The 72,089-nt window shown below is 33.1% G+C and overlaps 3 protein-coding genes across 9 annotated transcripts; 1 reads left to right on the top strand and 2 right to left on the bottom strand.

Moving 5' to 3' along the window:
- Positions 1 to 25,205: 25,205 nt before the first annotated feature.
- LOC132635581 (premnaspirodiene oxygenase-like) lies at positions 25,206 to 27,175 on the top strand. Its single transcript, XM_060352026.1, has 2 exons — positions 25,206 to 26,226; positions 26,417 to 27,175. Exons 1-2 carry the CDS (start codon positions 25,330 to 25,332, stop codon positions 27,032 to 27,034), a joined length of 1,515 nt encoding a protein of 504 aa, XP_060208009.1. The 5' UTR covers positions 25,206 to 25,329; the 3' UTR covers positions 27,035 to 27,175.
- A 409-nt stretch (positions 27,176 to 27,584) lies between these two features.
- LOC132635580 (cryptochrome DASH, chloroplastic/mitochondrial) lies at positions 27,585 to 33,078 on the bottom strand. Its single transcript, XM_060352025.1, has 13 exons — positions 32,578 to 33,078; positions 30,763 to 30,902; positions 30,453 to 30,677; positions 30,224 to 30,349; positions 30,059 to 30,133; positions 29,723 to 29,839; positions 29,581 to 29,627; positions 29,301 to 29,377; positions 29,038 to 29,113; positions 28,771 to 28,840; positions 28,484 to 28,607; positions 28,335 to 28,384; positions 27,585 to 28,151 (listed from the first exon to the last, which is right to left on the bottom strand). Exons 1-13 carry the CDS (start codon positions 32,981 to 32,983, stop codon positions 27,921 to 27,923), a joined length of 1,764 nt encoding a protein of 587 aa, XP_060208008.1. The 5' UTR covers positions 32,984 to 33,078; the 3' UTR covers positions 27,585 to 27,920.
- Positions 33,079 to 37,108: 4,030 nt separating this feature from the next.
- Positions 37,109 to 54,284, bottom strand: LOC132635578 (uncharacterized). Of its 7 annotated transcripts, none has more exons than XM_060352023.1 (19): positions 54,266 to 54,284; positions 50,789 to 50,912; positions 50,409 to 50,636; positions 48,709 to 48,795; positions 48,359 to 48,448; positions 48,144 to 48,270; positions 47,953 to 48,053; positions 45,359 to 45,527; positions 44,997 to 45,118; positions 43,650 to 43,778; positions 43,477 to 43,575; positions 43,326 to 43,383; positions 43,166 to 43,241; positions 42,957 to 43,086; positions 41,854 to 42,011; positions 40,610 to 40,682; positions 40,134 to 40,328; positions 39,777 to 39,870; positions 37,109 to 38,086 (listed from the first exon to the last, which is right to left on the bottom strand). In XM_060352023.1, exons 2-19 carry the CDS (start codon positions 50,861 to 50,863, stop codon positions 37,233 to 37,235), a joined length of 2,865 nt encoding a protein of 954 aa, XP_060208006.1. In that variant the 5' UTR covers positions 50,864 to 50,912; positions 54,266 to 54,284; the 3' UTR covers positions 37,109 to 37,232. The 7 variants fall into 7 exon arrangements, with proteins under 7 accessions (XP_060208006.1, XP_060208002.1, XP_060208005.1 ...); XM_060352019.1 differs by having other exon boundaries at positions 50,789 to 50,927; positions 54,157 to 54,266; XM_060352022.1 differs by lacking the exon at positions 54,266 to 54,284 and adding an exon at positions 54,157 to 54,264.
- Between the last annotated feature and the right edge of the window lie 17,805 nt (positions 54,285 to 72,089).

Below are 72,089 nucleotides of genomic sequence, written 5' to 3'. Positions count from 1 at the left end.
ATTGGAACATTATTGACTTAATGAGATACTTTGGAAATTACATGAATATTGTTTAATTTTTTAATATGGGGTGCACTTTTTTTTAACATTATTAATTTGCACTATCTTTTTAACATTAGTTGTTGTTTAATATATATGGGGCTCACAATTTTTTTTTATTAAATTGGAACGGATATATATATATATATATATATATATGAATTATGGGGCCTATAATTTTTTTAAAAAACTTTATTATATTAGTGTTTGCTACGAATACGCACGTGGCAATGAATCCATCATTATTGACTTAATGAGATACTTTGGAAATTACATGAATATTGTTTGATTTTTTAATATGGGGTGCACTTTTTTTTTTTAACATTATTAATTTGCACTATTTTTTTAATATTAGTTGTTGTTTAATATATATGGGGCCCACAATATTTTTTTATTAAATTGGAATGGATATATATATATATATATATATATATATATATATATATATATATATTATAATTATGGGGCCCATATTTTTTTTTAATATTAGTTGTTTATATTAGAATTATGGGGCCATAATTTGTTTTTAATTAAATTGGAACGGACGATGATGATTAAATTGGAACTGACGACGATCCTGTTTTGCTACTGTATAGAAACTCGCGTTTCTATATAGTAGTAATATATATATATTAGAATTATGGGGCCCATAATTTTTTAAAAAAACTTTATTATATTAGTGTTTGCTACGAATACGCACGTGTCAATGAATCCATCATTATTGACTTAATGAGATACTTTGGAAATTAAATGAATATTGTTTGATTTTTTAATATGGGGTGCACTTTTTTTTTTTTTTAACATTATTAATTTGAACTATTTTTTTAATATTAGTTGTTGTTTAATATATATGGGGCCCACAATTTTTTTTATTAAATTGGAATGGATATATATATATATATATATATTAGAATTATGAGGCCCATAATTTTTTTTTTAAAATATTAGTTGTTGTTTATATTAGAATTATGGGGATATAGAGTAGAACAGATAAACCAAAGAAAATCAGACGATTTTGATAAAATATTAGAAGACATGCAAAATAGTGATGACGAACTAGAAATAGACTCTATAATAAGTCAAAAAGAATTAATGGAATCTAGTGCATCTAGTTTTAGTCCATTTCAAAGAACAACAGGAGAACAATATACTATAGATACTAGCACAGGAAATGTACCTAGAAGAAGAGTTTTTAGAACAGCAGGAGAACCTTTAGACAATGTCAAACCATCAGGAAAAAGAATGCCTATAGAAGAACCCATTATTCTTCAAGAAGGAGGTAATAAAGGTAAAATATTAAATATAGCATCACATGACCCGCAAAGATGGAATTCAGTGATAGATCTTTGGAAATGAATAGTAGTAGCAAACTATATAAAACATATAGTGAAACAGACGTGGAAACAATGTATAAATATTTAGAAACATTTTTAGGAGAATCAGCCAAAGCTTTATGGGAAGCTTATAAAGAAAATTTTCCAATGGAATTTCAATACCTAGTATCCATGGGAGCAAATCCATATAATTTTACTAATAAAATACATACTTTGATTACAGGGGAGGATCCAAATAGTGGATTATTAGTACTACAAACAAATGCAGTAATAAAATTAGAACAACTAAGCATAAGTAGTTGGTTTCATATTAAGAAATTTTTAAACGATTATTTTTACTACTGTACTATTAGTAGAAATGCATTTGATCAAGAATTAGGTAAAAAGTTATTTAATAAACTACCAGGAGCCTTAGGAAGAGAAATAGAAGATAGATGGAATAAGAGAGACGGAGTAATGCAGAATCCTAATTTAACGTGGTCCATAGGACATAGAATACAACATATAATGGATATACTACAAGAAAAATGTACTCATATACAAATACAAAAACAGTTAAAAGAAAATGAAATGAACTTTTGTAAAAGCGTAGTTTACACGACACAAAGTTATGATAAAGACAATTATAAAAAGAAAAAGCATAAAAAATACCGAACGCAATATAATAGAAATTATCCTCAATATAATAGAAAGAAATATTATCTTAGAAAATCAGCAGCTAGAAAACCTTATTTAGACAGAAATAGGCACGTAAGAAAATATCGAACAGAAAGAAATTATAGAAATAAATTAGAATGCTTCACTTGTGGAAGTGTAGAACACTTAGCAAATACATGTCCAAAAAGAATAAATAATAAGACAAGAAATTCCCAGCTAATTGAAGATTTTCAAGAAACATTAATAAATGTAGACGAATATATGTCAGATACAGAAAGCATATATTCTATAGTAAGTGTAGACACTGAAGAAAAAATCAAAACAGACTCATTAGACTCAGAAGCAGACGAATTAATTAATGAAATAGGATTAGAAAATCTAGACTTAGAAGCAATGGATAATTTAGCAAATACAGCCGAAGACTGTAACCATGAGTTTGAACGAAATAAAGGATTGGATAGTAATGCATGTTTCTTTTGTAAATGGTATCCTAGTAGAGACAAAAGAGCTAAATGTAAAAATTGTTACATAGAAGGAGGTATAATGTGTATAGAAAAAAAATTTAAAACAAAAATAAATAAAGAGACAACTCATAAGAAAATTGAAGACCCTACTATTAGTCTAAGAATAATAACATTAGAAACAAGAATAAATGAATTAGAAACTAGATTATGTAACCTAGAAAGAGGAAAACAAAAAGAAGTAGTACTAGGAGAAGGTAAGATAAAATTACAACCTCATATAGCCAAAAAAGCTTTAGAAATGCCAGATAAGTTAGACAATGTTAAAGAATTACAAATTTTTTTAGGAATAGTCAATTATGTTAGAAATTTAATAAAAGATCTAGGAAAAATAGCAGGACCATTATGTTCAAAGACTGGATCAAATGGTCAAAATCACTTTAATACTGAAGACATTAAATTAGTACAAAAAATAAAATAAAAAATAAAAAACATTCCTGATTTAAATATGCCTCTAGAAACAGACTATTTAATTATAGAAACAGAGGGTAGTTTTGAAGGATGGGGAGCAGTACTAAAAGCAAAACCTAGTAAATATAGTAATAAAAATGAAGAAAAGATATGTGCTTATCAAAGTGGTAAGTATAAACAAAAAAGAAATATGAGTAGTATAGATGCAGAAATTTTAGCCGTAATATATGGATTAAATAGTTTCAGACTATATATTCTAAATAAACCAGAAATACTGGTTAGAACAGACTGTGAAGCTATAGTTAAATTCTACCAAAAGATAAATGATAAAAATAGCAGTAGAAGGCGATGGCTAAATTTTTTAGATACCATTTCAATTTATAATTTAAAATTTGAACATATAAAAGGAAAAGATAATAATTTAGCAGATCAATTAAGTAGATTAAATATTACTGCTAACTAAATTTTTTATTTGAACAGCATGAGACCTTCCAGTTCTCAGACAGCAGACAAGGGGAAAGGCATAGCCTCAACCCAAGACACAAACAGACAGACAGTATTAGGTAACCTTCATTTTAGACCTACATCTTTATTAGAAAGAAATATTATGGAAGAAAGAATACAATTCGGAGCCAATAATTTAGTAGCCTACCAGCCATCAAATTGGACTTTTAAAGTATTACCAGAATATGTAATAGACAAACAACAAAGATGCTTAGTGGATAATTTATGGATTTCGCATAATAGAAAAGCCCCTAAACATTTTGTAGCCACTATAAATGCACTTTGTCAGTATTTTACAGACCGAAATTTAGACAAAAAATTTAAATTTTATGTTGTAATTCACGGTAAAACTAATGGTATTTTTCAAAGTTGGATAGAAGTTTTAGATTCTATAAAAGACATGAGAAAACCTCTTTTTAAAGGATTTAATAATTTTACTGAAGCATTAGACTATGGTAGGGGAGCATTGGGTCCAAACTACTATATTTCTCCAGCCCTTAGACAAAATCCAGACAAAATCCCTCAGTACAACGTCCAAAAAGACACAGACAAAATAATCTTTTGTGACCATTGTTCTACCATGACTGATGTAGTCAAAAGATTAAACCAGCAGAAAGAGACATTGGTTCAAGAAAAAATGCAACTCTTGGATCAGGTGAAGACATTAGAACAAAGACTACAAGCAGTAAAGTTTGAATTGATGCAGTCTTAGAGTTCTGCATCTCAGAAAAAAATGGATGAGACGGGTGTGCATTCCCCAATGAATGTAATTAGACCCACTGTATCGGGTATGGATACAGCTAGTCCGATTCAAACGGTAGCCGGTAAAGACTTATCAAATCCTTTGATGGCTGTCACTTTGCCAAAAAGTGAAGATGAGGGATGTTCATCTCTACAAACCAGACGGAGACTACCAAAGACATTTACGCAAGGAGCGACTTCTACAAAGAAAAACACACTTGCAAAAAAGAAGAAAAATGAAAAAATAGAAAATATAGTAAAAGAGACACTAGAAAATTCTTTCCAGACAAAAGAACAAGATAAATATATAGTCAAAGATCCTAGTCCGGAATTATCTCCAAGACAAGGGATGTCACCAGTCCACAATTCAGATTTTGAAGGAGATGATATTAATTCTCAAGACAGTGCATTTCAAGACTCGCAAGATCCAAATGATGTAGACTCAGGCATGAGCTTTGATTCAATTGCTTTACACACTTTAGACACTTAAATCAGTTAAAGGAAGACATAATAAAGCCTAAGTGAAATACTACGCAAAGACATTAGCTAGAAAGAAGACAAAATCAAAAGGTGAAGTAGAGAAAAAGTCATGACTTGAAGTAGAGAAAAAGTCATAAAAGGTAGATGACTTGGTTCAGAGAAAGATGAAGAAAGAAAGACAAAAGCCTTGAAAAAAGGCATCATTTCTCATAAACGTAAAAATAATTGAAGACAAAAGCATTGACATTTGAAAATGACATCTTTCAGAAAGATAAATATGAGACAATCATATTACAAAGTAGAAGACTTTGGTGAATAATATCAGAAAAAGGATAGATTTTGGAGAAAACTGAAAGGGACATTTCAGAAAAAGGAGACCAGACTTTATTAAAGTAGCTTTAATAAAGTAGTAATTTTATCTAGAAATGGGACAGCTCAGCAAACAGACAAAATTATAAAGTATCTTTTGAAAAGTTTCACGTGACGATGGGGCCCAAAAGAGTACCCGGCTGAACTCAAAAGATTCTTCACAAATTTGAAGTCCGCATTTGAAGTTCGCCAGACTCCTATAAATAGCAGTGTTTGCAGAGAAGCTGAGAATCAATCAAGAGACAATCAATCAAGAAACAATTCATCAACGAGAAAAGTTCCTAACATTTCTCTCTCAAAGCCAACCACTCCATATTCCTCTTTCCTTTCAACAAATGCCCCAACTCCTTTTCCCAATAAAAACCTTTGTAATATAACTTCCCTGTAAAATAGTTTTAAGCTTTCCAGTAATTTTCTTTTAGTGTGAAGTAGTTTTTCGGATTCCCCGAAAGGGAAACCTCTCTCCATCTTCAGTCATGTAAGTTTTATCTATGTTTTCTGTACTAATCTCCCTACTATGTAAATTATTTTATGTTCAACTAAAATATTATGTTGATAATGCTTCAATAATTATTTACTTGTTGTTATGAATCTATTACTCTTAGTATATGGTTATTCTCTTAATTTCTTAATGAACTCGATGGATTAACCTGTAAATTCCTAGGTGTTTGAAAGACCGTTTTAATGTCCAAATGATAAAGGACGATGTTGGCTATGGTAACCGGGGTGTGGTTAAAGAAGACGGATATTAAGAATCAAAGATTAAGAGAAAGAGATGAACAGTGTAATAAAGATTCATAACTAAACAGATTTATTAAAAAAAAAAACGAAAATTATAAAAATTTGGAGAATAGGCAGAAAATAAGAAATACACCTACATGATAAGAAGATTCAAGGAGTGAGGGAGTACCGAGTAGGATTGTTTAACATATAGGTAAAGTAAAAAATCACATAATATTGCTATCTTTCTTTCTATCAAAATAATATATCTATTGAAACTTATATATCTATTGGCAAAACTTATATATCTATTGAAACAAAATATAACCCCCTATCACCCTTTTTGGTATCAGAGCTTAATAGACTGATTAATAATATGAAGGTTACCTAAACCGTAATAATAGACTTTTACAAAGTCAGATTAACGAAGAAACAATCTCTGCTATAACTTGGGAATTACACGATATAAGAGAAGATATAGAAAGACTTACAACTAGTATAGAACATCAGAAACAAGTTTGTAAAATAAAAATCCCGTTAGGATAATAAATAAAGCTAGAGAAATAGATATCTTAAAAAATCTAGAATACTTAGAGTTAAAAATATACCCAGAAAAGAAGTATATAGCATTAACAGACCATAGTATTATAAAGTGTAACTTTAGTAACGGAGATCATATATTACATAGTGAAGACAAACAGTTAAATACATTAGTAGATTTAGTCATAAATTTCAGTGAAAAAGGACAAGAAAATAATAAAGATATCACTAGAATATTAGAAGTAGTAGCTACATCTCAGACTAAGCAAAAGAAAACCTTTGAAAAATTAGAACAAAACCTAGACTACTTAAAAACACAAGAATTAGAATTAGAAAAGAAAGTTCAGACTCTAGTTAATAAATTTAATCTATAAAAACTACCTACAAAAACGGAAATAGAAAAGTTAGTTAAAGTTATTATAGAAAACCAAAAGAAATAGAACTAAAAACAACCCACATAGTCTCTAAAACAACGCAACAAGTAGAAGTTTTAACTAGTGACATTAGAGAATTAAAAAAGACAGTAGCAGAACTAAAAGAAATCACTCTTTCATGAGTAGACCAACATTAGCTCAAGAAGAAGCCTCGAAATTAATAGAAAAATCTATACCTTTACCAGCAGACTATAAAGATTATATACCTAATGCTAAATCGGACCAAATAATAATACAACAGAATACTACTATAATTTCATTAATATTAGAAATAATAAAGAAAATAGAAAAAATAGTACCAAGGTTAGAATTATTAGACGAACGCATTTCGTGGTTGACTGAACAACAAAAAGAAAAAAATAAAGAGACGTTTAAAGATAAAGAAGTTGAAGAATTAATAGACCAATTAAAAAAGGTAGAAATAACACCTCAAAAAGAAAAAATTAAAGTACTTAGAAAACCACAAAAATGGACCTTCTTTCAACTGGACCAAGAAACGAAGGAGGATCAGAAAGGCAAGAAAGACAAAGAGTAAATTTTTCAGATAATAGAATAGGTAATAATTTCTTATCAAGAATTTTAAATAGAAGAACCCCAGAAGAAAATAATCAACAGTTAAGTGAGGTAATAGACGTAGATAGAGATATACAAATTTTCCAACATAATCAATTGAAACTGTTAAATCCAAAAACTCTATATAATATAGGACAGTTTTCAAGCACAGCCCAATTGTATAGACATTATAGAGAAGAACAAATATCAGCCATAGGAACTAAAATTACTACCATAAATTTAATAGACCCAATAGCCGTAAGGCAAATAAAAAATACTGGAAGAAGTTTAATGCATATGGGATTAATAGTAGTAGAATTAAAAGGACTAACTAGAAAGAACTTAGGAACCAAAGTTTTAATAGCAATTTATGACGATAGATGGTCAGACATGAAAAAATTAATAATAGGACTAACGGAAGTAGACATGACAAATAATAGAGGAATCTTTTATATTAGCCCAGATTTTATAATGAATTTAGCAGAATTTGGAAAGCACATAAAAATAGAAATACAGACCAAGGGATATGAAGAGATGTGTGACGGTAATAATTTATTAATATGCATAGGATTTCTAGGAAAAATGACTAATAATAGTAATACAAAATTTAAAATTAAGGTAGAAGATGTAGTAGAAATAATGGGAAATAGAGGAATAAGACTGATAAAGCCTATAAAAATAAACCCTGAAGAATATGCAGGGATGGAATGGAACCTAGAAGATTTTAATAGAAAAAAGATTTTACAGCCAGAATCTCACCTAATGTACACTAATTCTAAGGGAGAGACATCTGTACGTTTTACTAATTATAATTATATGCCACAAAAAGACATAGAAGAAGAAAGTAGTTTAGACGAAAATGAAATTACAGACACAACTTTTATGAATATAGAATTAATACAAGACGAGTTTGCGGGTAGACGAAGCTATAGAAAAAGCAAAAAGACTTCAAAAAGAAAACAAAAATATGCTTTTTCTTTTTATAATTGTCTTTATCATAACTTTGTGTCGTGTAAACTACGCTTTTACAAAAGTTCATTTCATTTTCTTTTAACTGTTTTTGTATTTGTATATGAGTACATTTTTCTTGTAGTATATCCATTATATGTTGTATTCTATGTCCTATGGACCACGTTAAATTATGATTCTGCATTACTCCGTCTCTCTTATTCCATCTATCTTCTGTTTTTCTATAGCTTCGTCTACCGCAAACTCGTCTTGTATTAATTCTATATTCATAAAAGTTGTGTCTGTAATTTCATTTTCGTCTAAAGTACTTTCTTCTTCTATGTCTTTTTGTGGCATATAATTATAATTAGTAAAACGTACAGATGTCTCTCCCTTAGAATTAGTGTACATTAGGTGAGATTCTGGCTGTAAAATCTTTTTTCTATTAAAATCTTCTAGGTTCCATTCCATCCCTGCATATTCTTCAGGGTTTATTTTTATAGGCTTTATCAGTCTTATTCCTCTATTTCCCATTATTTTTACTACATCTTCTACCTTAATTTTAAATTTTGTATTACTATTATTAGTCATATTTCCTAGAAATCCTATGCATATTAATAAATTATTACCGTCACACATCTCTTCATATCCCATGTTTGTATTCCTATTTTTATGTGCTTTCCAAATTCTGCTAAATTCATTATAAAATCTGGGCTAATATAAAATATTTCTCCATTATTTGTCATGTCTACTTCCGTTAGTCCTATTATTGATTTTTTCATGTCTGACCATCTATCGTCATAAATTACTATTAAAACTTTTGTTCTTAAATTCTTTCTAGTTAATCCTTTTAATCCTACTACTATTAATCCCATATGCATTAAACTTCTTCCAGTATTTTTTATTTGTCTTACGGCTACTGGGTCTATTAAATTTATGGTAGTAATTTTAGTTCCTATGGCTGATATTTGTTCTTCTCTATAATGTCTATACAATTGTGCTGTGCTTGAAAACTGTCCTATATTATATAGAGTTTTTGGATTTAACAGTTTCAATTGATTATGTTGGAAAATTTGTATATCTCTATCTACGTCTATTACCTCACTTAACTGTTGATTATTTTCTTCTGGGTTCTTCTATTTAAAATTCTTGATAAGAAATTATTACCTATTCTATTATCTGAAAAATTTACTCTTTGTCTTTCTTGCCTTTCTGATCTTCCTTCGTTTCTTGGTCTAGTTGAAAGAAGGTCCATTTTTGTGGTTTTCTAAGTACTTTAACTTTTTCTTTTTGAGGTGTTATTTCTACCTTTTTTAATTGGTCTATTAATTCTTCAACTTCTTTATCTTTAAACGTCTCTTTATTTTTTTCTTTTTGTTGTTCAGTCAACCACGAAATGCGTTCGTCTAATAATTCTAACCTTGGTACTATTTTTTCTATTTTCTTTATTATTTCTAATATTAATGAAATTATAGTAGTATTCTGTTGTATTATTATTTGGTTCGATTTAGCGTTAGGTATATAATCTTTATAGTCTGCTGGTAAAGGTATAGATTTTTCTATTAATTTCTAGGCTACTTCTTGAGCTAATGTTGGTCTACTCGTGAAAGAGTGATTTCTTTTAGTTCTGCTACTGTCTTTTTTAATTCTCTAATGTCACTAGTTAAAACTTCTACTTGTTGCGTTATTTTAGAGACTATGTGGGTTATTTTTAGTTCTATTTCTTTTGGTTTTTCTATAATAGCTTTAACTAACTTTTCTATTTTTTTTTTTTGTAGGTAATTTTTCTAGATTAAATTTCTTAACTAGAGTCTGAACTTTCTTTTCTAATTCTAATTCTTGTGTTTTTAAGTAGTCTAGGTTTTGTTCTAATTTTTCAAAGGTTTTCTTTTGCTTAGTCTGAGATGTAGCTACTACTTCTAATATTCTAGTGATATCTTTATTATTTTCTTGTCCTTTTTCACTGAAATTTATGACTAAATCTACTAATGTATTTAACTGTTTGTCTTCACTATGTAATATATGATCTCCGTTACTAAAGTTACACTTTATAATACTATGGTCTGTTAATGCTCTATACTTCTTTTCTGGGTATATTTTTAAGTCTAAGTATTCTAGATTTTTTAAGATATCTATTTCTCTTGCTTTATTTATTATCCTAATGGGATTTTTATTTTACAAACTTGTTTCTGATGTTCTATACTAGTTGTAAGTCTTTCTATATCTTCTCTTATACCGTGTAATTCCTAAGTTATAGCAGAGATTGTTTCTTCGTTAATCTGACTTTGTAAAAGTCTATTTTGTATTAGTGATGATAATGTTTCTGAATTTATTATTTCTAAATATGTACTTAGGGCTTTTTCTACTTGTTATTATTCTCGTCTTTTCTTTATATCTCTATATAAATACCAATGATTAATTTGTATTTGTCTGACAAAGGGTAGTGTTCTCATACAATCAATACGGTCTAAATCGCTTTTGATTTTTTAAAGTCTTTCTAGATTTTATATATCATAGTAATTTATATTCTAATCCTGATATTATATCTATTAACTCTTGTAGTCTTAACTGGTTTTCTTTTGTACTGCTTAATTTACAAAGGTTTTTATTGGGAAAAGGAGTTGGGACATTTGTTGAAAGGGAAGAGGAATATGGAGTGGTTGGCTTTGAGAGAGAAATGTTAGGAACTTTTCTCGTTGATGAATTGTTTCTTGATTGATTGTCTCTTGATTGATTCTCAGCTTCTCTGCAAACACTGCTATTTATAGGAGTCTGGCGGACTTCAAATGCGGACTTCAAATTTGTGAAGAATCTTTTGAGTTCAGCCGGGTACTCTTTGGGCCCCATCGTCACGTGAAACTTTTTCAAAAGATACTTTATAATTTTGTCCGTTTGCTGAGCTGTCCCATTTCTAGATAAAACTACTACTTTATTAAAGCTACTTTAATAAAGTCTGGTCTCCTTTTTCTGAAATGTCCTTTTCAGTTCTATCCTTTTTCCAAAGTCTTCTACTTTGTAATATGATTGTCTCATCTTTATCTTTCTGAAAGATGTCATTTTCAAATGTCAATGCTTTTGTCTTCAATTATTTTTACGTTTATGAGAAATGATGCCTTTTTTCAAGGCTTTTGTCTTTCTTTCATCTTTCTCTGAACCAAGTCATCTACCTTTTATGACTTTTTCTCTACTTCAAGTCATGACTTTTTCTCTACTTCACCTTTTGTATTTGTCTTCTTTCTAGCTAATGTCTTTGCGTAGTATTTTACTTAGGCTCTATTATGTTTTCCTTTAACTGATTTAACTGTCTAAATTGTGTAGAGCAATTGAATCAAAGCTCATGCCTGAGTCTACATCATTTGGATCTTGCGAGTCTTGAAATGCACTGTCTTGAGAATTAATATCATCTCCTTCAAAATCTGAATTGTGGACTGGTGACATCCCTTGTCTTGGAGATAATTCCGGACTACGATCTTTGACTATATATTTATCTTGTTCTTTTGTCTGGAAATTTTTTTCTAGTGTCTCCTTTACTATATTTTCTATTTTTCTTCTTTTTTGCAAGTGTGCTTTTCTTTGTAGAAGTCGCTCCTTGCGTAAATGTCTTTGGTAGTCTCCGTCTGGTTTGTAGAGATGAACATCCCTCATCTTCACTTTTTGGCAAAGTGATAGCCATCAACGGATTTGATAAGTCTTTACCGGCTACCGTTTGAACCGGACTAGCTGTATCCATACCCGATACAGTGGGTCTAATTGCATTCATTGGGGAATGCACACCCGTCTTATCCATTTTTTTCTGAGATGGAGAACTCTGAGACTGCATCAATTCGAACTTTACTGCTTGTAATCTTTGTTCTAATGTCTTCACCTGATCCAAGAGTTGCATTTTTTCTTGAACCAATGTATCTTTCTGCTGCTTTAATCTTTTGACTACATCAGTCATGGTAGAACAATGGTCACAAAAGATTATTTTGTCTGTGTCTTTTTGGACGTTGTACTGAAGGATTTTGTCTGGATTTTGTCTAAGAGCTGGAGAAATATAGTAGTTTGGACCTAATGCTCCCCTAGCATAGTCTAATGCTTCAGTAAAATTATTAAATCCTTTAAAAAGAGGTTTTCTCGTGTCTTTTATAGAGTCTAAAACTTCTATCCAAATTTGAAAAATACCCTTAGTTTTACCGTGAATTACAACATAAAATTTAAATTTTTTGTCTAAATTTCGGTCTGTAAAATACTGACAAAGTGCATTTATAGTGGCTACAAAATGTTTAGGGGATTTTCTATTATGCGAAATCCATAAATTATCCACTAAGCATCTTTGTTGTTTGTCTATTACATATTCCGGTAATACATTAAAAGTCCAATTTGATGGCTGGTAAGCTACTAAATTATTGGCTCCGAATTGTATTCTTTCTTCCATAGTATTTCTTTCTAATAAAGATGTAGGTCTAAAATGAAGGTTACCTAATACTGTCTGTCTGTATGTGTCTTAGGTTGAGGCTATGCCTTTCCCCTTGTCTGCTGTCTGAGAACTAGAAGGTCTCATGCTGTTCAAATAAAAAATTTAGTTAGCAGTAATATTTAATCTACTTAATTGGTCTGCTAAATTATTATCTTTTCCTTTTATATGTTCAAATTTTAAATTATAAATTGAAATGGTATCTAAAAAATTTAGCCATCGCCTTCTACTGCTATTTTTATCATTTATCTTTTGTTAGAATTTAACTATAGCTTCACAGTCTGTTCTAACCAGTATTTCTGGTTTATTTAGAATATATAGTCTGAAACTATTTAATCCATATATTACGGCTAAAATTTCTGCATCTATACTACTCATATTTCTTTTTTTGTTTATACTTACCACTTTGATAAGCACATATCTTGTCTTCATTTTTATTACTATATTTACTAGGTTTTGCTTTTAGTACTGCTCCCCATCCTTCAAAACTACCCTCTGTCTCTATAATTAAATAGTCTATTTCTAGAGGCATATTTAAATCAGGAATGTTTTTTACTTTTTCTTTTATTTTTTGTACTAATTTAATGTCTTCAGTATTAAAGTGATTTTGACCATTTGATCCAGTCTTTGAACATAATGGTCCTGCTATTTTTCCTAGATCTTTTATTAAATTTCTAACATAATTGACTATTCCTAAAAAAATTTGTAATTCTTTAACATTGTCTAACTTATCTGGCATTTCTAAAGCTTTTTTGGCTATATGAGGTTGTAATTTTATCTTACCTTCTCCTAGTACTACTCCTAAAAAGTTTATATAATTTTTACATAATTCCATTTTCTTCTTACTAATTATTATCCCATTTTCTACAAATCTAAATACCGTTTGTAGGTGTCTTAAATGTTCTTTAATATCTCTACTAAACACTAGTATATCATCTACATATACTAATACAAACCTTTTGTATTCTCCAAATATACTATCCATTTTTCTTTGAAAAATTGGTGGAGCTGTCTTTAATCCAAATGACATTACTAACCATTCGAAATGTCCTTCATGACAGGTGAATGCAGTCCATGCTATACTATCTTCATGCATTCGTACCTGCCAATATCCTGATTTACAATCAAATTTGCTAAATATTTTCTTTCCTTGTATTCTATTTATTAGTTATGTTTTGTCTGGTAAATTATATCCATCTGTTCTAGTGTTATCATTAAGTCTTTTATAGTTTATTACCATTCTTGCTTTTCCTCTTACTATTTCGCTATGATTTCTTACCATAAATGCTGCAGATCTATGTTTAGAAGTAGATCTCCGTATTACTCCTAAGTCCAATAGTTCTTTTATTTGTACTTTAAAATCTTCTACATCTTGATTTGTTGCTTCAATAGCTGCTGTTTTAATTATATAGTCTGGATTTATTATATCTAATTTACATACAATCCTATTATTTTTCCAATGTTTTAATGGTTTTTCTCCTATAATTTCTATTTCATCTAGTATTTTTATTATATTATCTAGGTCTTTTTGATTTTTTATTATTCATATTCTTTCTATTCCTGTTTTAAAATTATATAACTCTGTCTCTATATCTATTAAAGTATAATTTTTTTCTAGCAACTCCTCTTCTCCTAGAATTTCTTTTTCTTCTAAAGTTAAATTTTTTATTTTTGGTTTGTCTTTACAACATGTATTCTTTTCTTGACATTCTTTACAACAACTATCTTTTTTCTTTTGCAGGTCTGTGGTAGGGATCTTTTTATGACGAATCCTTGTTTCAGTCTTAAGAACTTGTACTGGTGTATGAGTAATATTTTTTAAGAAAATTACTCCATCTCTTGTAATCATACAACTACCATTATTATGTAACATGAAGTCTAACCCTATGACAAAGTCTACATTTATATTAAGGTCTCTTACCCATATCTTATCCATTTTATAACTTGGTTTGTAAAACTCTGAACATGTATTTATAAAGCTAATGTAGGCTTTATGAACATAATGTCTATATATATTATGGGTTCCATCCATTTGCATGGCCGCAACTGGTTTTTCCAGAATTTTTATTAAATTAGGTGGAACTATTCTTTTATTTATTATGCACTTTGTGCACCCTGAATCTACTAATGCTAACGTTTCTATCTCATAATCATCTATTTTAATTCTTGCAAGTATTTTTATGGTTCCTAATTTTTTATCTTCATTACATACTAATGTTTCATGGTCTTCTATGCTCATTAATTCTGCTTGAGATTCTTCTGGTATTATTGTTAATGGTTTCATTATTGGTTGTATGTTTGATAATCTTATTTCTTCGTCTTCACTATTTACTTCTTTTTGTTTTCCTCTTTCTAGGTTACATAATCTAGTTTCTAATTCATTTATTCTTGTTTCTAATGTTATTATTCTTAGACTAATAGTAGGGTCTTCAATTTTCTTATGAGTTGTCTCTTTATTTATTTTTGTTTTAAATTCTTTTTCTATACACATTGTACATACTTCTATGTAACAATTTTTACATTTAGCTCTTTTGTCTCTACTAGGATACCATTTACAAAAGAAACATGCATTACTATCCAATCCTTTATTTCGTTCAAACTCATGGTTACAGTCTTCGGCTGTATTTGCTAAATTATCCATTGCTTCTAAGTCTAGATTTTCTAAACCTATTTCATTAATTAATTCGTCTGCTTCTGAGTCTGATGAGTCTGTTTTGATTTTTTCTTCAGTGTCTACACTTACTATAGAATATATGCTTTCTGTATCTGACATATATTCGTCTACATTTATTAATGTTTCTTGAAAATCTTCAATTAGCTGGGAATTTCTTGTCTTATTATTTATTCTTTTTGGACATGTATTTGCTAAGTGTTCTACACTTCCACAAGTGAAGCATTCTAATTTATTTCTATAATTTCTTTCTGTTCGATATTTTCTTACGTGCCTATTTCTGTCTAAATAGGGTTTTCTAGCTGCTGATTTTCTAAGATAATATTTCTTTCTATTATATTGAGGATAATTTCTATTATACTGCGTTCTGTATTATTTATGCTTTTTTCTTTTTATAATTGTCTTTATCATAACTTTGAGTAGTGTAAACTACGCTTTTACAGAAGTTCATTTCATTTTGTTTTAACTGTTTTTGTATTTGCATATGAGTACATTTTTCTTGTAGTATATCCATTATATGTTGTATTCTATGTCCTATGGACCACGTTAAATTAGGATTCTACATTACTCCGTCTCTCTTATTCCATCTATCTTCTATTTCTCTTCCTAAGGCTCCTGGTAGTTTATTAAATAACTTTTTACGTAATTCTTGATCAAATGCATTTCCACTAATAGTACAGTAGTAAAAGTAATCGTTTAAAATTTTTTTAATATGAAACCAAGTACTTATGCTTAGTTGTTCTAATTTTATTACTGCATTTCTTTGTAGTACTAATAATCCACTATTTGGATCTTCTCCTGTAATCAAAGTATGTATTTTATTAGTAAAATTATATGGGTTTGCTCCCATGGATACTAAGTGTTGAAATTCCATTGGAAAATTTTCTTTATAAGCTTCCCATAAAGCTTAGGCTGATTCTCCTAAAAAAGTTTCTAAATATTTATACATTGTTTCCGCGTCTGTTTCACTATATGTTTTTATATAGTCTGCTACTACTATTCCTTTCCAAAGATCTATCACTGAATTCCATCTTTGCGGATCATGTGCTGCTATATTTAATAATTTACCTTTATTACCTCCTTCTTGAAGAATAATGGGTTCTTCTATAGGCATTCTTTTCCCTGATTGTTTGACATTGTCTAAGGGTTCTCCTGTTGTTCTAAAAACTCTTCTTCTAGGTACATTTCCTGTGCTTGTGTCTATAGTGTATTGTTCTCCTGTTGTTCTTTGAAATGGACTAGAACTAGATGCACTAGATTCCATTAATTCTTTTTGACTTATTATAGAGTCTATTTCTAGTTCGTCATCACTATTTTGCATGTCTTCTAATATTTTATCAAAATCGTCTGATTTCCATTGGTTTATCTGTTCTACTCTATATCCCCAATTATCAGTTCGGGCTTCACATAATTTAAAGTGACTTATGGTTTCTTCTATTGTTAATTCTCCTAACTTACATCCTTTACATTTAAAAAGCATATTTTTGTTTTCTTTTTGAAGTCTTTTTGCTTTTTCTATAGCTTCGTCTACCGCAAACTCGTCTTGTATTAATTCTATATTCATAAAAGTTGTGTCTGTAATTTCATTTTTCGTCTAAAGTACTTTCTTCTTCTATGTCTTTTTGTGGCATATAATTATAATTAGTAAAATGTACAGATGCCTCTCCCTTAGAATTAGTGTACATTAGGTGAGATTCTGGCTGTAAAATCTTTTTTCTATTAAAATCTTCTAGGTTCCATTCCATCCCTGCATATTCTTCAGGGTTTATTTTTATAGGCTTTATCAGTCTTATTCCTCTATTTCCCATTATTTCTACTACATCTTCTACCTTAATTTTAAATTTTGTATTACTATTATTAGTCATTTTTCCTAGAAATCCTATGCATATTAATAAATTATTACCGTCACACATATCTTCATATCCCTTGGTCTGTATTCCTATTTTTATGTGCTTTTCAAATTCTGCTAAATTCATTATAAAATCATAAAATCTAGGCTAATATAAAAGATTCCTTCATTATTTGTCATGTCTACTTCCGTTAGTCCTATTATTGATTTTTTCATGTCTGACCATCTATCGTCATAAATTACTATTAAAACTTTGGTTCCTAAGTTCTTTCTAGTTAGTCCTTTTAATCCTACTACTATTAATCCTATATGCATTAAACTTCTTCCAGTATTTTTTATTTGTCTTACGGCTACTGGGTCTATTAAATTTATGGTAGTAATTTTAGTTCCTATGGCTGATATTTGTTCTTCTCTATAATGTCTATACAATTGGGTTGTGCTTGAAAACTGTCCTATATTATATAGAGTTTTTGGATTTAACAGTTTCAATTGATTTTGTTGGAAAATTTGTATATCTCTATCTACGTCTATTACCTCACTTAACTGTTGATTATTTTCTTCTGAGTTTCTTCTATTTAAAATTCTTGATAAGAAATTATTACCTATTCTATTATCTGAAAAATTTACTCTTTGTCTTTCTTGCCTTTCTGATCCTCCTTCGTTTCTTGGTCTAGTTGAAAGAAGGTCCATTTTTGTGATTTTCTAAGTACTTTAACTTTTTCTTTTTGAGGTGTTATTTCTACCTTTTTTAATTGGTCTATTAATTCTTCAACTGCTTTATCTTTAAACGTCTCTTTATTTTTTTCTTTTTGTTGTTCAGTCAACCACGAAATGCGTTCGTCTAATAATTCTAACCTTGGTACTATTTTTTATATTTTCTTTATTATTTCTAATATTAATGAAATTATAGTAGTATTCTGTTGTATTATTATTTGGTCTGATTTAGCGTTAGGTATATAATCTTTATAGTCTGCTGGTAAATGTATAGATTTTTCTATTAATTTCGAGGTTTCTTCTTGAGCTAATGTTGGTCTACTCATGAAAGAGTGATTTTTTTTAGTTCTGCTACTGTCTTTTTTAATTCTCTAATGTCACTAGTTAAAACTTCTACTTGTTGCGTTATTTTAGAGACTACGTGGGTTGTTTTTAGTTCTATTTCTTTTGGTTTTTCTATGATAACTTTAACTAACTTTTCTATTTCCGTTTTTGTAGGTAATATTTCTAGATTAAATTTATTAACTAGAGTCTGAACTTTCTTTTCTAATTCTAATTCTTGTGTTTTTAAGTAGTCTAGGTTTTGTTCTAATTTTTCAAAGGTTTTCTTTTGCTTAGTCTGAGATGTAGCTACTACTTCTAATATTCTAGTGATATCTTTATTATTTTCTTGTATTTTTTCACTGAAATTTATGACTAAATCTACTAATGTATTTACCTGTTTGTCTTCACTATGTAATATATGATCTCCGTTACTAAAGTTACACTTTATAATACTATGGTCTGTTAATGCTCTATACTTCTTTTTTGGGTATATTTTTAAGTCTAAGTATTCTAGATTTTTTAAGATATCTATTTCTCTAGCTTTATTTATTATCCTAACGGGATTTTTATTTTACAAACTTGTTTCTGATGTTCTATACTAGTTGTAAGTCTTTCTATATCTTCTCTTATACTGTGTAATTCCCAAGTTATAGCAGAGATTGTTTCTTCGTTAATCTGACTTTGTAAAAGTCTATTTTGTATTAGTGATGATAATGTTTCTGAATTTATTATTTCTAAATATGCACTTAGGGCTTTTTCTACTTGTTGATATTCTCGTCTTTTCTTTATATCTCTATATAAATACCAATGATTAATTTGTATTTGTCTGACAAAGGGTAGTGTTCTCATACAATCAATACGGTCTAAATCTCTTTTGGTTTTTTAAAGTCTTTCTAGATTTTATATATCGTAGTAATTTATATTCTAATTCTGATATTATATCTATTAACTCTTGTAGTCTTAACTGGTTTTCTTTTGTACTGCTTAATTTAGTATATTCCGGATATAATTTTTCTAACTCTTGTTTTACAGCTAAATAATTATCTTTCATTACCCAAAAAAAAAAGTGAAACTAGTTTGTATTTTCGTCTAAAATATGGGTTTAAGATACAGATTTAGGTCCAAAAATCTTCTTGCTCTGATACCAAAAGGGTGATAGGGGGTTATATTTTGTTTCAATAGATATATTATTTTGATAGAAAGAAAGATAGCAATATTATGTGGTTTTTTACTTTACTTATATGTTAAACAATCCTACTCGGTACTCCCTCACTCCTTGAATCTTCTTATCATGTAGGTGTATTTCTTTCTAAACACCTGGTACCAAAAAGGGTGATAGGGGGTTGTATTTCTTATTTTCTGCCTATAACTTACATATACTTATATATATGTATAACTTAATATATATACTATATATACTTATATATATGTACTATATATACTTATATACTATATATACTTTTTTTTCTATATATACTATATATACTTATATATAGGTATAACTTAATATATATACTATATATATATACTTATATATGTGTATAACTTAATATATATACTATATATACTTATATATATGTATAACTTAACAGTTAAGTTAAATGAGCTTTGGACCTTAACTCAATCCTAAAAAGAATCGCACAAAGTTGATAGTTCTCCAAGTAAAATTAAGTTATGACAACTTATTATTAAATAACCAAAAAATTAAATAGCTGAGAAGGTGAAAATATTTTCTCAAATAGTTGTCTTGAAGGAATTACTTTCACAATGATATACGAGGTACATTTTTACCCACAGAACAAACCACGGTCAATAATTTTCACTCAAACTTACACTTGTTTTTGCACTAAAGCTATTAAACTACTCTTGTAACGAAAAAATCATTCAACTTTATCGCGAATGTCACCAAAATTATTTTTTATAGCAAACAGAATCACCCAATTTTGCTTAAGTTTCACATAAAACCATTACGAAAAATAAAAGAGACCTTTTATATGGCACTAGGGTAAAGTTGAATGACTTTTTTGTTAAAAAAAATTGTTTAGCGATTTCCTGTGATTTTCACCAAAAGTTGAGTGATTCTTCATGTTACAAAAAATAAACTTATAAAAGGCAAGTGATCAGTCCGTGAAATTATATTGTTAATAGAACTGTAAACTGAAAGACATGTAGTGAAAATAAGCACGCCAACTACTGTTTGATGTATCACTACACAAATTATCATTTTTCACAAGAACAATTTTGAGAATTTTGACAAGACTGAAACACTAGAAGGTTTCAAAGTAAAATATGTATAGCCCAAATAACAGGGTTTACCAGAGGCGTTCTAAAGTCCTAATCAATCATGTTATTCATCAAATTCTTTGTATACATATAACTTTGTACTCAAATCACTTTAAGCAACATATCCATCAAAACATTTCTTTCAGTACTAAAATGGAGATTCTATTGCACTTTCGGTATAACCACCAACCCCACAAAAGGGAAACACATCAAAGACAAAAAAACAACTACGACAAAAAGAAATCTAACAAAAAAGTTGAAATCGGAATATATTAATCAACAAACAAATCCAGAAATGAAAAATATTTAAAATGGAGAAGGAAACAATAATAACAGTAGCAGATAAATGCATATATGTACAATATTTGATGATGAAAATAGTACCTTTTTGAGCCTTTAAATCGACTGAATTCACGACATGAAAAACCTAGGGTTTCTAATGGAAAAGTTGGCGATTTAGTGTGAAGAGAGAGAGAGTGGGGGTTTAGGGGGGAAATGGTTTTAGGGGTATACAGGTTGGGTTCGTATAATTTTGGGGGAAAATATTATATCCGGGTCGGGTTGGGTTAAATTTGGTGGATAAAAAATTATTTAAGGGGAAAATAGGCTGGACATCTGGGATGATGCCATGTGGCAGACCGCTTGAGTTAAGGGTATATTTGGACCATAGTATAACGGTAATGGTATAATTGGCCCTATAGTATAACGAAGGGTATGGATGAACTATTTTCCAAACTTCAGGGGTAATTTTGGCCCTTTTCCGTAATTTTAATTTTAGCCTGATTCTTAAAGGACTTTGGATGAAGAGCATTGGAAAATGATACTTTCATTATTTGGTTAGTTTTCCGAACTTGGCTATTCTGAGTTTGTTATCCCGCATCGGATGTGACATAAAAATAACGGAAAAGGGCCTGAAATACCTTTAAACTATTAGAATTGGTACAAAAATACCCTCCAACCACTTTTGAGCCTCCAAATACCCCCGTCGTTCACCTATGGGGTCTAATATACCCTTATTTCCGGCCCCATCTCATTTATGATGTGACAGCATTTAATTGGTTACCCCATATAATTAACTAATCTAATTAATTTTAAATTATGTTGACCGGATCCCAACCCATCTACCTGACAAACCCGATCCGTCTCAAATTAAATCTGGATCCAAATGGGGGATTTAGCAGTAGCCGTCGTTCTTCTGAAGGTCTCCTTTCTTTTCTTTCTTTCCTTTTTTTTTTTTTGCTCAAATTAATTGTTCAATGGCTACTGCTACTATTTTTTCTAATCATCTTGTTAATGAGTGGATTCAACTTAGACTTTACTGCTAAATTGAATGTCAAGTTTTAATTTTTGAATCACAGTTTTATGTTTTTAGTCAATTTGAGTGCATTATATTACCAGCATTGTCTTTCTTCCTCACAAAATTCTATTCGACTTTCCCTAATACTGCAAGTTGTCAAGATTAGTTCACTTTTTTTATTTATTTTCGGCATTTTGTGGGTTCTTTGTATGATTGATGTATGTTTTTGATTACTAATGGAGTAGTAAATTCAAGAAGCAAATAATTGCTGGACAAATATTATCAAATAATATATGAACACGCAAGTGACCTTCAAATTTCTATTTCAATATTAGAATTGTAGTACTATTTGAGGTCTATAACCGCATCCAATTTGTCCAGTGGACTACTGATTTGCTTACATCTGTTCAGTTAGAGATCTAACGGTCAACAATTGTTTTAATCAAATTTAGTAATTTAACTTTTGTCTTCAGGGCTTCTTACTTCCGCACATGCGTCGCAGGATGTCGAGTCATATAGTATATGTTAGCGTAAACTATTACTATTAATATTAGTACAGCAAAGTCTTAAATACTACGTATCTCATTTAATACTTCTTTATAGACGATATTCTTGACAGAAATATTTTTTAAATTTATTTTAGTTAGTATGTTGAAATAGTTCTAACTCTAATTTGTAAAAATATTACCAATTATGTGACTAAAAAATTTCAAGTAACCTGTTACAAAACAAAATTACTTCTGATACAGTAATAAACCGCCAGGAAAATAATAACAATGTACAACTTCCCCTTGATGTTATTGCGAATCATGTTTTGTTAAGTAAATTACATGAGTTCCAGTAAATTCATTTAGAGCGGCAAAAGCAATGTGTGAGGATGATCATAATTACCTTATAGAACAAAGCACAAGAAATTCTATCAAAGCAATTGTTCAAAATGAGGACAATGCTTATTGCAGGACCTTTAAAGGACGATATTGCAAGAATTTTAGTTACATGTTTTGGGAAAAAATGTAGCCAAATAGTTTGAATTTTCAGTTCTTTATTTATTCTAATTCAATTCTTAACTATAAATCATCAACAGGTGCAACTTACGGACAGAAGCTGTGCTTGCATAAACACGTCTTTTCTTTGTCGAAATTGATCGTGTACACATTTAGATCATGAAGCATTCATTAGAAGTTACGTTCACAAATTATAGCAATAGCATCAGAATACCAAAGCCAACAGAGAAAACGACGCTTGAAAGATTCAAACTCAATTAAGTTGTAATCATCTTCAAATTATAACGATTTCGCAACGTGTAATGCAATTCAACAACAAATTATAGAAGTAGAAGGAAATGACTAAGAAAAGGGATATTAGTTTGGTGAAACAATAGTTAGATCGAGGGCAGAACTGAAGTGTTAATAAAGAAATTGTAGTGTCAGAGAAGGTGTCATACGATGTGTATATTAGTTGAGTTATTGTAAAACTAAAGGAAGGACAAGATACCTGTTGAAATAGTTCCTTTTTTTGTGCGATTACCCATGTAGTTGGTTCGTTTCAAATTTTCAATCTATCAAATTAAAACAGTGGCAACTAAACGGTGGCAACTATTCAACAAAGGAAAATAATCGTATGTATCTATTCGTAGGTTTTTAAATTAAGCTATTTAAATAAATAATAAGAGGGATATTTAAGTAATTTAACTTTTTAAGTTTTGAAATTCATGCTTTTAATATAATATAGATAAATTGTTCTCATAAAGTTTCTACTTATAATTTTTGTTGCAAAAAATTTAAATGGTATTCGATACATAATAAAAGAATCCACTCCTATTAACTTACAACTAAGACGATACTCCTTATTTCCCAATTTACGTGATGCACTTTCTTTTTGGTTCATCCAAGAATGGATATCTTTCTATATTTTAGAGATAATTTAACTTTATATTTTCTATTTTACTCTTGATGAGATTTTTTCATACAAATACTTATGTCTTATTTTAAATCATATATTTCAAAAGTCTCTCTTTCTTAAATTTTATTTCCCGTTAAAATATATCACATAAATTAGGGTGGAGTAATTCTCCGTAACATAACGTATTTGAAAGAAATAAAAAAGAGGAACAGAAAAAAGTGGTGTTTTCAATGTTTGAGACTTGTGATGGTTGAAACTTGCATATAAATTTTCTTGAAAACAAGGAATATAAAAATGACAACTCAATCTCAATTTGGATTCTAATATTCTATAGCTCACCAGTTCAGTCAGACACCTCTGTTTCAGTTAATGCTTTTATAAATTTATATATTAGGATGAAAAAGTGATGTGACGATTTTCTATAATTAAGTTCTTTTAAAAGTCTATTGTGATCCGTTCAGCTGTCAAATTTTCACTTAATCAACGGTCAATGGATTTGGAAATTTCCACAATGTAAAGCTAAAATTGGTATCAAATGAAGTGTCTGTGTTTACTTTCTATTCGTATAAACATGCTGCTTTATTTCTTGAAATTATTACAACACACAAAAAATATTACTACGATATTGTATTTCACAAATTTCTGTATAAAATTCATCGACATTATTTTCAATAGACTTTCGTTGTGTTTCACCTAATAATTAAATTCAAGAATTTGGATTTTTTTTAACCTTTATACAGTTAAGTTAAATGAGCTTTGGACCTTAACTCAATCCTAAAAGGAATCGCACAAAGTTGATAGTTCTCCAAGTAAAATTAAGTTATGACAACTTATTATTAAATAACCAAAAAAATAAATAGCTGAGAAGGTGAAAATATTTTCTCAAATAGTTGTCTTGAAGGAATTACTTTCACAATGATATACGAGGTACATTTTTACCCACAGAACAAACCACGGTCAATAATTTTCACTCAAACTTACACTTGTTTTTGCACTAAAGCTATTAAACTACTTTTGTAACGAAAAAATTATTCAACTTTATCACGAATGTCACCAAAATTATTTTTTTATAGCAAACAGAATCACCCAATTTTGCTTAAGTTTCACATAAAACCATTACGAAAAATAAAAGAGACCTTTTATATGGCACTAGCGTAAAGTTGAATGACTTTTTTGTTAAAAAAAAAAATTGTTTAGCGATTTCCTGTGATTTTCACCAAAGTTGAGTGATTCTTCATGTTACAAAAAACAAACTTATAAAAGGCAAGTGATCAGTCCGTGAAATTATATTGTTAATAGAACTGTAAACTGAAAGACATGTAGTGAAAATAAGCACGCCAACTACTGTTTGATGTATCACTACACAAATTATCATTTTTCACAAGAACAATTTCGAGAATTAGACTGAAACACTAGAAGGTTTCAAAGTAAAATATGTATAGCCCAAATAACAGGGTTTACCAGAGGCGTTCTAAAGTCCTAATCAATCACATGTTATTCATCAAATTCTTTGTATACATATAACTTTGTACTCAAATCACTTTAAGCAACATATCCATCAAAACATTTCTTTCCTTACTAAAATGGAGATTCAGTTTTCTCCTTTCAACTTAATTCCACTGTTACTCTTCCTTTCATTTCTCTTTATCCTAGTGAAGAAATGGAACACCAAAATTACAAAGTTACCTCCAGGTCCATGGAGACTTCCCCTTATTGGAAGCCTCCATCACTTAAAAGGAAAACTCCCTCATCATAATCTTCGAGATTTAGCTCGAAAATATGGACCTCTCATGTACTTACAACTCGGAGAAATTCCTGTAGTTGTAATATCTTCGCCTCGTATAGCAAAAGCTGTACTAAAAACTCATGACCTCGCTTTTGCAACTAGGCCACGGTTCATGTCCTCTGACATTGTGTTTTACAAAAGTAGGGACATATCTTTCGCCCCATATGGCGATTACTGGAGGCAAATGCGTAAAGTGTTGACACAAGAACTCATGAGTAACAAGATGCTCAAGTCATATAGCTCCATCCGAAAAGATGAGCTCTCGAAGATCCTCTCATCGATTCGTTTGGCAACAGGTTCTGCAGTTAACATAACAGAAAAGCTTCACTGGTTTACGAGCTGCATGACCTGTAGATTGGCCTTTGGAAAAATATGCAACGATCGAGATGAATTGATTATGTTAATAAGAGAGATATTAGCATTATCGGGAGGATTTGATGTGGGTGATTTGTTCCCTTCCTGGAAAATACTTCACAATATGAGTAACATGAAAGCTAGATTGACAAATGTACACCATAAGTATGATCTAATTATGGAGAACATTATCAATGAGCACAGACAGAATCATGCAGCAGGGGTAAAGGGTAATAACGAGTTTGGTGGCGAAGATATGATTGATGTTTTACTGAGGGCTAAGGAGAATAATGAGCTTCAATTTCCCATTGAAAATGACAACATGAAAGCAGTAATTCTTGTAAGTTTTGATCCTATATAGTAGTCATATATTGCTCCTTTCCTTTTTATTTTTTTTAATGAATCTAAGTTATATACATTGACAGTGTAAAGAACTTTTACACTATCAATGTGCGATTTAACTCGTTATTGCAAATTTACTTTCCTTTTATTGCAGGCACTAATAAATGCTTATGTATATATTGTTGCAGGACTTGTTTATTGCCGGAACAGAAACTTCATATACTGCAATCCTATGGGCATTATCAGAGTTGATGAAGCACCCAAGGGTTATGGCCAAGGCACAAGCTGAAGTGAGACAAGTCTTCAAAGAAAATGAAAATTTCGACGAAAATGATCTTGACAAGTTGCCATACTTAAAATCAGTGATTAAAGAAACACTGAGGATGCACCCTCCAGTTCCTTTGTTAGGACCTAGGGAGTGCAGGGAGCAAACTAAGATCGATGGATATACTGTACCTGTTAAAGCTAGAGTAATGGTCAATGCATGGGCTATTGGAAGAGATCCTGAAAGTTGGGAAGATCCTGAAAGTTTCAAACCGGAGCGATTTGAAAAAATTTCAGTTGATCTTACAGGTAATCACTATCAGTTCATTCCTTTCGGTTCAGGAAGAAGAATGTGTCCGGGAATGTCGTTTGGTTTAGTTAACACTGGACATCCTTTAGCCCAATTTCTCTACCAATTCGATTGGAAACTCCCTGATAAGGTTAATGCAAATGAGTTTCGTACTACTGAAACAAGTAGAGTTTTTGCAGCAAGCAAAGATGATCTTTACTTGATTCCCACAAATCACAGGGAGCAAGAATAAGCTTTAATGGATTTCTTGGAAGAATAAAAGAAGACTCTCCAGCATGGTCTACATTATTTTTAAATTCCTTAGTATGTATGAAACCTTTACTTGGTTGCAAGTTTTTAGTTTAAGAAATAAGACAACTCAATATTATATTTACTGTTGTGTACCATGTTTAATGAAGTTCCTTTGTTTATTACTAGACATAATGATTAGTCTAATTTTGACCAATTACATTCAATTCAAGAGTAAGGATCTTTCAATAACATGCTTGTGACTAGGGGAAATGAAGACAATTCAAGTAGTATCTAACAAAGACCGTGCTTTACCCAAGTTTTACCTCATTATATAGCATACCAACGTCCAAATATCCGTTGAGCTCTCATCAAGTTTCCTCAAAAGAATAAACAATACAATATCCTTCACCGCGGCATAAACTTTGTAAAAGTAGAACTGTAATATTACTTTCTAGGATCAAACTATTTGTAAAATTTAAATGCCTAGGAAATTTTCCAAACAATAAGCTATCTATTCTTACCAGAACTCAATATCATGGATGAAGATATGCTAAACAAAATTTTAAAATTCATATCTTAATAAGATTCACTGGTTAGCTTTACTTCATCATTTTTCGAAGGTTATTTAACAAATGATCATACTCAATGTGATCAAAGGTACTTCATTTTCAGGACACAACAAAATCTCTCTTAGATTGTTCCTATCTTTGTTTTTTTTTGATAAAACAAAGCTAGTAAAAGTAGCCAATTTCAGAGTCTTTATATTTCCATGCCCCAAATACTCGCATATGTATTTCATAGCCAATATGATACAACTAGAGTTCTCATCTGGGTTGCAATGTTGTGAGCTGTGACCTGAAAATCAGTAGCCCGTATTGGCAGCAGCTCTAATACGTTCTCCTATCTCCATATCCCTTTCGTCTATTGTCTTCCGGTTTGCCTCTTCTTGATGAAAAGCCCGTTTTCGAATCACCAGTCTTCTTGGTGTATCCATGTTTCAGAGATACAATTGGATTCAAGTACATCATTCCGGGAGAGTGTCTTTTATCTCTCGGAAGTGCTCTTAACTCTGGCAACCAGTATGCAACAAACTCCCCTTCAGGATCATAGTTTTGAGCCTGAAACATGTAAAAAGGTCTTGGATTAATCTGCTTTATTGTAAGGGAATAGAGATAGCATTCACTAAACTGTTTTATCAGCACTGCCCAAAATAGCAAACAACATAGGATTTATACACCTGTTGATTTGTTCCGAGAACGTGATTCTATTAAAAGAAATATTTGATTCGTTATTTCACTTACTTGCTTCGGAATGCTGAAGTAACGGTCTTCTCTAGGGTCATTGCCAACACCTGATGGAAAAGGAATGATGGTAACCTTCAACTAACAACTCCAACTTCCAATTCAGAGAAAGTGGAGATATCAAAGCTAGATAATATAAGGAGAATCACCTGCTCCATATGTCCAGTTGCCATAGTTAGAGCAAGGATCATAATCCAAGAGACATGTCTCAAACCATTCAGCTCCCATCCGCCAGTCAATGCCCATATCTCTAACAAGAAAAGAACACACAATCTGGCAAAAACAAAACTTCTTGATTTACCCAGAGAAAGAAAAGCCATAATTAGAATGCAGTAAATTTCTATCTATCTTGATGAATTTATCTCCCAGAATTGTTTTCTAGATAACAACTTACATGAAAATTTTCCAAAACATTATAAATAAAGTGGACATGTACCTGTCGTCCTCGATTCGACATGAATCCAGTAGTAGCTAGTTCTTTCATGTTGGCATCAATTAAAGGATACCTACAGAGTTTGCATTGGAAAATTAACAATTTCTCATATCACGGAAACGAAATACATATTTATTTTCAGATATGAACTTCCTACTAAGAATCTATTTTGGGATTGAGGAAGAGAAAGGAACAGACAACATGCAAGGTATGAAGGTAATGTACTTATTATAGAAGAGGTGCTTGGCTAGCCCCAGGATAGGAACTTACCCGGTTTGACCTCGTCTCCAGGCATCAAACAAGGTTTGGTCTTGGCTCCAGTTAATATTTACTTTTCGAGGGCCTCCTAAATAGAGAAATAAAAGCAATTATAGATATATGTCAAGATCTCTGTAATTCCCAGAAGAACAAGCCCTCATAACCTTTAAAATAGATAAAAGCAAGGAGCAAAATTCCTCTTGAGAAGTTGATTAGAAGAATGGGGTGTGTTAATATGTAATTCAGATAAGAGTATGGATAATTATCTTTATTACCTGCTTGAAAAAGCAAATTTCCTTGATTGATTGAGAGAAATCTGAAGTAATCCCTCCATATTAATTCAAACAAAACCCTGAGAACAGAAATCAGGCATCAAAAATACACCTGTCAGTTGTATGAATATTGTGAAGAATACAGGGCATCAGATTATTCTGTATTTATAAACTATAATTATTAGATTTAATCTCCTCTCACTACCTTCATCAACATAAAAAGGCATAGACCATACAAGCATAGTCACAAGCATACAGAGAGGGAGAAGGGAGGAAGCTATACCAGTATGTTGAATCATTTGATTGTCTTTCCTTCTCATATCTTTTCACCTTAACAAGTCAAATGAAGCTTTCTTAATCTCTTTACATAACTAGCATACCGAAGTTGTTAATGAAACATTGCACTATGAGACAAAGTTCTCTACCTCTTCACATATAAAACGGGGAGACAGGCTTCCTGAAGCAAGCCAAGGAGAGAACTTTGTGGAATAATCAGGCCCTAACATTCCATTTCGAGTCTCTTTATACACTTTTAACAAATCCTGCAATCAATCAAAGATCAAAAAGAATTGGAATATGTAGAATCATCATTAGCATGACTGAATGGGTTGTGTCTCTATACTAGGAAGCAGTAAACATATATCAGCAAATTTCCTAAGTCGTGGCCATCTATTAGATGAACCACAAATACAGTAATAACAGAAGAAGGTTTAATTTCAAAAACAAAATTTTCGGTCGTTGCAGTTATAAGAAGTCCCCACCTTCTTCCAAAAGTAATCATGTACCCTACCCAGTGCAGCACTTTCACCGCCCATAAACTTCATTCCCTTAGAAACCTGTAAAAAGAAGGAAATGACACTATAAATTTGAGCTTTACGAACAACTTAATCCACAGTTCTTTTTATGCAACTCTAGTGTTGACCTGCCTTTTCCTGCTGAAGCCCGAGCTCAGTAACTTGTGGGACATGTCCCCAATCCCCAACCTCTGGTGGAGGACCAAGTGATGTTGAGAGTCTAATGCAATTACGAATGTTTGATTTGGATTCCACTGACTGTTAAGTTTAACCATCAACCACACAACTGATGGGTAAGATAGGAGAAAGTATCTTGAATTGCAAGTCACATAACTCAGAAATATATAGCGAAGGCTAATACCTTACGGAACTGAGTGTACACGTCTGGTAAACTCTCACAGTCAAATGGAAGGTCATTTATATGATACATAGTACTACCCCAGATTAATTCCAGTTTAGTAGCATTTATAGATCGTAGCTCATTGCCTTGTCCACCAGATGATGGCAGTACAAATTCTTGCAGATTTCTGGTGACCAATTTTTCTACTTTTATTTCCTCACTGCATGTTTCCTTTTGGGCATACACCTGTACAGGTAATTCCAAAATTAACAAATGTCGTATAAGAAACATCCATGTGTAGAAAGAAGAATGAAAAAAGCAGCTTCTTAACTGTGTGTGCCTTATATGTTTTCACCAGGGATGGGATAATCTCTTCTGGTTTACCATGTTGAATTAATAGGTCAAGTCCCCTCTTTACTAGATTCTTTTTCAAATCAGTTAAGCACTCTATGATGAATTGTGCCCTTAAAGCTGCCAAAGAGAAAAGATAAGCCTTGAGCTCAACAAATAGGTAGCAATGATAGATTTAAGCAAACAAATCTAACTTAACCAAAGAAAATTGACTAACTATGCCTTAATACTAGTTGGTGTTGATACGAATCCTCTATACCTATTCCACTCTTTTTGGCCCATTTCATTACAATACTCAAAATAAACTAGGGTTCTCTAAGAATTGCATTCTAAATCTAACAGTTATCTCTATACTTCTCCAAGCTAAAAAACTACGATCACCAGACATAATGTAAGTTTATGAACAACGAAAGCTTAATCTCAATTAGTTGGTATCGCTTATATGGATCTTTTGCTTCCATGTGTTGTGTACTTTCTTAAGTTCTATGGATTTCGAGAGATCGTAGGTCTTTTGAGACAACTTATCTCTGTGTGATTTTAGATCTATGTCATCACCTTTATACACTTTCTATCATCATACTATCACACCTATAAACAGGTACTTTTTAAGATCTATGTATGATTTTGTCAAACTATCTAGCCTTCTCTTAGTTTATCACCCATGCATGCTATATGCACCTTTTGTTGCATATTATTATTTCAAATCTTGTCTAAGCTTGCATACAATTCGATGTTAATGTCCACATCTTTACAACACTCATCTTTTGATTCATTGGGCCTAAAGTTCCAATAGTCTTAAAGAATATTGCGTGATAACCCTGTAATGTGGGTACTATATCTTGCATGTGCTTTAGAACACTATGATAACACTCTGAGTACATCCACAATAATGGTATCACTTCAGCCAATCTTGAATCCAAATACTTCAACAGGCCTTGAGAGAATGCACCATATAACACACTTCCACACTACATTCTTACCTCTACTAAATTCAAATTTTAACTTAGTATTGGTTCACAACAGGATGCACATTAAGAGACTAGGAACTCATAAAAGCTGATAAAGATTGTGCACTCATCGTGAATATGTAAATTAAAAACCAAGTAATAAACTATAATTTAGCTTATTAGAAGAGATGTATCTCATAAAAATTATAAGAAAATGAAAATCAAGAAAAACTAGCAACTTTTGATACTGTTTAGCTTAAAACTTGTCTTTTTAGAATCATTTTCCCGACCCGTTTTGAATTTCAACCAATTAAATGCATTCAAACCAGAAAAACACACTCCCTCTGTCCCAAAAGTTTTTTTTTTTTTCTAACTTGAAAATTTTCAAGAGATAATTAAATCAAAATTTTATAATGATTTCTCCCACAATTTTTTAAGATAAATAAATGTCACCTAAATAATTGTTTTGATTTTTTATACATAAGATAAAGGGATTTTTTCATTTTTGGCCCATCGGCCGAAATTAGTTACGGCGCTAGCCAAAATATACAAAACATATACGTATATTATATGTATACTTATACTTGATATACAAAAAAAAATACATTTGCCGGCCGTTATTATTATCTCTTCCTTTTTTGTTTTTTGGGCGGGGGGGGGGGGGGGGTTGGGGAGGGGGGGGGGAGTGGCCCAAATAGGTATTATCCCAAAGAAGAATTTATCACTGTCAAGTTTTTACTCCAAAATTTGGTTAAAGTAACCCTGCCTGGAAAGCTAAAATTAACACACAGAATTGAGATTGGAAGTACAATTGAATCCCAATTAAAGAACAGAGTAAACCAGTTTACCTCCAGTTTTAGGCAATCCAAAGTAATGGGTAGTCCCAAAAAGTCTAGGATCAACACAATAAACAGGCAATATTGCTTCAGATGAAACCCAAGCTCTATAAAGAGCCTCATTATCCAACACTCTCAAATCATTCCTAAACCAAACAATTGCAACCCCTTTATTACCTTTCCTCTTACTCAAACCACCTGAAGAATATCTCTGAAATGTCTGTTCACAAACTCTCTCCATTTCTTCAGGACTTAACCCTGGTACATTTTGAACACTGGCTGACGTTCTTGCATTAAAAGAAGAAGCTTGGGAATGCATGTTTAAAATGAAAAGGGTGTGTTTTGATTTGGTTAAAGATGTTGTAGTCAGTTTTGTTGTTAAAGAAAGTGGTTGTTTGATCATCACAGTTAGATTCATGGAAGTGAAAAGGATTATGGTTCTTGGTTTGTATGGATTTTGGAAGTGACGAATCAGAAGGAGTTTTTGGAGGTGTTGAGAAGCTGACACGTGGGATGATGAGTTTTGTCTTGTCGTGGCACTTTTTTAGCCTAATGTTATCCAGTTTTTCACTTTTTGCCATCTCAGCTTTACTACTTGTTTTCATTTTAGCCGCTCCCTCAAGGTCAACGGTCGTTTGCTGCATGCAGAGACAAGCCCGTTTCATTAGCCCGAAAAAAATAATTTTTAAGCATAAGTGCTTAAAGTATTTTTTAAGTGCTAAAAATTATTTGATAAATAAGTATTTACGTATTTGAATAAAAGTGCTTAAAGGGTTTTTAGAAGTAAGGGTAGTGTTGGAATTAACAGAAAATATAAGAGATAAAATGGAACGTTATTGGTCAAAAAATGGCTTTTAAGCCAAAAAAAAACAAGTTGAGTTTGAGCAACTTCTTTATTTTGGCTTATTTTCAGCACTTTTTAATTTAATTTAAGTTGTTTTTTATTTTTACCAAACACCCAAATAAGTTAAAAATGGCTTATAAGCTGGTTTGACCCCCTTACATTTTTTTGCGCGGATTGCCCTTCTTTTGGGGTGGTCTTTAAATTTTGCCCCTCATATTTGTGGTCTTTAAATTATGCCCCTCATATTGCTGGTCTTTAATTTTTGCCCTTCGCATTGCAACTTTGAGCGTTCACGTAGAAATCATGAGGTTCTGAGCTCGAACCCCCGCTCAAGCATAAATTTTAAAAAGAAATTGCAAGGCAAGCTTTGGGTCGCGTGTATGCCGGACCCGGCATACTCATGCCTTATGGGCAGACTTGGCATAAGTATGTCGGGTCCGGCATAACTTTGGTAATTCCTTCACAAGTTTATGTCGGTGGGGGCATACTTTTAATGGACAAACTTTTATGCCGGACCCGGCATAAACTTGTGAAGGAATTATCAAAGTTATGCCCAACCCGGCATACTTATGTCAAGTCTGCCCATAAGGCATAAGTATGTCGGGTCCGACATAACTTTGGTAATTCCTTCACAAGTGTATGCTGGTGGGGGCATAGCGAAATTTAAACTCTGTCTTGCGAATTTTTTTTAAAATTTTGACTGTGTGTGGATTCGAACCTGGAACCCATGAATTTTAGCCGAAGGGCAAAATTTAAAGATTTTAAATATGAGAGGCAAAATTTAAAAACCACCCCAAAAGAAGGGCAATTCGCAAGAAAAATAGAGAAAGAGAAGCCCCTCACCATTTCAATTAGGACCATGTTCAGTGTGGCTTTGCGGGCAATTTGCACGATTGACGTTATTCAGGGTGGTCTTTAATTTTTGTCCCTCAAATACCTCAAATAGGTGGTATTTAATTTTTTCCTTTCGCTAAAAGTTTCGGGTTCGAATTTTCGCTCAGACAAAAATTAAAAAAAATCGCAAGGTAGAGTTTGAACGCAAGGCAGAATTGTCTTCAGGCATAAGACAAATTTTACCTTGGCAGAGTTTTACCTTCAGGCATAAGGCAAGGTAGAGGTCTGGATTAAGGCGGAAAAAAAACATTTTTTTCACGGATTGCCCTTCTTTTGGGGTGGTCTTTAAATTTTACCCCTCATATTTGTGTTCTTTAAGTTTTGCCCTTCGCTTGGATACCTGAGGTTTTGGGTTCGAACCCCCGCTCAGGCATAAAATAAAAAAATAATTTTGCAAGGCAGGGCTGGGGGGAGTGTATGCCGGATCCGGCATACAATCCTTAAGGAAAAACTAAAGTTATGCCGGAGGGGGCAGACTTTGCCTTGAGACATATATATATATATATATATATATATATATATTTTATTTTATTTTTACTTTTCAAGGCAAACTTTTAATTATGCCTTAAGGAAAAGTTCCGCCTTATGGGGCATACTTTTAGTTATGCCTTAACTAAAAATGTGCCCTATAAAATATAACTAAAAGTATGCCCCATAAAGCAGAACTTTTCCTTAAGGCATAACTAAAAGTTCTGCTTTATGAGGCATACTTTTGGTTATGCCTTAATTAAAAGTCTGTCCCATAAGGCATAGTTCCTTAAGGAAAAGTTTTGCCCCATAAGGCATAACTAAACTATGCCTTGAGGAAAAGTTATGCCGGAGGGGTAGACTTGCCTTGAGACATATATTTTTTTTTTTTACTTTTCAAGACAAACTTTTAATTATGCCTTAAGGAAAAGTTCCGCCTTATGGGGCATACTTTTTGTTATGCCTTAACTAAAAGTGTGCCCCATAAAATATAACTAAAAGTTTTGCCTTATGAGGCATACTTTTGATTATGCCTTAATTAAAAGTCTGCCCGGCATATTTCCTTAAGGAAAAGTTTTGCCTCATAAGGCATAACTAAACTATGCCTTGAGGAAAAGTTATGCCCCCTCCAGCATAACTTTAGTTTTTCCTTAAGGACTTTATGCCGGATCCGACATACACTCCCTCCAGCCCTGCCTTGCGAAATAATTTTTTTATTTTATGCCTGAGCGGGGGTTCGAACCCAGAACCTCAGGTATCCAAGCTAACGGCAAAACTTAAAGACCACAAATATGAGGGGCAAAATTTAAAGATCGCAAATATGAGGGGCAAAATTTAAAGACCACACCAAAAGAAGGGCAATTCTGCGAATTGCCCACCAACTTATAAGACAATCCAAACTGGCTCAAAATTGATAAATATTTACTCATTTACAACAAATTATATAAATTTATTACAGTTAAGTGGTTTAATGAGTTGAGAACTTCTATTAATTTACAATGATTAAGTGTTAAAATATATATATATACAAATACATATCATACATCTCCTCTACCTCCTAAAGTAAGGGTAAAATATGCGTACACTTTAGCCTCTTTAAATCCTAGTTGTGAATTATATTGTATGTTGTTATTATTGTCTATCTGTTAGCTTGGTATAAACACTCACTGTGCAAGTATTATAATGTAGAGATTGGAATAATTGAATTAATACCATTTGAATAATATAATGAAAATTTGCGTATATGATTTTACGTACACTTATTTTTTTTAAAATTAATTTAAAAAGGATAATCGAAGATATTTTGATCTTTTATGTATTTTGTCCGAGGATTGTTAATTTCGGTGGTAGAATCTCATGTTGAAACTCAGTAAAAAATAATTTTAGTAAAACTTATTTAATACACAAATCAACACAATGCATGATAAAATAATTCCGAGTTTCTATTTGCCTTATAGGCTAAACTTGGTCTGATCAAAATCTCCAACGAAATACCAACTCTTTTTGTTTATTTCATATAGAATGTATTAGTTTCAGCTGATGCAAATTCTAGAAGAGGAGTTATAAAATGTACTTAAGTTTTAATAATACTAATAGTACATGACATCACATACTTTTCTTTTTAACATCATTGTATTCTTTACATCCCCAGGACCATGTAAAGAGTAAACCTCTGATTAACCTTGAAAGATGGTTTGGTCATCTTTTGCATCGGCTCCGGATGTATTGGTTTGTAGGTGTGACACTATGGCGAATAAAGATATTTAAAGGGATGAAATAGAACTAAAATCACATAGAAGAAAATTGTATAGAGGAAAACAAAAATAGACCATATTAGTCAGTTGAGAATTTATTTTTAATCATAGTTTACTTTGATCCTGTGTTTTTTAAGAATCTTTTCGTCTTATTAGAGATCCTCATGCCACGAATCTCTAGTACTTTTATTTTTATTTCGTGAAAGATTGGCCTGAGGCAAATTAAAATGGGATAATCAATAAACTTACCCGTATCAAATGTTTACACAAAATCAAGTAATGTAATTCCAAGAAGATACTATGGTATATTAGCAATATCATAAGTTTCCAGTTTAGAAATATGCTAACTACAACACCAACTAGTCTGCAAATTTTAGAAATAGAAGCAGTTTTGCATAAAGAAAGGTATAATTGGAAAACCTTCCTATAGTATAAACTGTAACCCTTCACTGTAGAGTTAGAGCTGAAACCTGTACACACAATCTCCAACGTAAAACAAGAGATTTGAATTGCATAAGCATGATTATTGCCACGTGTTCGATCCTCGATTCAAAAACACTTCAAAGTTTGTAAAAGTGCACGATTAAGGCAAAGAATATAACTTTCATAATTTGAACTTGCATTGTCAAGTACATAGATATTCTTTTGTCTGGATGATCTCATACTAATAGATACACTTGCAATGGCATGAATTAAGTGAAAATCTGTTAGTTAATCAGTGGTTTACCTATTTCCGACTGACTAGTAGATCCAGTCTCAACAAGTCTGGAAATTTCCTGTGGCACTGGAATGTTAAGCTCAGAACATATCAAGTGTATTATCTTCGCCGTCACAGTTCCAAATGACATCTTATTAAGAGTTACTGCCATTGCAAACTTATGCTCGATGTTACAAAAACCAGTAGATCCACCGATACCTGAATGCCCGAAGCCAATAAGTTCCCCATTTGTTGAGTAACTCCTTTTAAATCCAAGCCCAAACATCCCATTGGGATAGGTCAAGTTTTCATATTCTCCAACTCCCACGAAAGCATCATGAACTCTTGGGTTATGGAAGAGTTTGATATTCCGGTTATCATTTGAAATATCGCCATTGCTGCAGCTATGGTCAGTGGGAACCTGGATGTAAACATTACCTTCACCATCACGTCCATAACCATTCTCAATGGATAAATTGCTATCTTGAGTCAGTCCAGGACCATCTAAACAAGTTCTCTTTCGAGATTTTTGCTTCTTAACAGTCTGCTGAGAAGGGAACTTCGGAATGTGTGGGTGGCTTCCTAAGGTTGGCATGGAAGAATAATGTGGTGGAGGAACTCTCCCACCCTCAGCGAGTGCAGCGTAATAGCGGGCTAGGGCACGGGCCGAGCAGTGTCCATTGGCAGCAGGTATAATAGCACGGCGAGCATAGAGTGAGTTAAATATTGCAGGTAAAGTAGTTGCAAGTTGAGCCATCTGCTGCGGCTGGAATGTGGTTGGAAGGTCTGAACGGTTGCCAACATTTGACAACTTGGTGAGATCGCTCATATCTATTGTAAGTGTTGCAAGTCGAGATTCCACACCTGCAATAGGGAATTTTAGGTGTCAACTGTCAAATCGTTTAATAGAGTGAGGGAAAGAGGGAGAGGGAGAGAGCGCTATGCTTAAAGAGAGATGCCTATGCTTATAGCTAGAAAGAGATTGATTAAACCATGCTATACAACAAAACCCTTCAGGATCTTTCTACCCATCCCCGCCCTCAAGGAAGGCGATTGCACATGCTGAGCAGGGATCTGAATATGCAGCACATTGGAATTAAGATTTTCCTAAAACTATATCTTCTTATATCAGAAAAGCACGTCTGAGTGGTCTGATTGTTTAAATGTTTAGAATCCTTAAAATTGTGTAACTAGAAATAGGAATAACTTATTTTTTGATGATTACTTTCATTTACTATTAAGGATTACTTGTAAACACTACTTAAACCTCAACATGCTCGAGGAAATAATCAAGAAACCCATTCCCCAGCATCTCTTCTTTTCTCATCTTTACAGTATAATTCAAGTTCAAGATCTGTGCACGTTTCTAGTCAATTTTTGGTGTACCCATGAGATTCTTGTTAATATAGATGGCTGTGAGTTGATTGTAGATGGTGTAGGCTTTCTACTACATATACACAACTTGCATACATTAGCTTTAATCTCACAACATTATAAAGTTATTACTTATTACCTCATCTGGAAAATGAAACTTCTCTACTGAGAGAGAAGCTTAGGACTGGTAGAAATAAACTCAGATGACAAGGTGGAGGGAGGACCAAAATCTAGTCTAATACCAATCATGCTAATAATGATTATTAGGGGTGTGTCTAAGACCTTTACACTCTGTTTGTTTACACAAAGATGAGTCCAACGGTTAGGGAGAGATCATTATCTTACTCGTCGTGGTGCTGGTTGATGCACATCACTCACGGAAAAAAAGGAAGACTCAAACAGATGTACAGTTACCCAGAGATGCGCAGCAATAATATTTCCTTCTCCTGAAGGTTGCAGGTCAATGCACACAGCGAGTGGTTTCTCACAGTTCTGGTACCATGTGCAGACAAACAAGGTGAAGAAATAAGGAATGCAAGACTAATGTCATACGTCGAAGTTCTTTCATGGTCACACTTTACAATGTATCATCACTATTATCATTATTATTATTATCATTATTGTCATGTTACTATAACTGCCTTTTCTGAGCCGGATGGGGTTGGATATTTTGAAAATTTAGTTATCAGATTCATATGCTGGACTAATGGGTACTGGAAGGTGCGCAATTGGCCAGTGACACCTCTAGTCTTGAGGGCAGCTTATTTCCTCATAAAAAATAAGCTTGACCCTCAAAACTTGATGTGGTTACTGGCCAATTGTGCACCTTCAAGTACCCATAAGTCCAGCATGCTAAGACCATCAATACTTCAACTGCTGCATATAAACATGGAAACTTATTTTAGATCTTAGAATTAGATTAGGACGTTGTGATAATGTAGAACGTGGATAAAAGCAGTCTAAACGTTCATTGTTCGAAGTATTACCTACGGAATACATTACGTCCCATGTGGTTAGATTAGTTATCAATTGACGAGGAGCCTAAAAGCTATGACATATTGTTTTCTAAAATGTCAATCAGCATATAGCTAAAGAGATTCAATAAGCAAAAATAACTCAATTAATAGCAAAGAGCAGCAGCAGGAATAAGGAAATGCTAAAAAGTAGACACTGATCATGCCTGGAGGAATTCCAACATAGAGCTCGCCATCAATCTTTAAAGGGCGAACAAAAGCTTCTTCTAGGAGCTCTTGAAATCTTCTTCCGGATGCTCGCTGTATTGAAATGAAAATAGATAAATGCCTCAAAGCATTCAAAGCATGTCAAGATTTTAAAATATACTAGTAGCTACATGTTTCTGTACAGATGCTCCACTACAAGATTTCATTTTAAATTAAAAATGAAAATGAAATTAAACTCAAGTACAATTAAATTTAGCTTTGAACACTTCAGCTGATTTTAGGGGTCATGACACAAAGTGATGAGAGAACCATTGCAGTCATAAATTTTGATCAGAAAATATGAAATGCAACATTACCTCAATAATGCCACCACATAACCAGCCAAAAGACAAATAATGGTACAGCTGATCATGACCTGGTGCAGTTTCTGGAGCAGACATGGCAATTCGCTTTAAACATTCATCCCAATCAGTCATCAAAAAAGGGTCTTCTTGGTTAATATCAGCCATAGCGTTATGTAAGCCGGAGGTATGGTTAAGAACATGATGAACCTGCCAAAAATTAAAAAGATAAAGTAACAAGAACTCAAACTGACCTAGTTGAAATGCAAAACAATAAATAACTAGGACTAAGAAATTGATATTCTCAATTCTTGGTGTTGCTTTCTGCCAGTAAATTTGAATATTTTCTGAAAAAAGAATGAAGTTAAAAATTAACAGTGTTAACTTTATCATATTTTCTTCTCTGATCATCCACTCACTAAGAGGGGTCAGAAACAAGATTATAGCAAAAACAAAAATTCTAAAGAGGTATATATCAGATCTTCATATACCTTTATTTGGTCTTTTCCATTTGATCCAAATTCGGGCCATATATTTGCAATATTGTCCTCAAGCTTCAGCTTTCTGTTAAGACAATGTTCTCATTGGTTAATTGCAAAAGCTAAAATTTTGTATCATAAATAAAGCTAGAGCACAGAATGTCTCACAAACATGGGTACCTCTTAAAACTTCAAAATGGGCAAGACACGTTACAGGAAAAAGTAGAGCTACAAGACGAGTATAGAAACGACCAAAACTATTATAAGATAAATCAAAGATACATCTACCTTGAAGCTCTTAAAGTTTGAATCAGCATTTTTGAAATGGAAGTATATTTGTACATATTTACACTTAGTAATATAATTCATAGTTTCCAAAAAAAAAAAATGGAAGTATAAACAAAGGTGTTTCCATCCCAAGCAACGCGAGGTGCATACCTTCTAAATTTTGATTTACCAGGAACCTTCTAATGTAAGGGCATATCAATTAATAAACTCACAGTGATGAGCAAGTATGAAGAAATAGTGACATGTCTCAATTGAAGGCAAGCCTTAAAAAAGAATTAACTTTCTTGGTAAGTGAAAAAAATTAAAGAGGTAAAAAGAACTTTGAGACATTTAATGGTCCTCGCAATATCTTTCTAGGTCTGATCAATATTTCTCTCAAACTATCTCATTAAAGAAAAATAAGTAAAAGAATAAAACATAGAGCAGAACTCTATTGCTATTTCCATATGGTCGCCTCTTCTGCACGGGATACTCCAAGATTGGAATACATGAACAGTTTACAATGGCTTAACAATTACCAAGGAATAAATCATGTGGATGATGCATAATTTAAGATTCAGCATATCCTAATTAAAGATGGGAATATTACAAAAAAAACATGTAATAAGTACAGGAAAAAATTCTATTAATACCAAAGGGGCAAGATGATAGAGAGCACAAGCACAGAGATTAATGGTAGATACTTTACATCCTAATAGCATCAGAAGAGGTCCGAAAACTAATCGGTCAATATCTGAAAAAAGTAATTAAATAATAGATCGCATTATGTTTAAAGTAAGTTATTTTATTTTTCACCATAGCAGGTTGATGCAGTAAATGCCTTTATTTATTTATTATTATTAGAGAAAAATAGAGGACTCTTTTCTTCATTGGTTTAAACGATTTAGAAACCTGTGTATTTCATAGCGAGAGGACAGAAAATTAGGACATCCAGAGTAGATATTGAAATTATTGCTAGCATCACATACCCATTATCAACCAGCCAGTGCACCAGTCCAGCACAGATTCCCTTTGTTACTGAAAAAACAGAAAATAAGCTATCGGGTTGGACTGGTCGAGGATCATATTTTCCAAGTACCCCAGCAGCAGTATCAATGATCACTTCTCCATCTTTGTAGGCACATACCTTGAATACACAACAAATAATGAGCAAGCCTGGATCAGTGAGAACCAGGAATGAATCGCCAAATATATAGACCAATTTAATTGGAGACACATTTTCTATATTAGAACATTTGGCAGCAGTGTGACTAATTCCTGCAGCTAGGATCAGTAAATCACTTCATTAAAGGAGATATGAAAAACAACAGCCTATTCTAAGTTGATAAGTCCCAATCTAATATCAGAAACCCATAATGAAACATTGAATAAGAACCTAAAAAGAAAGAAGAGTTGAGTATATATCCGATTAAAAGCACAAGAGTTTGACAAAATTATCCATTCCTATTCACTAAAAGAACTTATGAGATCAATTCAGCAACTGCAATGACTAACTTATGCCCTTTCTATCTGAAGCATCCACATGGCTCACACAGACATTTCCAGTGCTCTTTTCACTTAACCTCAGGATTGTAAAATGTCTGGTTGATATTCACAGTAACTGACTGCTCCATCTTCTGTATTTATTTTGTGCTTTCTTTTCGTTTCAAGGTACATCTTACCTATACGCCAACCCACAATTGAAAAGGTAGTCTACACACTATACTAAATTTTATTCTCGTTGATTGAGTGTTCAATATAAGACTCAAGACCAAAGACCTTTTACTTTTTTGCTGCGGCAAGAAATTGTATCCTACAGGCCAGAGGGGGTTCAAAATATGAAAAGCTAAACACACGAAGAAGCCAAAGGGGGTTCATTGCCTACTATATATACATAAGAAATAAATTTAACCATGTAGAAACGGTGTAATTTTCCGCCGAAGGGAACCCCCTTGGCCCTTCCCCCCTCCGCCCAGCACCAATAGTGTTGGCTGCCCCTGCAAGGAAGAGTTGCGTACGAAGCCATTGGGAAGGGAAGCAAGGTTGGTAGGATAATCAGACTGCAAAAGACATGGTAATTACGAGTATGTACCTGGATTCCAAGTATTTTCTCAGCATTCCCAAGCTCAACCAAAAGCTGCCGTAGCTTGGCTTCAACATCAGAATGAATTGAGGTGTCATAGATCCATCGTGGATTCAAGGCTGGCCCTCTATTTAAGTTGCTATACAAGTTGGCAAATAAATACTTAAGGAGAAATGCATCCGCTGATATGTGTAAAATAAGAACAAAACAGAGCTAACCTTTGGAGCACAGATTCAGCAAAAGGTCTCATGATATCCATATAGACTATGCGGACATTCATTGTTGCAGAAAGCCCTGAGAATCACCGACAACCATTGAGTCAGTTGGCCACACTTAGATGATACAAAGAGGAGATATAAGAGCACATTCATCACAAACCTCTAAGAAGATTGAGAACCCTCCCAAATATAACAATATCACTAGGAAAAGCATCAACCTGGAGACAAAAATTTCAGCCGCTTCAGAATCATCGAAACAGTGGTTGAAAATTCACAAAGTCAACAGTGATCAAAAAAAGTTATTAGCTTACAGGATTAAAGCGTTTCACTTCCTTCTCATTCAGTTTCATCTTTTCTTGTATAACCTTGAGATTTTTTGACCTTTGCTCAGATAACATTTTCATACTTTCCTTCATCAAATTGAGAGATAAGTCAGACGAGGGAAATTGGATAGACATAACCCAACAAAGAAGAGCAAGCTTACAAGAGCTTCACTGGCAGGCGTGGCAGAACGGAAGAACACAGAGGTAACTTCCATAGCCTGTTCCGGTACGTCAAGGCGAAACTTGAGTCCCATCTCTGCAAATGCAGCCAAAAGTGCTACATGGTCCCCCTGCAAGAAGTGGTATCTCAATTTTTAAATGGCAAATTGGTAGAGAAACAATAACAATATTTTGTTGACTGTATGAAAACAGAAGCATAAATTTTTCATTGGAATAGGAGGGCAAACAGGTCTTCAACAAGATATTACATCTAAGTGTATGAGAATAACAACAAGATGAGAAAACAGAATATATGATTGGATGATGTTTAATATATGCTTTATTCTTATAACTTTGTCCTGCAAGAGGGAAGATTATTAAACGTGAATACAACTAAGTAACGGGGCTTATTCTCACACAAAAAAAAAAACAAAAAAAAAAAAAGTAACGGGGCTTATTGACCTATTAGCTGGATTTTAGCACTCTGTACAATATAAATCAAACTATCACACAGATGGAAAGGTTTTATCCTTTTCTGATACCAGAATATCAGCAAGGGTAGAGGAAATAGGAGGCCTGCCTGGAAAATAGAATGAACGTTACTAAAAAGTTGACTGTTGACACTTGATAAAAGGTTAACTGTTGACACACAGGTCTGATACACAAGTATAGTGCTTGTGGCGCTATGGCATGGTTGGACTAAAGAGTTAATGTTATTAGATACTTGTCATGGTATATCAGAATAATACTACTCAACCAGTTAACTACTGTTAGCGCTCGCTTTATTCCCCCCCACATGAAAAAGATCGTGGCACAGAAGTTTGCATTAGGAATAAAACTCTTCATATTAATACAACATTTGGATACCAATTTCGTTTTCCATATAAACAAAACTTGCAGAACTTATAGGGGAATTTTGTGCATTATTCAATGCAGGATAAAATTTGGCATAAGAATACGTTTATAAACAATAGATAGATAAGAGCACCTAAAATGATCTAAAGAGATAACCTTAAGTAATGCACACCTTTTTCGTAAACCCACAAAAAAAAAAAAAAAAAAAAAAGAAAGATGAAAATTTTTTATACTTGTGATTTGAAGTTTTTTAAACTAAAACCGGTACATGTATACTAAATAGTAAAACAAATTCTTAACATTTGTATTGCAATCCCTGCATAATAATTTTTACCCTAGTAGTGATCGCATGATTGTTCTTAAATTATTATCCACATAACCAACATATATTACACGTATAGGGCCTCGATGACATGCGTGCATCAATAAATTCATAAATCCATTGAACACATCATTACATGTATACGAGTCAATGTTAAAGGAACTGGACAAACCTCAGCAGCTGCCAGAAACATTTTCGCAAGAGCTTGCTTCAAGGAGCTTGATAGTAGCTTTGTGAGCCCAAAATCCAGCAAAATTGGGCGATGAGGTGGTTCCTTGCTCACCAGAAAATTTCCTATTTTTGACAACCCAAGAGAATATTCAACAGAGTGAAACGCTATTAAAGTTGGAAACATGTATTAAGCATAATTAGCAGCAACAAATGTTGTAGCCTTTGTAGAATCATAGTGCGGAACAAAAACAAAAAGCATGTCTTGACAGGCAGCATATCAACAAAAATACGTCAGACATGTTAAAATAATTAATGTGAACACAGTAACTCACCCATAGTCACTAAAAAGGAATGGAGGTGTACCTGGATGAGGGTCTCCATTAAAAAATCCATCAACATAAATTTGGTGTGCATATGCACGTGTAATTTCTTCGACAAGTTTCTGCTTGTCTACTCCCAAAGCTTGAAGTGACTCAGTGTCATTCAGACGAACACCGTCCATATACTCAAGTATGAGAACCTTTTCAGTAGACTGCAATTTCAAGCATCCAATATAAGAATGTATTGCATGGAGAAAAGCAACACTCGTTTGTTTTAAAGTATAGTTGTCTACAAAATTTGCATTTCTGGTATAAGAGCTGTTTGCTAGTGTCCAGCTCAACTTTTGGAATTCTTGGATTCTCTGATGAAGTAATATAGCAAGGAGACTGCTCTCAGACTTTTGTAATTTATGCAAGTACCAGCTTGGTACCGTTATATCAATAAAACTACCTTCCCTTATCATAAAAAAAGAATGTTATTGGAAAAAGGAATGGAGATATCTCAGAATACATGGACAGAAGTAACGGATGAGAGATCCAAGCGATTGAAGCCTACAACTTTGCCTACACCTTTCTGAAGTATTCCATAAACTAATACTCCCTCCGGTGCAAAAAGAGTGTCCACTTAGCCATTTGCACACCCCTTAAGAAAATACTAACTCCTAGGCAAAAATAGTTAATTTGACTAAAATATCCCTAATTAAATAGGTATAAGGACTTGGTCACTTTACACTTAATAAGGGAAAATCTGGAAAAGTAAGGTTAATTGTTTCTTGATTTGGTAAGTGGACACTCTTTTTGAACCAAAAAATAAAGGCTAAGTGGACGCTCTTTTTGATCTGGAGGGAGCAATAAATATACTATTTCAGCATCTTTTTTTTTTTTTGGTGAAAAGATAAGTAAGCATTATATTATAAAATGAAGCAACCCGGCACTAAGAAAGTTCAAAAGAAAGTACACTGTCTAGGAATCCCTCATAACAACAACAGCAGCAGCATACCCAGTATATTCCCACATGGTGGGGTCTGGGGAGGGTAGAGTGTACGCAGACCTTACCCCTACCTTGGGAGGTAGCAATCCCTCATAAATCATAACAAATAAATAAAAAAAAGCGGATTCCACTGTACAAGAACCTATTCAAAACCAATTTCAGCATCTTTAGGACATGTAAACCACAAATATATAGGTGAGACCCATCACACATCCCCTCATTGTCCAACATAAAGTTATCCCTTTTGTATATAACCAAAGGGATCGAGTGGACCCCTGTGAAAGAAAAAGGAAAAAGGAAAAAAATATTTTATTTAAATATACAAAGGAGATGCACGGAGGCCCCAGTGTGGAGGTGTGAGAGGTTGGCTATGGATGGTTTCAAGAATGGTAGAGGTAGGCCGAAGAAGAATTGGGGATAAGTGAATAGACAGGACATGGCGCAATTGCAGCTTACCGAGGACATACCTTAGATGGGAGGTTGTGGAGGACGCGGATTAGGGTAGAAGGTTAGTAGGTAGTAGAGTGTTGTCTCGTGTACCCTTCCATACTAGTAGGCGTAGTATTATCTTTGTACTTTCTTGCCCTTCGATTTTCTGTTACTATCTGTTGTTTACTGTATTAGTTTGCTGCAATTACTGTTCCTTTTCTTTGTAATGCTTATTTATAGTATTCTGCCATGACCTTTTACTTTTATCAACTCTTGTCTGCCTTTTTTGTCATGTTTTCTCTTGAGCCGAGGGTCTTTTGGAAACAACCTCCCTACCTTCCCAAGGTAGGGTTAAGGTCTGCGTACACTCTACCCTCCCCAAACCCCACTTGTGGGATTATATTGGGTATGTTGTTGTTGTTCTTGTTGTTGAACACTTAAACTAACTGAAAAAAGTATTTCTTTTAAATACTAATTAAAAAGTAATTAAATCAACAGATTTTTTACTCTTAAACAAATTGTAAAGGGTATTTATATTAAAACAATATCGAATAAACTGATTTTTTTTTAACTATAAAACAAACTGGAAAAAAAATCAGAAATCTTCATAAAGACCCAGCAATGGCAGCAGTCAGCACAGAAGAAGACGCAACCACAACAGCAAGACCAAGAAGAAAAAGGAGGAGGAAGAAGAAGAAGACAGCAGCAAGAACTTTTTTTGTCTAAAAATGTCAGTTCCTTTCTTTTCTTGTGAAAATGCGCTTTGAAAACAAGAAAGCATCGCTTTAGGGCTTCGTTGCCTCTTCAACCTCGCCTCGCCTCACACTGACGAAGCTTTATACCCTCGAAACGCTCGTTTTTCACAACACTGGATGCGATGATGACTAGAATTCACCAAGAACCTTTGCAAGATCCTTACAAATATAAATACTACGCCTCAGTCCCAAACAAGTTGGTAAAGTCCATCCTAACCTTGGTGAAGTCCCTCTGACTGTTAAGAGACATATTTTCTGCTAGGATAGATTTTAAATAACAACTCTCTACATGTTAATATATAGTATTAACTATTTAAGGAAGTGGAGCTCCTCTCCCTAGTAGATCTATCAATACCATCAAATCTATAAAGCATTCAAGTAGGAAAAATTACTAAAAACTAGAGCTCCTAAAAAGTAACAAAGTAGTAGCTTAGACAACTTCCAAATACTAGAGAAACGTACTTGAATGACTTCAGGAATTAGTACGTCCACATGATTAGCAGGCTTACTATCATCACATTTTTTGTTACAATGAAGATTTCTTGAGACCTTCTGGGTGTTTTCTGTCAAAACCAGGAAAAATAAAGCTTAACAACCACGATCCTTTCGGTGCTGAAACATTAAGAAAATCAATTTGATTACTTGAAGCATACCAGCCTCCTGATTGAAGTCTAGTTCTTTAGGTGCTTCTTTGCACCATTCATCTATCATGGGGTGGAAATTATATTGCGGTTCCGCCCATGCTATCCAATCAACTATTGACTTGGCATTTTTCAAGTCCTGCAAAAGAACTGGAGTAAATGAAACTAGTCTATCTCAGTACTCTATATTCACACAGCAAAAGAATCTTTGCCTCTAGTATAACAACCTCCAGTATAACTGCTTTTATGCCATCATGCTGGACTTTGACGACAACTTCCTGTCCATCAATCAAGGTTGCACGATGAACTTGAGCTATCTGCGGAAATGTATTGTTGAAAGCAATTAGGATAACTTATGTCTCTTTTAATGAACAAAGGAAAACGTAAAAAGCTAATGTAGCTCGGACCAACTTCATCTATTATACCCCACGTCTATGGGTACTTCTAGTAAATCTGAAAGAAAAAACTACAGATTTTACTGTCCAGGTAGGAAAGCAGTGGCTGAATTACTGCTAAACTGCCTCGTTGGAAATCCTTGTTTCCACTCTGCACCTAGCTTTTTAGTTCAGACACTTACTGAGGCTGTTGCCAGAGGTACTTTGTCAAAATCCAAGAATAGGTCGTCCATGGTCTTCCCCAGCTCTTTTTCTATGGTTTGGCATACCTGGGGAAAAAATTTATTCAATTAGTAACATTTATCTGAGGAATGTTTAGATATTCATACTGCATAAACATAAGTGGAACTTTTGCAGATGATTTTAAGAGCATTAATATAAAGATATACAGTGCTCTAAGAGCAAGGAACTGAAATCAGAAGGAGCCATCTAGATAATTTTCCTGCTAAAACAAATTTGGCATCCCAAATAGAAAAGCAATCTGAATGATATAGGAGATAAGTAGAGAAACAAATATTTAAAGGATCTATAAGGCGCCACCAAAATATATAGCTCAAATGCTTACTGAACACTAAGAGTTCCCTTAGGAGCAAACTAGAGCTATTTCTACTGAGCTACTTTTGACATGGTTCTGTCTAGCAAAGAAAGTTCAAGAGCATTAACTGTCCGTAGTAAGCGGATGATAAACTGGTGCTTTTCGCTCCACTATGGCATACAGGTTTTTCCATAATTTGTGCTTTTCGGTTCCTCTTAAACTTTCACTTAAATAAAATCTGGACGATGGACGACATGCATTTAAGTCATTACAAAGATAAGAAATAAAACCACATGGAGCAGAAGGGTTTTTTTCTTGGTAGGTTGCGGCTAGGGGAGAGGGTTTCTGAAGAAGAGGCTATCTAGGAAAATAAGTTTGAGGTTTTGGATAGGAAGGTATCTTGTAAAAATATGCTAATCAAAGAAAAGAAAAGAAGATAAGAGGAGGAGGAATCATATTCAAATATTAAAACAAGATAATTATTTCAAGAAAGTACTACCGGTGCAAAAGTCCAAGCAGCATAGAATAGATTTCCCTGCTGACTGTTGGTTCTCAAGCTTACTTCAGAGATGCACCACAGTATGAATCGTAAGTAAATGAATTCATGGAAGTTTTTAGCATATCTTTTCACATCGACGTAACCTGAAGTGCTTCGATGATTAATAGCTAACTTGTTCTTTTTGGTCATGTTATAAAAAGCCCAGTTAAAAGATCGACCCTAAATATGATCACACACAGCCCCCAGCCCTCCACTCTTTTACAGTTTTCTCTCTCCTCTCTCTTACCAATTGTACCCTCTCAGGCACACAACAATCAGAACGCATGGGTCAATGTGCAAGCCACTCTTTTTTGTGCAAAAGGTTCTTAAAAGAACCTTCAGGATTTTCTCAATTCTCAACCATAAGAAGATATTATATAATCCTCGTACGAGAACATTTCATGAAACTGCACATCCATAAAACCACCTCAGTCTCAAACATACAAATTATAAAACTGGAAAGCCCCAATAAGAAAGAACCCCTCAAATAGAGTGCAAGGAGAAAACAAATGAATGAGGAAGGAATGCCCGAAAAGAAGGAAAGGAATACAACATTGACTCGCCAAACCCAAATCATAAGTTAAAAGCTCTCTGAATCATCAATGAAAACAGAGAGAGAACTATAAAACTAATACCTACATGCCAAATGCACAAAGATACAAATGATCAATTTCAAATGATTTTAAATGGTTCCTGAAGATGTAGTTTCTCTAGAAGCAAATGACTAAAATATAGAACGGAATCATTAGCAATAGGATTGTTATTGCAAAATACAAATCCATTGTTGAAACTCCATCGACCAAAGTTACCTCTTTTAAAGAGCGGGGAGGAAGAGAGTCTTGTAATTGCTTCAAAAGGCATGTATATGCCTCTGGCAGTACATCAGCACGCGTGGATAGGTATTGTCCAAGTTTCACCCACAAACCTTCTAGCTCTACTATTAAATTAAGAACACGCCTAGCATTGCGTTCATGAGCTTTCTCCCATAGAGAAGCTTTCTTTGACTTGTTCACCCATTTTTCTCTCTGCTGTAAAGCCTTGACGAAAACATCACAAAATAGTGTTCATAAGTTCTTCAGTCTTCTTAGCATAAAGGAATAAGATGAAAACGTTTTCTTTCTTTCATCTTTTAACTTTCAGATATGACACTAAGACTAGTAAGCTAGCAGCAATGCAACATAAAGCATACCTTGTAATCAAAGTAAATGATAAGAGCTACAGCAAAAACTTTCACACGCCTCTTATAGATGTTTCCCCATCCCATTGATTGTAGCTTGGTTGAGAAATGTATTTCTATCTAAGAAGTTATAAATCTGCAAGAAGGGAGACTAAAGAAAGTGTTACTTTGGAAAAAGTACGAGTCCCTATAATCTTGCTAAACCAGCATGAGCAATCGCAGTTAAAGCATCCAAAAGGAATTATGAAGACTTCAGTTCAGAAATAATGGCTCAATGGCAAAATACCAGACTGTAAACAGTTATGAAGACGTCAGTTAAGAAATACTTGTTCAATGGTAAACTTTTTTTTTTTTGATGACATGGGAACCCGCAGCCGCTACCCTTCGGGTGCGCACAGGGTAAACCCAGCTCCTGTGCAATAGCTCGCAAACCACACCGGAGAGGTAACTCGCACTAGGCAAGCCCGGTGCGACGAGCTCGACCCAGAAGGCAAATCCTCTGTTGTCGTAGACAGGGGGTTTCGAACCTGAGACCTCCATTACGAAAGCCCCATGCTCAACCAACTGAGCCACCCTTGCGGGTCTTGTTCAATGGTAAACTAACAGACAATAAGTTACTCTGATGTCTATCAATGTAATGTCAATAGTGGAACGTATATCGAAATATAGCAACCCCTCTCCAACCCATTTTTTTGTGTGTGTGTGTGTGGTGGGGGGGGGGGGGGGGGGGGAGAGAGAAGAAAAAAGAAGAAGCAAGTAGCAGATTGTCAAGCAAACGAATGATCTCCAAAGAATAACGCACATTCCTTACGAATGATCTCCAAAGAATAACGCACATTCCTTTCAATAGGTGTTAACACACATTGTCCACAGTAAAGCAGTAATTGCAAGGTACAATTAGAGTCAAAGAACTATCTGCACAAAAGTAAATGTGTTCTTACAGATATGAGAACAACCATCACGCATGTGCTTCGTCCAATCTATTTTATATGACACTCTTTGCTTTTTAGTCTTTTCCAAAGACTGGATTCTTTATTTTGCAACTCGTTAATCTTAACATTCTCATTTTCCTTTAATGACATACTATTATAGAAAAATGGCAGATAGAACTCACTAGATATTAGGGGTATTTTTGGTGTGTTATGCATATTTAGCTCATGTCAAAGATATTTCTTACTTAGTTTCCATGTCAAGAGAACACATTTGCACACACGCACAAAACCATATTGTTGCTTCTGTAGCCATTGTTGTTAAAAGCTTGCTTAAGGTGTTCTTAAACCCTAAAGTTCGTTGATGCACATAGTGATTGCTTCAATTCGCCTAAGCTGCACTTTAGTGCGAGCAACAAGACGTTAAGGTGTGAGCCTCATTGCCCTCAGGCTCTACGTTAGAAAGAGCAACACCAAACATTAAATACAGTTCAATGTGTGAATAGGACGCACGTTACTAGTTCGAATCCTACCACTGATAAGGAACCTAGTATTCAAGTGAGAGCAGGATACAGGGACACGCCCATACTCCTCCGAGTTTCTAACCAGTGGACCAACACTCACAAGGAATTTTTCGGTTATCAAAAAGGATCAATATAGCTGGAAAGTTGGTATATCAATTGTTATGAAAGCATCATTAATAAATATGCCAATGAGTAGGAACAAAATTTAGGAGATTAAAAACTTAAAATTGGGCCATTGCATTCAAAACATAAATTTAAATGGTTTTCGAAATTAATTTATTACTTTTGCTTCATTGATTTCATTTCACCTCCAGTTATTTCAATTTCTTCATCCATATAGTTATTCTTTTGCATTACCTATATTGTTTTTAGACTTCTCCTTATTTGTGTCATTAACTAAAACGAGTGCTTTAGTTGTACCTTCTGCTAAGAACCCCAACCAGCCGCTTTGCATTTGACAACACTTTTTTATAATAGTATATATTTTCATATTAATATATTGGGAAAAGACCCTGCATACATAGTGTAAACAAGAAACAAATAAACCTACAAGCGGACATAAACCAGCCAATCATCAATACTTATTGGGACAATATTGCCATATCGTATGTACTCCCAACTCACTGAACAAAAAAAAATCCTATCTACTTCAAAAATATACAAATAACAATGATTATCCAGTAACATCTATATAAGAGTTCCCGATTTCTTCAAATATTCTTCTATCTATCTCCTTCCACATTGTTCACATGAGCACTAAAGGAACGACCTCACATGCTTTATTTATTCTGCTCTTTTCCTTTTCTTCTTGGTAAGGGCTTCATTTCTATGCCTTTCCTGCCACAGCAGTAGCTTATGTACGAACTATACTACTGCTTAACTGATCTCATTCATTTCCCTCATTTTCTCTAATTTGATTATGGTAATTACTTATGTACAGGTCATATATAAGCACTTCCAAAGTTTGTAACAAGTCCCCACAGTGATTTGAGAAAAGAGAAATTACATTCTCTTAGCCTCATTCAAGGGAAAATGCTGCTGAGAATAGAGAAATATATGCTAATGATATCTTTGATTATGCTAAGCATGACATTGACACTGAAATTTGTATCGTACTTTTGTATTTCTCTGTATTTTCTACTACCCCCCTCCTCTTAAACAGCCTATGAACTAATAATTGTAGAACTCAAAATGAACAATGCAGTTTCCATCTGTCCAGGCCTAGGTGGATAGAATTACCCGGGACCTGTGCTGATAGGAAGTAGCAAGTACCACATGGAATTAGTCGATAGTCGAGGTGCGCGCAAGCTGGCCTAGACACCACCGTTATCAATAAAAACGAACAATTGCAGCATCCAAGTTCTCATAAGTCAGAAAAGTTTAGGTAGATTGATGTAGAATGAACAATTATAGTATGAAAAATTTGTACAATATGCTTAAGCAGTCACAAGTACTAAGTTAACATTCACTAGACCATGCAAGTTGTGTCCTTTGCTTTCAAACCACAAGAAGGGCATGAAGCAATGCTACGAACCTCGACGCTTACTTGATGAAACAACCAAATTTCACAATAAACATCAATATCAACAAAACAGAACATGAAAAAAAAAAAAAAACATAATCTAAGCTTTCCAGTAAAATACCACATTATAAGTGAAATAACTAACCAGAATTATGAGGATTAGCCAGCCAACCATTTCCTATACTATATCTACTGCATTCTTGCATAGAATTATAAAATGAAGTGGAACAAAGCCAATTACTTTGACAAACACAAAATCCCACCTGGGAAATGAATAATCCAAATCAAAAACAAAAAACTCAATTTTCATATGATAAGAGCAACAGTAATTATCAAGAATCTTAACATACAAATATAAGGGAAAAAAAAAAAACATAAGAGAACATACAAAGTTGTAAGAAAAACCTGGTTAAGATCGAAAGAGAGTTTAGATTAAAAAAACAAGAATTTTGGGGAAAAATGAAAGCTGGATATGAAGAGCACGTGTCAATAAGGAAAAGACGGACCGACTTACGAGTTCGACGTCGTTTTGAAGAAATTTAATGTCCCAATATAAGCTTCACTTACGGTTAACGCTATTTGGTTCCCACTTGTTTATGAGAGTGATGTGTATTAAAAAAAAACTTTTTTGTTTTAAAGCATACGTAACTGCTTTTCAAAATCGACCGGCCCCTTTAGAAATACTATGTCTTCACATTTCTAAAATGGCACGTTTATTTGAAGTATACTTTTTTTTTTTTTTTTTCGCTTGGTCGAGGTTTGTTTGAAGTATACCCACATACTAGACGGCTTATGCTCGTGCTGCGTACGGGCCCAACACTTTAGATTATAGTGCATCTATGTGTATGTAGTTATCTTTAAATAGTGATTATATATATAGAGAGAGAGAGTATATGTTATGTTTAAAACATGATTAATATAACATTGTAGTTTGTGCTCCGTATCTAAAATTTTATTATATTAATGTTTGCTACGAATACAAAATCGACAAATTTATTAATATTTTTTAAAAGAGAAGACTTGTTGTAGAAATTGATTTTCTATCTAAACGAAGAAATACTATATTTTAATTATTGGTAAATATTCTCGGTTTAGCTCATTTTACTTGTCATGTTGTCTTTTGCATTAAATTCTATCTTATTTTAAAACATAAATATTTTAAGTATATTTAGTGAACATAATAACTAGATTTTGTCAATATGGGATACTATGTTCAAAACACGATTAATATAACATTGTAGTTTGTGCTCCGTATTTAAAACTTTATTATATTAGTGTTTGCTACGAATACGCATGGTGTTTAATATAGGGCCCACATTTTTTTTTAACATTGTTTGTTTTTTAAATATGGGATTCACTTTTTTTTTTCAATATTGCTTGATTTTGTTAATATGGGGTCCACTTTTTTTTCCCGTGAGTTTGGATGTGGTGTGTTCCACTTTTTTTTTAATACTGGATGGTGTTTAATATGGGGCCCACAATGTGGGATTCATTTTTTTTTTTATATATATTGCTTGATTTTGTCAATGTGAGATACTATGTTCAAAAAACGATTAATATAACATTGTAATTTGTGCTCTGTATTTAAAACTTTATTATATTAGTGTTTGCTACAAATACGCACGGTATTTAATATGGGGCCCACAATTTCTTTTTTTTTAACATTGCTTGATTTTGTTAATATGGGGTTCACTTTTTTTTTCCCGTGAGTTTGGATGTAGTGGGTTCCCATTTGTTTTTTTAATACTGGATGGTGTTCAATATGAGGCCCACATTTTTTTTTAATATTAGTTGTTGTTTAATATATATAGGGCCCATAATTTTTTTTTACAATTTTTTTTTAATGGGCCTGTTTAATATGGGGCCCGATTTTATATATATATATATATACTATGTTCAAAACACGATTGATATAACATTGTAATTTGTGCTCCGTATCTAAAACTTTATTATGTTAGTGTTTGCTAAGAATACAAAGTCTGCACTTTTTTTTTTGACATTGTTTATTTTTTTAATATGGGATTCATTTTTTTTATATATATATTGTTTGATTTTGTCAATATGGGATACTATGTCCAAAACACGATTAATATAACACTGTAGTTTGTGCTCCGTATTTAAAACTTTATTATATTAGTGTTTGCTAGGAATACGCACGGTATTTAATATGGGGCCCATAATTTTTTTAACATTGTTTTTTTTTTTAATATGGGATTCACTTTTTTTTTTAATATTACATGATTTTGTTAATATGGGGTTCACTTTTTTTTTCCGTGAGTTTGGATGTGGTGGGTTCCACCTTTTTTTTTAATACTGGATGGTGTTTAATATGGGGCTCACATTTTTTTTAATATTAGTTGTTGTTTAATATATATGGGGCTCACAATTTTTTTTTTTCAATTTTGTTTTTTTATGGGCCTGTTTAATATGGGGCCCAATTTTATTTTTTATATGTACTATGTTCAAAACACGATTGATATAACATTGTAATTTGTGCTCCGTATCTAAAACTTTATTATATTAGTGTTTGCTACGAATGCGCATGGTGTTTAATATGGGGCCCACTTTTTTTTTTACATTGTTTATTTTTTAAATATGGGATTCACTTTTTTTTTATAATACTAGTTGGTATTTAATATGGGGCCCACAATTTTTTTAAAATATTAGTTGTTGTTTAATATATATGGGATCCATAATTTTTTTTTTTTTTAGGGCCTGTTTAATATAGGGCCCATTAAAAAAATAATGGGGCCCATCAACGGACGACGAAGAGGGATGACCAAACTCCCTCTTCTAAGTAGTAGTAAAGTAAAGTAAAGTAATAATGTTCTTCGAGGTGTTGCGTTAAGTACCACTGTTTTCAAATATTGTTTTTATCTCGTTTATTGTGTTCCCATCAAGTCACTGTTGTTCTTCCCTAGAAAACACTTTCTCCGTTCATTTTTACTTGTCCAGTATTCTAAAAATAATTTTTTACTTTTACTTATCACTTTTAGCGTATCAAGATAAGACAATTTTTTTTTCTGTTTTACCCTTAGTATTAATTACTCACTTCAAATCCAATAAAAATATGCACCAATTAATATGAGTACATTGGTAAATTATGTACTTGATTTATTATTTCTTAAACAGCGTGAAAAGTCCAAAGTGAATAATTAAAAGTGAACGGAGGGAGTTTGACTTAAGGATAGAAATATAAAAGTCAAAAATCACATAGTCATAATAAAAATCTAAGAAATATTAATTGGTAATCTACTTGATCTAACTTGTCAAACTTATATGTTGTGAACCATGTTGATTTCATAAGGGCTTGTTGGCTAGAAGTGGTAAATAAGACTGATCCGGTTGAGATTATAGGGTTTATTTGGAATTCATTCCCAATTATCAATTATTAAAAAGGACTAGGGGTTAGAAAGAATGGCTATGCGTATTATGCTAGAGATTTGGTTCAATCTATTCTTCTCATCTCCCATTCGAATTTGTCTCTCATCCCCTTTCTGATTACTATCTTATTTCTTTAGTTGTTCTGTAATTTCCCTTTTGTTGTTTATATTCTACAGTTGTAATCTTTCAGTATTGAGATCAATATAGAATATAACATCTTCCTGTTTATGTTGAAAAATTGGTTTGTTGCATCGGTGCTTTCATCCAGAGGTCTTCAACGAAGGACCATATATCTCGAATAATCAAGAATTCAATTAAGGTCATGAAGGATTCATGGTCGAAGGAGAATCTCACATCGACAAAAATACGGGAGGGATGTAGGAAATATATAAGGAAGCATGCCTTAGACACTAGGGACGCGTTTTAAAGTCGTGCGGGCTTAAACTCAGAGCGGACAATATCACTAGCGGGTTGGGCTGTTATAATTGGTATAAGAGTCACTCCCGTGTCAACCTTGTCGATGGTGGGTCAGACTTCAACTGAGTTTAGGAAAATCACATGTATGAGAGACAAATCTCAATGCTGAGCTTAGAACAATTTAATATGGTGGAGCAAACATCACCAGGACGCTGAGTCTGTAAGAGGGGGTGTATGGGACATGACCCCAGCTAGGAGAATCTCATATCAACAAAACCACGGGAATGATGCTGGGTAACTGAGAAAGCATGCTTTAGACCCTAGTGACATGTTTTAAAGTCGTGTGGGCTTAGGCCCAGGAGAGGACAATATCACCAGCGGGCTAGGCTGCTACAATTACTGATATTAATAGATTTGTAGCTTGTGGAGACCTTTGAGGTTCTCTTTAGAATTTTGCTTTTTTTTTTTTTTGTTCTTTTTTGAATTATAGCTTGGGTTTCTTCAATGATAAGATTTCTCATTTGAGTTCCCGTCCTCCTATTCTTTTTAATTGATTCACTACTTTTTTAGTATGAAACAAGGTTTCAAGTATCAAATACCAAAGAGCTTGTGTTCTTCTCTTTTAAGAATTAATATTTTTCTAACTTTTAATGTTAAGTTCTTTCGCTATTCGTATTGTTATTAAGTGGTATCAGAGCTTTACGAGATTATGTATACTTATACTCACCCGATCTGTTGATTTGAAAAAATTATAGAAAATTTACTACAATAAATCGACTACTACAGTATTCGAAAAATCTAAATATTTTGGGAGTTTTAAATTGGGATTTTGAGTTCTTGATGGATGCTAGCGAGAATACTCAAAAACTCAAGTTTATTTGTGGTGTAAGGATTTATTCCTCCTCTCATTGAATTCATTTGTTTTTAAACTCAAATTTTGCTTAAGTAAACAGTGAGAATAGTAACTTCATTCTTGATCGCTTGTTTTTGGTTTATCGTGGGAATGAAAAAATCCATGGTAGAGAGCGCTTCTACCTTAAATGGGTTCTACGCGACACAAATCTAAATTAATCGGGTTAGTGCGTCGAGAATACAAGATGGTTAAAAAAATTCAAGAAATTGCTCGGAGTGTTGCTTGCTAGACTAGTATTTATTTGGGAGCAATATTTTTTGCATATAATGCAAAAATGTACATATTTGGATTTACAGGCAGAGCAAATGAGATTGTGCCCTTGGAATAGAAGTCGGCAAATTACAAGCTTTCAGAACAAGCTACATTCCAGACAACAAACAACTTATAATGATTCGATTTGGTTTGTGAGTAATCCGACATGATATATATTGAACATGACATGAAGTCATATCGATTTCTCGTGATTTACGTGCCATCATCTGAAATGTATTATTTTTCTTTTGTAGCTTTGAAATCATAAAAGAGAGGTATCATGAGTATTATAAACAACTAAATGAGTGAATGTAATAAATAACAAAGAGGTACAATGTTTTCTTTTTAGATGAGATATCATAAGTGAAACTTGAAATCATGACAATTTGTTATAGTATGGGAGTTATCAACATAATAACTATGTTAAATATAATATGTACGAGTGAAACACACACTACAAGAGACGTCCGTGTGGGGAAGCCAAGCCCACACTGTCTCATGGACATGCCAATAGAAAGTCCACCTAAAGCATACAATAAGTCGAAATCTGTAGCTATAGGCCTCAGAAGCATCACCATACAAAAGATACTCACAGCTCCAAATAGAAACACAAAATAGAGGGTGTAACCAACAGATTCCCTGAACTGCTGATGTGCCGCAGATTTGTGGCACATTCGACGCCTTTTTACTATGAATTTTGGTTGTTTTCAAGTAAGTCTGGTTCTTGTTAATATGTTTTGTTGTGTTTTAGGAAAACAATGGCCCAAAAGCAAAAAGCAAAGAACAAAAGAAAAATTGGCCAAAAATGAAGAATCGACGTTCCGTCGATCAGCCGACGAATTGAAGCGTCGATAAGCTCGATTTTCCAGTGATGACAAAGTTGAAGACGACGAAGGACGGAGGCATCGACGAAGCGTTGAACTGATCTACAATTCGTCGTTTGTGTCGTAAAGCAGGATCTCTCAACAAGAGGAGAGAAAGACGGAATACTCGACGGAGCATCGAACTGGTCGACGGCATCGTCGAATGGAACACATGGCTGAAGGTACAAAGGACGGAGAAATCGACGGATCGTCGAACGATCGACGGTCCGTCGATCTTGCTATCGGGGGCAATTTTGTTAGTTGCTGCTGTGCGTTTTTTGGAGCCTATTTAAAGAACATTTTAGGTTATTTTTGGCACCAGATTTTTATTGTAACCACGTGAACAAAGTTCCATTGGTGGGTGAGCATTGAATACTCCCCTTTTGGAGCTTAGTGAAGACAACAAGATTCCATTATCCATCATCTTTATTACACTTTGTAAGCTTTATGTCTCATTTATTGCTTACTACTTTTGAGACCATAATGTGTGAGTAGTTTCTTTAATCAAAGTTGTGGACCCAAAATGGTGGGTGCTATGTAATGAGTGTCTAACATTGTATATATATATAATGGGTTGTGATGTGTTTTATTATTTTTCATATTCATTGTTCATTAGTGGTTGCAAACACTTGTTCATGCACAAACCTTAGTTTATTTGGAAAGATGAACTAGGGTGTGATTCGAAATAATATAACAAGGACTCGAGGCGCTAACCCTCGTTTAATGGACTCGCTTAGGGATAAGATGAGTTCTACTTGGCATATTTAATCAATCTTATTTACAACTTTTCTGCATTTGGAAAAATCATGAAAAGAAATACTTTCTAACTATTGGAAAATATTAGAAAGTGCATTAGAGATTAAGTGCATACATAACTCCAACCCATTAGAAATATATCATATTGACACCCATAGCATAACATCTAATCATTGCGGGGACACAACTTTGGTTCTCCAAATCCAAACAAATTCCAAACACTTCAAAATAGCGGATACAAACCAAATCTCTTTTCAAAACATTCGGGATAGGATTAAAGCCTTTAAAGACTAGTATCACATACAATTAGTATCCTTTTCTCTCCATATTCTCTGTGGGATTCGACCCCAACCTTGTTTGAGTTACTATATTTGACAACGTCCGCTTTACGCCATTAATAGGTGTAATTTGAACGTATCAACTGCATCAGAAAAAGCATAACCCAACCCGTCAATAGCCCAATAGGTTGGTTTCGACTCACCCTCTCTGGGATCTGAGGTGGCATATTTTCACCCCAAGCATATGACGCAGATGGTTCAAGAAAAAAGTATCAAACTATACATTCTACATTTTTTTTTTGTTGAGGAATTAGTGAACTTACTTATAAATAAGACAAAATTAAATTTAAGAAATTGACACTGTATACTGATATTAGTATATCCTAATTCTAATTAAATCATATATATCAAAAATATGAAAAGTAGTTACTTTTCTTAATTTAAACTTTCTTTTTTCTTTCAAAAAATGCATGTGAGAAAATAACATCCCCCCCCCCCCCCCCCTTCTTTTTTGTTGAAGTGTAAATGGAATATTAATTTGTAAATTTTACGTCAATAATAATATTATAACTCTGCTATCAGTCTCAAGAAAGTTAGGATCAACTAAATTTAAATTATTAAATCATGTCTCAATACAACAACGTACCTAAATTTTTTATTCATTATCACTTTTATTTTTCTAAAGGATCGATAATGATTTCTTTTCCTACAATGCACAATTATGTTAAAATATCATACCTAAATTTATATCTCAAAATAAAAGATAAGATCAAGATAAATTTAATTATGATCTTACAATTTATAAAGTGAAAATTTCATTTAAAGACTTCTCTTTCAATACCAAATGAGGTCTTCAAAGTTATTAGTATTATATAGTTTTTGTCTTTGTGAATAGTTATTTCTTTTAGATGACATCATCACCATTCACAAATTTTTAATCATTTTAAAGAGTATTAAAAAAAATTTATATTTACCAAATTGAAAGTGGCAACCTAAGTTATAAAACAACAAAATAGGGTTAAATATATGACACAAAAGAAGTCATGATACATACTTCACTTGCAAAAAGTTGAACTAAGGGGCCATGTAATTACCAAAAAGGTTTGGAATTGTGTTGATTTATTAGAAACATACTTTGGTTTATCATGCAATAAATAGCAAGTACAAGGGCAAATTTGGAAGAGCACTTCTTTTGATTACCAAGATGCTCATTTAAATAGTTGAAATGCAACTAAGGACTACAAATATCATTGGATTGCCCCTTATTTATTATAGTAATTTCTATTTATTTGTCATGACTTGCATGTCACCATGTTGTTGTTTTTTTTTGGTTGTTTGTTTGTAATTTTGAAATCATGACGATTTAATACGGTTTGCGAGTAATTCAATAGGTCATCTATGTGGAATATCATGAAATCAAAAAGGGTTGTCATGACTTGCATGCCCCAGTTCATCGATTTTGATTCCTCTTACCGTTATCTGTATCGCTCACCTTAAGACTATTTCAGTCTCAAAAATATTTCATGAAATCTAAAAAGGTCTTGTTTACACAAATATCAAAACTGGAGGGAGTAGTTATTAAATAACAAACAAAAGTATCCCATTTTGTAAATAACTGATATATGAATTTTTTTAATTATATGCCTCACACAAGTACAACTAATGCTAATTGTGCAACATGACTTTGTATTATAAAAAAGTGAACCATAATTTATAAATTCACTTTTTCTTGTGAGATAAATATCAACCTCACAACATATTATCATACACATAATAAGAATGATCAGACTCATCAAGTTGAGGCAGCTCCTGCACCATTTGTACTTGTGGTTTGCATCAGAGGCTAAATGTGCGACTAGAGGACGATGCGTTGCGATCTCTATACCATCGAATTCAACAATAGTTATATACACATTTAATTGTATAGAGGTCGAGTTGACCTGATCTTTATATGATTGGAAAATTATTTCAAAGGGTTACATTAGATTCCTTTCTAACTTATACATGTACTAATAAAATTGTCCAAAATACTATTAAGTGTCTCGATTAGGTACATTTATTCAATCGGTTTGACCCTCATCATATGTCAGTCACGGGATCACGGGATCTTACTCGTGTCTTAAAAAGTAGATTTGGATCACAAATTACAAATTTTAGAGAGAAAATGATCATATCATATTAGATCTGATTTTGTCAGATCAGTTTAGATCCCACAAAATCAGATTTGATTCACAAATCAACAATAACTATATACACAACAAATAAATCGAAAAAAAGCGAAATCAGATATGATTCACAAATCAACAACATCTATATACACCATAAACAAATCGAAAAAATGAAAGTAAAATTGGAAGTTTTGTCTCACCAGCAGAATACACATCCGCAATAAAACGTGAAGCTCTATGTATAACTTGGGTTTCACTGATCATCTCAACTTTGGAATTGGGTTTCACCTCTTTAATCTGAACAACTCATGCATTGTACGTGTGTGTCAATGATTTAATTGTTGATCTGAAACCTTGATGAGAAGACACCCTTCTTTTTATTTCTTTAGCAATTCTTTTAGTGAGGGACTCATACGTGCGTTTGAACTTCTAAAGTTAAGTTCTTTAGCTATCCGTGTTTTACATATGCGCGATTAGTAACAACCATGTTTTATGAACTATCTGGTTCAAGCAAAAAGTATCAAATTCTACATTCTACATTTATTCTTTTGTTTAGGAATTAGTGAACTTACTTATAAATAAGACAAAATTTAAAATTTAAGAAATTGACACTTTATAGTGATGTTAGTATATCCTAATTCTAATTAAATCATATATATCAAAAATATGAAAAGTAGTTACCTTTCTTAATTTTCACTTTCTTTTTTCTTTCAAAAAATGCATGTGAGAAATAACATCTCCTCCTCCACCTTTTTTTTTTTTTTGAAGTCTAAGTGGAATATTAATTTTTAAACTTTAAGTCAATAATAATATTATAACTCTGCAATCAGTATCAAGAAAGCTAGGATCAACTAAATTTAAATTATCAAATACCTAAGAGCTTGTGTTCTTCTCTTTTAAGAATCAATACTTTTCTAACTTTTAATTTTAAATTCTTTTGCTATCCGTATTGTTATTAAGTGGTATCAGAGCTTTACATGATTGAGTATTCTTATACTCACCCGATCTATTGATTTGAAATCTGAAAAATTACAAAAAATTTACTACAATAACTGGATCACTGCAATAGTTGGAAAATCTAAATATTTTGGGAGTTTTAAATTGGGAATTTGAGTTCTTGATGGATGCTAGTGGGAATACTCAGAAATTTAAAGTTTATTTGGGGTGTAAGGATTTATTCCTCCTCTTATTGAATTCATTTGTTTTAAAACTCAAAATTTGCTCAAGTAAATAGTGAGAAGAGTAATATCATTCTTGATCACTTATTTTTGGTTTATCGTGTGAATTAAAAAATCCATGGTAGGGAGCGCTTCTACCTTAAATGGGTTCTACGCGATGCAAATCTGAATTAGTCGGGTTAGTGTGTAGAGAATACAAGATGGTTAAAAATATTCAAGAAATTGCTCAGAGTGTCGCTTGCTAGACTAGTATTTATTTGTGGAGCCATTTTTTTGCATTTCAAGCAAAAATGTACATATTTGGATTTACTGGCAGCACAAATGAGATTGTGCCCTTGGAATAGAAGTCGGCAAATTACAAGCTTTTGCAACAAGCTACATTCAAGTCAACAGACAACTTATGATGATTCGGTATGGTTTGTGAGTAATCCGACATGATAGATGTTGAACATAACATGAAGTCATATCGATTTGTCATGATTTACGTGTCATTATCCGAAATGTATTATTTTTCTTTTGTAGCTTTGTAATCATAAAAAAAAAAGTATCATGAGTATTATAAATAACTAAATAAGTGAATGTAATAAATAACGAAGAGGTACAATTTTTTTTTTTAGATGAGGTATCATAAGTGAAACTTGAAATCATGACAATTTGCTATAGTATGAGAGTTATCAACATAATAACTCTGTTAAATATAATATGTACTAGTGAAACACATCATACAAAAGATGCCCATGTGGGGAAGCCAAGCCCGTACTGTCTCATGGACATGCCAACAAAAAGTCCACATAAAGCATACAATAAGCCGAAATATATAGTTACATGCCTAAGAAGCATCACCATACAAAAGATACTCACAACTCCAAATAGAAACAGAAAATAGAGGTGTAACCAATAGATTCCCTGACCTGCATCAGAAAAAGCACAACCCAACCCGTCAATAGCCCAATAGGCTGGTACCAACTCACCCTCTCTTTGGGTGATCTGAGGTGGTATATTTTCACCCCCAAGCATAGGACGCAGATGCGAATCATTCACATAAATGAATGGATGTCCGGCGACCACACCAGCAATGATGCAACAGACGTTCAAATGGACGGTCTCTACAACTAAGAAAAACACCTTCACCCCAAAAAAAACCACAGACAACCACCACAATTGCCTTTCAAGTGGAGTCATTACTAAAGAAAGAATAGAGACCAAAGAAAGAAGGAGAAAGTAAAATGGCGAAGAACTTAAGAATGACGCGAGTCCGTACGGTTTTTCTTTTTGACTTTTTCCCCAAGTTTCAATAATAAAGTCTTAATGACCTAAAAAGAAAAGATTGGGAGACTGAAATGGAGTAAATGATGTCCAAATTTAGGGTTCTTATTGTAATACTTGGCCTTTTTCTTTCCGGACATGTAGATATTGTCCATATGAAGACTTTATTAGGTAGGCCCGTAATGTATATAAACATTCCTTCTCTCTTATGCATTGACTTTATTTAGGTTAAAAAGTTTAAGCAAATTGAATAAAATGTAAAGTTCTTTTATTTTCAGAGATCTTAATATAATAATTCTTGAAAAGTTTTGATACCGTAATATACTTCTGTGCAAAATCTAAAAAAAAAAATTGCTAGGACTTTTGGTTTACATATGCGCGATTAGTAACAACCATGTTTTATGAACTATCCGGTTCAAGAAAAAAGTATCAAACTATACATTCTACATTTTTTCTTTTGTTGAGGAATTAGTGAACTTACTTATAAATAAGACAAAATTTAAAATTTAATAAATTGACACTTTATATTGATGTTAGTATATCCTAATTCTAATTAGAGAAAAGACATGTTTTAGCCCCTGAACTTGGCACGAAAACTCAGTTTGGAAACTAAACTTAACTTCTATTTATTTACCCCCTTAACAACTTACGTTTTAATTATTTTCCCCCTCTAGTGGCCCAGACCAGTTGAGGGCTGGGTAGTGTTAGACACGCGCGAGCTAATTGGTCCACGTCATTAATTAATTCCCCAAATTATTTTTACCCGTCCCCACATAAAAAACCTGACCCATCCCCAATTAACCCAACCCATCCCAAATAAAAGACCCAACCACGGTTCCAATCGACACTTTTCCCCTTTCCACTACACAACCAAACCTCCACAAACCGATCATTGCAAAGCTAAAAATCCAAAATATACGTAAATCTTGTCGTTTCTGAGTGTTATTGAAGATTAGTTAGCTACAAAGGTACACGATTCTTGTTGTTCTCGTTAGGGTTTGTCTAGATTTCGATAGATTTCGATTTTACTGTTTTTTAGTCCAAAATTTTTTATCTTTAACTTCGTTTTATTTTTTTTTATTTTTTTTTGGTGTAAATGGTAACTGAATCTTGTAATTTTTCATTTGTTTTTAATTTTAGGTTTTGTGAAGAAAATGGGCGATGTGTTTGTGACTTTGAGGTTTAACCACGGAGGTAATTTAGAAAAAACCCCTCGTATTAAGTATGTTGGAGGTAGTGTGACAGATTATTTTGATGTTGATCTTGATAAATTCTCTTATTTTGAGCTTGTTTACTATGTTAAAGAAATCGGTTATAATGTTTCATCTTGTTGTGTATATATTAGACCACCTAAATGTCGATTTGTAGTAGAAGTTAAAAGTGATAGGGACATTATTGGTATTGCACCTCAATTAAAAAATGGAGATATTGTTGTAATTTTTGTTACTCATCTTGTTGAGGAACCTATTGTGGTCCCCCCTGCTCTTCCATCTATTACCCCTGTGGGTGGGGAATCTTTTACTGCTTTTGATAACCCCACATGTGTAGATATAAATGAAAAGGTTGGGGCAGGTGAGGGTAGTCAAACATTTGGGGGTAGTGAAGGCTTAGGGTTTGAAGAGGCTACTGGTCTTGATGAACCCTTGGGTGGGACTGAGGCTGCTACTGCAGCTGATGATGATAATGATTCTGACTTAGAAAGTGAGAGTGAATCTGAGGAGTCTGACAATGTAGTGGTAGAGGAAGGTGAAGAAGAAGAATTTGATAGTGATGTCCATGAGGAGGAGAGGAATCTAAGGAAAGATAGGGTGGCTCTAAAATCAAAAAAGAAGAAAGAAAAGGCTAAGAGATCTCAAGGGATAGATTTAGGGCCAAAAGGTGTAGATATGAGACATGATGAATATTTATCTAGGAGTAAGAGTACATTTGAAGGAAAATTGGGTGGGGATGAGCCATTTTATGACTCAGATGAACCTGTTAGCTTTGAAATAGAGACTGATGATAAAGCTGGTGACGAAGATGTGGTTGAAAAGCCTACCAAAAAGTCAAGGAGACCAAAAAGAATTAGAAATAGGGTTATTTTTTTATCCTAAGTGTAAAGAAATAGTTTGGGAGACTGGTCTTGCATTTGAAAGTGCTAAACAGTTTAGGAAAGCACTTACTAGGTATGCAGTTCAAGAACATGTAGAGTTGGATAAATATGTCAATGAACCAACTAGGGTGAGGGTAAAGTGTACTGCTGGCTGTCCATGGTTATTGTTTGCCAGTTTTGATTCTAGAACAAATGATTTTGTTGTGAAGAATTATAATCCTGTTCACAAGTGTAATGGCACAACAAAAAACAAGTTGGTAAATTCTTTGTATATTTCAAAAAGGTACAGGGACAGAATTATTTCTGAACCTGGCATTAGAATTTTTGAGCTTCAAAATTTGGTAAGAAAGGAATTAGAGGTGTATATTGGTAGGACTGTGGCAAGGAAAGCCAGAAGCATTGTTTTGCAACAAATCATGGGTGACAATGTAGAGGAGTTCAAAAGAATTTTGGATTATAGGGATGAGCTTTTAAGGACTAATCCAGGTAGCACATGTGTGGTTAGGCTGAGTGAAGAAACTTTTGAAGGTGGAGTCAAAAGGTTTCAATCCTTTTATATATGTTTTGATGCCATGAAGAAGGCATTCAAGGCTGGTTGTAGAAGGGCAATTGGGTTGGATGGGTGTTTTTTAGAAGGTGTTAGTAAAGGGCAAATGCTTGTGGCTGTTTGTAAAGATGGGAACAACCAGATCCTACCTCTGGCTTGGGCAGTGGTTGAAGTTGAGAATGCTTTTACTTGGAGATGGTTTGTCAACATTCTAAGGCATGATCTTGAGCTTGGAGATGGGACTGGTTTGACAACTCTTTCAGATATGCAAAAGGTAATGTATTCTTGGTTATTGATTTCTGAATTTTTTTCATTCTCTTTAACTTATGCTGCTCTACTGTCACCTAATTTTTTTTTACATGTTATTGTAGGGTCTGGATATAGCCATTAAGGATCTGCTGCCAAATGCAGAACAAAGAATGTGTGCAAGACATGTGCTTGCCAATTTTTCCAAAAAATGGAAAGGCATAGAGATTAGAAACTGCTTCTGGAGATGTGCTAAGTCCATATATGAGCAGGAGTTGCAAAAAAAATTGGATCATATGGAGAAGTTAGGTGATGGAATAAATGGAGATTTGTTGTATTACAACATAGATAGGTGGTCCAAGGTCTACTTTAAATACCTCAGCTGTTGTGATAGTGTTGACAACAACATGGCCGAGAGTTTTAATTCCTGGATTTTGGGGCCAAGGCACAAGACCATTATCACAATGCTTGAAGAAATTAGAGTCAAAATAATGAGAAGGGTAGGACAACTAAGAGAGTTTTCTGAGACTTGGATAACAAACATCAGCCCAATGGCTTTGAAGGTATTGCTAGAGAACACATCAAAGACAATGAAGTGTACTCTTGAATGGAATGGTGAATATGGCTTTGAGGTCAAGGACAGCTGGGGTAATTCCCAACCAAGTAGAGGAAGGGAAAGACCAAGAGGTTCTGCCAAACAGGTAAAAACATTCCTTGTTATTTACTACTTGATTAAATATTACAGTCTTATATTTAGTCTAACTACTTAAATATGAATTAAGCCATGGCTGCTGCATTTCAATCTCGAAGGGGTACAGGACAATCGTCTACATCACAGGTATTACTTAGCTTGTTAAAATATTACAGTCTTATATTTCAATCTACATTTTACAATTCTAAGTGTTTGACACCTTAAATGTGACTTAGGCTTCTGATGCAAGTGCATCAGTTACTGGAAGAGGGACACCCTTTAAGAGGCCAAGAGTTGTGGGAATGGGAGTGCTTCAGACCCAAAGTGGTTTCAAAATTGTCAATGTAAGTTTGCAACCTCATTAACCATTTACTGCAAACAATCTAGCCTAATGGAGATCTATTTTATTAATGCAGCCTGGAATGGCAAATCAGTCTGCAACCATGCCTATGAATTCAGAGTAGTCACTGGTAGTCTTGGACATCACAAACCAAGACCAGGAGGAGTAAAATGGAAAAGGAGTCCAGCTATAACACAACAAGGTCTTCAACAAATGAGTGGACAAAAGAGAATGAAAACAAGGTCCAAAGCTGCTAAGTTGAACTCTTTAAGTCAAACAAGTTCATCAACTGCCCAGAAATGAAATGGAAAAATGAAGTTGAATTAGTTTAGTCCTGTTTGTGCAGGTTTTAATGTTGTTTTTGTGAAATAATTATGGTACATTTGTCAATTATGTTTTTGTGAAACATATTAAGCAGCTGTGACTGCAATTTTGCCCTGTATTGACATTCTATTCTTATTGACATTCTATTCTTGCAATATTAAGTAGCTGTGACTGCAATTTTGCTGTATATTTCCTGGTTTTTTGACAGTTCAGTCTTGTAATGTTGTGTATGACATTAAATGCATAGAGAAGCTGCCCAGCTGTGACTGTAATGTTGTGTATAACACTAAATGCAGTAAACTTTTCTGAGCAATGTGTACACATCTGAGCAGTGTACGTTGGGCAGTGTACAGATTTGAGCAGTCAAACACATTGAATGGATGCAAGTAAATGCATTGTACAGATTTGAGCAGTCAAACACATTGAATCTGAGTTAGTAAATGATGGTAGTTGGTACTTGGGAGTGATGGCCAAAACCAAGAATCCGAGACATCATTAACTACATGAGCAGTGTGTACACTAACACCATAACTCAACTCAATTATAAATAGACATTCTTTCCATCTCACTTTCACTCAACTCAAATAACTCTTAACAAATATAGTGATATTAAAGAGGCAGCCTTCATCTAAGATGGATGACATGGAAATGGCCGCATGTTTTGACAAAGAATTGACGAAATCGTATGTTGAAAAAGACGATTTCGTAAGTGTTGTCGTACTATATATTTTCCATTGTTCTTTTACCTCTTTTGGTAATAACATATTTTTTTTTGCAAATCCTTCCAAATGACATACTGGAATTTCTTCTAAACACCGACAAGGACGCTGTTGTTCATTACGACGATCATGAGTATAATATGAAATACAAGGTTGGCGTATACAAGCGCCTCGCTCAAGGCTGGAAAGCCTTCATTGATGCTGCTGAATTAGGGATAGGAGATGTGTTGTGTTTTAAGGCATGTTTAGATGAGAACCGCATAGTGTTTTTTGTTCATGTAAAGGAGGATCCGGAGATCGTAATGATAGATTAGGTCTCCAGATTCTCTATTTAAAGTGATTTATAAAATTTCTCGACTTTTGCTATCATTTTCAAGGTAATACATTCCATAACAACAAAATTCTTCAACAAGAGTATAAAGTTCTTCCATGACATTTACATTACAACAAGAGCATGAAGTTTTTACATTACCTACTACGCGATTACAACATACAACAACATAAATTCAGTTGATTAAGGAAGCCGCCAAAAAGCCAATAAATATTCCCCACGAAATCAAAAGCAACATCCTTGTATTTGCAAGTTTCTCCTCCAAGTTTAGAACTTTTTTCAAGTCAAATTGTTGTTTACTCTTCAAGCCAATTAATTCCTCCTTCATTTTGTTCACTTCAATTAGATGTCTAGCCTCAATGACAATTAATTCTTCTTGCAATTTGTCCCTTTCGATCTTGACCGCATCTAACGACGACGTCAAATTTTGAACATTATTCCACTGAATCTCAGGGAACAATACATCTTCCCATTCCCAAAATCCACAAGAATTGCCCTTAGGCCTCGGACATTTGTAGAATTTATGTCCGGGATTAGTAGGAGTCGATGAAGTGAGGTGTTTTGCAATGGTGCCACAATTACATTTTACGTGAGATGAACAGCTACCTTGAGCCATTTATGAACCCACAATATTTTCGAATTACCGCAGAGAGTGATTATGGACAGAAATTTGGTGGAGAAATTTCGTGGAGGAAGAATACATATATGAAGGAGCAATGGTGTGAGCAAGAGGAATTTCATGAATGGAGGAAAAACAAATGGGGCTGATGAAGGTGAAGATGAAGATGAAGATGAACAAGGGTTCTAAAGGGTGGTGGGTCGGGTGGGATTAAAAAGGGGGAACAGTATTATATCCGTTACCCCCATCGATTTTATTAAAAAAAAAACGTTCACAAAAATTAATTAACGCGCGGGTCAGGCACTGTCAAACACGCGCCCTGGTCTGGGCCACTAGAGGGGGAAAATAATTAAAACGTAAATTGTTAAAGGGGGTAAATAAATAGAAGTTAAGTTTAGTTTCCAAACTGAGTTTTCGTGCCAAGTTCAGGGGCTAAAACATGTTTTTTCTCTTCTAATTAAATCATATATATCTAAAATATGAAAAGTAGTTACTTTTCTTAATTTAAACTTTTTTTTTCTTTCAAAAAAAGCATGTGAGAAAATAACATCCCCCCCCCCCCCCCCTCTTTTTGTTGAAGTCTAAGTGGAATATTAATTTGTAACATTTACGTCAATAATAATATTATAGCTCTGCTATCAGTCTCAAGAAAGTTAGGATCAACTAAATTTAAATTATTAAATCATGTTTCAATACAACAACGTACCTAAAAAATTTATTCGTTCTCACTTTTATTTTTCTAAGGGATCGATAATGATTTCTTTTCCTACAATGCACAAGTATGTTAAAATATCATACCTAAACTTATATTTTCAAAATAAAAGATAAGATCAAGAGAAATTTAATTATAATCTTAGAATTTATAAAGTGAAAATATCATTTAAAGACTTCTCTCTCAATACCAAATGAGGTCTTCAAAGTATTAGTATTATATAGTTTTTGTCTTTGTGGATA

Source organism: Lycium barbarum, chromosome 4 (assembly GCF_019175385.1).
Source record: "Lycium barbarum isolate Lr01 chromosome 4, ASM1917538v2, whole genome shotgun sequence".
NCBI classification, from domain to species: Eukaryota; Viridiplantae; Streptophyta; class Magnoliopsida; order Solanales; family Solanaceae; genus Lycium; species Lycium barbarum.
Note: the sequence above shows the minus strand (reverse complement) of the source record. Positions and strands in the feature narration are given on the sequence as shown.

Bases quoted from the DNA above. Each gene is read 5' to 3' on its own strand.
- LOC132635578 (XM_060352023.1), bottom strand. From the start codon at position 50,863: ATGGGATGGGGAAACATCTATAAGAGGCGTGTGAAAGTTTTTGCTGTA. The intron at 45,119-45,358 runs GTACACCTCCAT...TGTCAAAAATAG, and splicing joins TAATGGAGACCCTCATCCAG to GAAATTTTCTGGTGAGCAAG. The intron at 43,087-43,165 runs GTTAGCTCTGTT...CAACTTGTATAG, and splicing joins GCTGAATCTGTGCTCCAAAG to CAACTTAAATAGAGGGCCAG.
- LOC132635581 (XM_060352026.1), top strand. From the start codon at position 25,330: ATGGAGATTCAGTTTTCTCCTTTCAACTTAATTCCACTGTTACTCTTC. The intron at 26,227-26,416 runs GTAAGTTTTGAT...ATATTGTTGCAG, and splicing joins ACATGAAAGCAGTAATTCTT to GACTTGTTTATTGCCGGAAC.
- LOC132635580 (XM_060352025.1), bottom strand. From the start codon at position 32,983: ATGAATCTAACTGTGATGATCAAACAACCACTTTCTTTAACAACAAAA. The intron at 30,903-32,577 runs GTAAACTGGTTT...TCTCTTTGGCAG, and splicing joins TGGATTGCCTAAAACTGGAG to CTTTAAGGGCACAATTCATC. The intron at 29,378-29,580 runs GTATAGCTTCCT...TTCTGTTCTCAG, and splicing joins TCAAATGATTCAACATACTG to GGTTTTGTTTGAATTAATAT.